General features: G+C 37.5%; 3 protein-coding genes and 3 long non-coding RNA genes across 6 annotated transcripts in view; 3 read left to right on the top strand and 3 right to left on the bottom strand.

Annotated features, from left to right (window-relative positions):
* The first annotated feature begins 14097 nt into the window (after window positions 1–14097).
* On the top strand, window positions 14098–17175 carry LOC140926583 (uncharacterized). The gene is made up of 3 exons (XR_012164449.1): window positions 14098–14285; window positions 14696–14812; window positions 15375–17175. It is a non-coding gene; the product is annotated as an uncharacterized lncRNA (long non-coding RNA).
* A 5469-nt stretch (window positions 17176–22644) lies between these two features.
* Window positions 22645–30637, bottom strand: LOC140925558 (extracellular calcium-sensing receptor-like). The gene is made up of 2 exons (XM_073375495.1): window positions 30629–30637; window positions 22645–25411 (listed from the first exon to the last, which is right to left on the bottom strand). The coding sequence occupies exon 2, from the start codon at window positions 25390–25392 to the stop codon at window positions 22645–22647; it is 2748 nt and encodes a 915-aa protein (XP_073231596.1). The 5' UTR covers window positions 25393–25411; window positions 30629–30637.
* A 4696-nt stretch (window positions 30638–35333) lies between these two features.
* Window positions 35334–44642, bottom strand: LOC140925557 (uncharacterized). The gene is made up of 2 exons (XM_073375494.1): window positions 41946–44642; window positions 35334–38007 (listed from the first exon to the last, which is right to left on the bottom strand). Exons 1-2 carry the CDS (start codon window positions 44617–44619, stop codon window positions 35348–35350), a joined length of 5334 nt encoding a protein of 1777 aa, XP_073231595.1. The 5' UTR covers window positions 44620–44642; the 3' UTR covers window positions 35334–35347.
* Window positions 44643–50729: 6087 nt separating this feature from the next.
* LOC140927623 (uncharacterized) lies at window positions 50730–58616 on the top strand. The gene is made up of 2 exons (XR_012164568.1): window positions 50730–50993; window positions 58007–58616. It is a non-coding gene; the product is annotated as an uncharacterized lncRNA (long non-coding RNA).
* Window positions 58617–61442: 2826 nt separating this feature from the next.
* On the top strand, window positions 61443–63364 carry LOC140927622 (uncharacterized). Its single transcript, XR_012164567.1, has 2 exons — window positions 61443–61803; window positions 62878–63364. It is a non-coding gene; the product is annotated as an uncharacterized lncRNA (long non-coding RNA).
* Window positions 63365–68391: 5027 nt separating this feature from the next.
* The window catches only part of LOC140925556 (uncharacterized), a 4265-nt gene continuing 567 nt past the window's right edge, over window positions 68392–72089 (bottom strand). Inside the window, exons 1-3 of the mRNA XM_073375493.1 lie at window positions 70927–72089; window positions 70404–70686; window positions 68392–68457 (exon numbers count right to left, since the gene is read on the bottom strand). The exon at window positions 70927–72089 is cut by the window's right edge and continues 567 nt beyond it. Of these exons, the coding sequence (XP_073231594.1) occupies window positions 68392–68457; window positions 70404–70686; window positions 70927–72089 (1512 nt within the window). The remainder of the gene's footprint in view (window positions 68458–70403; window positions 70687–70926) is intronic.

The raw sequence follows: 72089 nt of genomic DNA, 5'->3' as shown, positions 1-72089 counted from the left end.
TTTATCGTTTTCATTGCCCGTTACGCTTTTCTCTCTCTTTTCTCCATGCTGTAACACAAAAATGGTTTATTTCAAACACTTTGTTTGTAGTATTCTTTTCCATAGCTGACAGCTATGACTGCCTAAAAGAGTGTATTCAAGTTTCTGTAGCAATTCATTCTAATATTGATTTGTAAAGTTTGCTCATCTTCGAAGCATAGGCTTATTTTATTCCTAGATTCCTTTGTATTTTCCGGAACTGTCAGTTGCGACTAGCTCAAAATGTTAGTGTAACTGGATTATAAAAACAAGTTTGTCTTTACTGCTTCCATTTGGCATTATTAAAGAAGATAAAAACTGAAAGGAGACTCACATTTTTGACTTTGTCATGCATTCTTGTCACTAAAAAATCGTTGGGCAAATATCGACGCGAAAGGGGTGTATTGCTTGATACCCGCCCTCCGATTTGGTATCACGTGACCCAAGATAGCGGTGGATTATAATGCTGATAACTTTTTTTTCTGTTGTCCATTTAATACTTTGCAGCTCTGTTTTCCTTAATTGCAAGTTGACTTTAAGTACATTAAACTTCCCCTAATGTTAAACTCCGTTTTTTAACGTGGTGCCTATTTTCTCGGCTATTTTTAGGCGATTTTTAATGACACGCAAACTCTGAATTTTAAAAGCCAGCTCACAATTGCAATTTTCTCTGCCGTCAATCATAATTACGATCGTACTAGCAATTAATAGGCTTTTGTAAACTGTGTTTTTGTTTCCCATTGAAATACTCCACCTTAAATTGCTCTATTTTCACTAATAAAAATTAATGCTCTGTCGCCGTAAAGGGTCCTTAAAATGCTCGGATAATAATGCTCATCATATAATGGATAGAGTAGCTCATCTTTATTAATTCTGAACGTTTTAAGAAGGTTTAATGCTAATGATAATGTATAAGCAATACCTGTATGACATCAATGCATACAGGTTAAGGGTTCTATGAATAACGCAAAAAGTGACCTCTACACGGCTGTATTGAGTTGAAATATTAATATATTTTCTGGTGTTTCAGTTTGTTATCCGAGAAAAAATAGTAATTTTCCAAGAAATTCCACTCACTTGCGAATACTCGAATAATGCTTAATGCCTTTGCTTCACTAAAAAGCTTGAAAAACGTCATCATGCAATTGTTCTGTTGGAAGTTCCTGTAGAGTTATGGACTGAGCGCCAAGTAAAAGGAACGGAAAAGATCACTAAAATGAAGTAACTTTCAATCAAAGACAAAGAAAAGTCGATGAAAAAGGTACAAAATGCGTGCCAAGTTTCGAAAAGAGAGAAATGTTTCCATTTGAAATGAAGATGCACAAATTTTGTTTACAGCGGTCCATAAAGTGTTTCTCTTTTGTCGGTGTGAATAATGAAAACGTTATTTTTGCACACAACACCTGGCCAAGTTATTGCTGGTGGATGACAAATAGTTTTTTAAAAGAAAAATGTCCAAGACTACTCTGGGAGTCAACATTTCTCCAGCTACAAAGAGAACAAAGGCCCATATACAAAACGTGTTGCCCACAATAAATTTTACTGAAAGGAAGTACAGTGGTGTGACAGAAAAAAAAACACGAGCTCAGGTTTCACTCGACGAATGCTTGTTCAATTTCTTTTCTCTCATTAGCAAATGCTGATATTCAGCTCTGAGCAAGTTATCAATGAGTGAGGCTGATTATGATATTTAGAATTATGCAGATCGAGCTCGGAGGCAGATGCTTAGGCGGACGACACGCACTCTCTAAGATTTGCATAATACTTCATATCATACTATCAATGATTTTTTATCGTTTAGAATGAGTACATTTCCAACATAGCATCCTCACGCCTACGTGAAATTTTATCAAACATTTTGCCATCTCCTCGACAGATGATATAGATGAATTTCCTTATAGCCTTTTCTTTCAAAATTTAGTTGAAGGTAAAATAATAATAATAATAATAATAATAATAATCCCTTGATCTCGGCAGGCTGCTGGTAGGGCCAAGCAATTAATTCAAATAAACATAACATAGTTACCGAATCCCAACTGGTCAGAGGCAAACCAGTTGGCTATTTACAAGCGTGACGGAAGATTTGAATTCCGGACCCCCGAGAACAAATCCGGCCCGCAGTTAGGGCTTGACTTAAACTTGGGCCCTTCGAATTGCAAGTTCAGCACTTTAATCGCTTGGCCACACTCCCTCCACACGTCCTTCTTGTGTCATTTTTGTGTAGTCTGGGTATATTTTTGAGTAAATGATTGGGCCAATTTTCTTAGCATAGCTGTGAAATCCTCCGCTATTTTTTTAAGTTTAGTACTCCCAAAACTGAGCCTCTGAGCCGCTGTCCTTGTGTGACATTCTGCCAAAGTTACTACAGTTGAACCTCCATTAAGCAGCCACCTATTAATCAGCCACCCTCTTTTAAGCGGCCAGTAATCAAAGTCCCGACACAATGGAAGAAAATAATTACAAATGAAACCTCTATTTAGCGGCCGCGACCACCTTTTCACCGTGATTGTTGTCACCACTATTAAGTGGCCATCAAGCGCTTGTTACACTTATTTTGGCTTTATTAAGGAAAGAACAGTCCAAGATAGAAAGTGATGACCGTTACCGGTAATACTGCTCCCGTTGCGTAAGTGTTTTAAATTGAAGTGATGTTTCCCCTAAAGATTATTTTTATTTATGGCGAACCTCTATTGAGCGGCCAACCTCCATTAAGCGGTTCAACTGTGTTATTGGACGATTGACGTCAATCATCCAATAACAGAAGAATGCCAGCTCGTACAGAAGTGAGGATATAAGCCAATGATAAGTAGTGGTAACAGGACTGAGTGGAGTCCAATTCGGTCTGTAATCATACGAGTGATTAACAAAATCGGACGACCGCGTAGCGGGAGTCCTATTTGTTTAATATAATCACGAGTATGATTACAGACCGAATTGGACGACACGAAGTTCTGTTACCAATTAATCATAACTTCAACAAAATTTGGGATATAATAGGCTATTTTTAAATCAAAACACAAGAAATTCGAAATTTTGTTTTGCTAGCAGTGAAAAAAAAAAGCCATTTAAGCGCGCGCGTGATGGCGCTTACTGTCCAATTACTTAGGCATGACGCGTACTGTCCTATTAAACTGTCCAATTAAGGCTGAAATCAGGGCAGTTGATAGCCAATCAGATTTGACAATTTTGTTATAGTTATGATTAACGATGAAATAGTATTAATCAATAATTGCAGGTTAGAGACTAGTGTGAGTACTTTGCCAGCAAATAAACAGATGCAATAACGCCTTACCGTAAAATGAAATTCAAATTCAAAAATTGCTTTAGGTGAGTTCAAGAAATTCACCTTCATTCTACAGCCCGCTAGTTAGTTTATTTAAAGATTGAAATTTATCATCACCGGGGTTAAATTACGTCTGCGACGCAGGCTAGACTCTGGGCTGAAGAGGTAAACAATTTTATGTCATTTTGTTCCTAACAAGGTCCAAACCAATTCCTCGTATCTATAGTTTCGCGATAGTAGATGGTTAATACGGTTTAACGGCAGTATTTACCCACTCCAAGATTGGAGGCGTTGACAATTAGGAGGCTTTTAGTTACTCTAAAGAACAAAAGACACTGAAAAGAGAGGTCATTTTATGTCCTCTTATAACGAATTCTAAGCAGAGGTAACCCTTACCAAATCCAACACTGTTTTGAATGTATTTTTAAGCTATTTTTGAAAACTGTTTTTAACCTGTTTTGTGAAATAGGTTTTAAATAGGGTGAAAAGTGTATTTTTAATGTATTTTTCGACTGCTTTTAAAGGTGTTTTAACCTGTTTAAAACGCTATTAAAAAAGAATTTTTAATGTATTTTTAAATTCGTTTAAGATATATAAAAAATTCCAGGGCTTTTGCAAGGCTCAAAACAGGTCTAAAATAGTTTTTAAATATCTTATAAATCGGAATAAAAATAGGATAAAAACAGTTTCAGAAACATATTTTAATTTGCTATACTATTTTAAAACTATTTTTAATGGCAATTTTAAACGTATTCTGAAAAAAAACAGGTTTAAAATAGGTCCAAAAATATATTTTTAATACATTTTTCGACTGATTTTAAAGGTGTTTTAACCTGTTTAAAACGCTATTAAAATGTTATGCTTCAAAATATATTTTAATAGCTTTTTAATGCTTTTCGAAATTTAGTAAAATAATCGTATTTGCAAATACAATAAAAATACTTTGAAAATAGTATTAAAATACCACAGAGGAAGAAAAGCAATAGCACGCGTATATTGTGAAAATACATCAAAAATAGGATGCAAAAATGCAAAAACAGTATAAAATTGTAAGAAAATAACCTTAGAGTTGTCTAAAAACAGTACAAAAATCGGTCGAAAGAGCATAAAAACAGTACAAAAACAGGATGAAAATACCATTTAAATTTATGAAATGAAATGAATACAAAACCGTCGAAAATTACTCTGAAAAAGCAAGATTTACTTCTGCGAAATTTCTCCACACAGTCCTACGCTAGCATTTCACCGGAATTATCTCTTAGCCGATTACTTTACGTTGATTTCCCGACGAATTCTCGGGAAATTCTTATGGAATTTTTCAGAAATGCTAAAATCAATCTTTAGCCTGTGTACAAACCCCCTCCCCTCAATAAAAATCGGAGGGGAAGGGGGTCGGTACACAGGCTATCAATCTTCCGCTTCAAAAGAGTATTGCGTTACGTTACCGGTAAATAATAATCTACATACATGTAACTTACATTTTTTATTATATTCACGGCTTTACTCAATTATTATCAGAAGCTTGCAGGCTACGCCTGAACGTTTAATTATTGGCTGATAAAGAACAACATAAGAATAACACCATCAAATTTACACGAGCATGAAAGAGGTCGGTGACGTGACATCAAGTGACTGAGAACAGCGAGGCTGAGCATGGAACCCTGTAAAAACTAAAATTGCTGTACAGGCGGGAGTATATAAATGTTTACTACCCTTCATTTGTTTCTCATATGGCGTATACTTAAGCGTCTTAGTAACATGTTATGCATATATTGTGTATAGTACTCACATAACAGAAGACTCTTGGATTAACACACAAGACAGCACAAGACCGCGTGCTTCGGAGAGAAACTGAACCAGATCCTTTCAAAGTACATAACAGTCGCTGAGGAGTCATACCCATTTTTGATCCGTGATAAATGCAACATCTACGTGTTCAGACAATCCGCAGAGTTGAAATGTATACTTTTGTAAGATCGTAACAAACAGTAAAATCAAGGGCACCCGCCATCACAGCAACCGCCGGTACAATAATTTGAAATGAGCAAAGGACAAAGGACGGTTTGTTTATCACGTGCATTTGTCACATCACCACGGCGCGAAGTCGTGATTTCAGTCGCGCGTGACATCTTAGAAATAATATGCCATGCATGTGCGGAATAATCTGTGAGAGAAAGATAACCATATGTCGGAGTTTATTCATATCTGAGCTTTGTTTCTTGATGCAATATATATGAGGTGAGATCTTAGCTTGGATAATTTATTTATTATGTAATTTCAAGGGCTTATTTTAGATAAACCTCTGTTGACCGCGTGCATCCGGTTCTCGGCCCGCGGCTTCGGCTGTTTGTGAAAAAATTTCTATATGAAATTAAAATGCGATTTTAAGAAGTTTCTCTTAAAAAACTTATGGAAAGTCCCGTAACTGCATTAATTGAATCACGGCTAAAATCTACGCGGGGATTTTCGCAGAGAGCTTGCAGGTAATGAACAGTGAGGAACGGATAGATCTTTTATCGGAACACTGTCACAGTTACGTGTTGTCAGTCAAAGCTAAAACCTATTCCTAATTTTCTTCTCTTTTTTTATTTAATTTAGATTTAATTTTTCGCTCAGCTTCGAACTTTGTTGGGAGGAGAATCCGGTCCACAATATGTGACAGCTTGTTTTGAGTCATTTATGAGTTCGTGACACGATGAAGGCTTAAAAATTAACTTTGTGCAATTGTTACTTTTATTTATAGTCTGAGTATAAGTCTCCCAAAAGACATTACAGTATTGCACCCTAGTAATAATAAGTTATAAGTACACTACTTTAAAGTATTTACAATAAGGTAAGCATTTGATGACTTTAAGCAGACTTCAAATAGTTTATGGATAATCTGTTTTTATAGTCAGAGTGCTGTGTGCCCAAAATACAATTCAATAGACCTCAAAACAGTGTTTAAGTACCCTATTTAAAAGTATTTAAAATGCGGTCAGTTCTTAAGGTTTTAAAACATATTTCAAATAGTCTATTTGAACCCTGTTTGTAACTTTGTCAGTGGATGCGTCTCAAAATACATTTTAGATACAAGTCAAAACAGTGTTAAAGTACCCGATTTAAAAGGATTTATAATACGGTCAGCATTTAGGCTCTTAAAACATATTTCAAATAGTCTATTTGAACTATGTTTATAACTTTGTGAGTGGATGCGTCTCAAAATACATTTTAGATACAACTCAAAACAGAGTTAAAGTACCCTATTTAAAAGTATCTTAATTACAGTCAGCATAAAAGCCCTTAAAACATATTTCAAATAGTCTATTTGAACTCTGTTTGTAACAGTGTTAGTGGTTCTATGCCCAAAATACATTTTAAATACTCTATTTTAATCATATTTATTAAACAAAATACATTGTAAATTGATGAGAGAGGTTTTCTCTACATGAAATACAATTTAACTACACTCAGATATATTTCAAACAGGGGCGAAAATTTAAATTTTTTTGTCAAATAGTATTAAAATACAGGAAAATAGTGTTCAAATACTGAAAATACATTTTAAATACTTTAAAATCAGTTTCAAAATACATATGGTTTGGTAAGGGAAATCTCTATGTCAAGCCAATTTAGAATTTACAGATGGGGAAGTTTTTTTGCCAACGTTACGTTCCTTAGCGGTTTAAGACGCGTTATTAGTGGCTATATTACGGCCAATGAACCAAACAGCCGTGACACAGCCCCTTAAAATAACAGGTAAACTGTGACAGAGTTTAAAACAAAGGAAAAAAGCATTTGAACCAAGGAAAAAATTGCACCACAACTTTTATTTCCAGCCTTTTTATCGAACTTTGAAGGCCGCAATAATAGTATACAATCAACTACTTTTTTTTTTATGAAGATGACGAAATCATTAGTTGGCTTCCAAGTGTTAAACAAAGTACATTAAAGCGCATGAAGAGGAATATCTCGGGCATTTTGTCTTCGTTGACATTTAAATAACAGCAGGAGAGCTTTCCTAAACTCTGGAATTCTGATTGTGTAAACGATGAGATTAACAAGCGAGTTCATCAAATATAGAATCTTTAAAGAAAACTCCAAACGCGTTGATTCCTGGAAAGAAAGGAATTTCTTGAGACTAGATTGAAATAAAAGAAAAATAAAAACCGCATATGGTAGCCACATCAGTAAGGATGCGATAGTCATTATGAATAATGTCACTGTTAGTTTCCTTTGTCTGTTGGCTGCACCATGGTGCTGAGGATGCGCTCCACACAAAAATTTAACAACAATGTGAGAGTAAGAAACACAGATAACCAATAGACACAAACAACAGTATGACTGCCATAAGTAAAAATGATACGACCATTCCTTCCCATATTGCTGAAGTATTAAAGTGGCAGTTGATACCGGCATTGCAGCTAAAACCCAGACACCAGCAATTGTCACTCCGTATACCCACTTTTTGACGAGGCGATGCCTGAAGGGACGGATTGTTGCATGCATCCGATCTAATGAAATGACTGCAATGTTTGTTAGAGAGGTCAGAGGAAACCAGACGAAAAGAAAGTCAATTATCACTTTGAGGAGGAGAGAAACACGCGCTACTTGAAACAACTTACATCAGAAACATGTGAAACATCTCGTGGCCACTTCCGATTGTCCTATAGCTAAAACGTGATCTAGGTATAGAACTTAGGTTTGTTCGGTTCTTAGAGATTAGATATCTGTTATACCCATCGCCGGCTTTCTCCAATATTCTTCAAAAACCATTTTAGGATATCTTTTTAGATTGTTTTCAAAGCTTTGCAAATGCTTTCTAGAAAGCTCTGTAACATTTAATCTGTTTGGTCCGTCCTAGGGCGTCCCAAAATCTTTGATGCTTTAAATCTTAATTTTTTACTGGAAACTCACCATTTTGCGATACCACTCTCCTTTACTGTTTCCAAAGGCGAAAATTTTAGAAGTCCGGCCTTTTTTACGAAGTGATGACTAAACGTTCAGAAAATTATAGAACAGTTAATAGACTGAAACTTCGATTAACTTATATGAATTTCATCTGGAACTTTTAACCCAGTTTCTCGAGCTATCTAGATAGAAATTTCCAGAAAAAAATGATTGTGCTTAATCTTCTAACAGAAAACAGTCGTTGGGTTCCCCTACTACGCTTGAAAAGATCTGAAGGTCCACTGAATGTCCTAAACCGCGGTCTAAGTAGGAATTATATTTACTTCTTTAAGATTAATATATCTATCGCTCTATAACTGGTATGTTTAACAATACATTTATGCTCACTGACCGCATGATACCGCAGTAAAAACCTTTAACATGTTTCGCTTTGTTCTAGCCTGTTCACAGACCCTCTATTTTCTCTTCAAAGTCCGTCTAGCCGGCGTGATAAAAAACTAAACCGCGCGGGATTTACTGAGACCGCCAGTGGAAGGGGTTTAAGGGGTGGGGAAGGAGAAAATTCTTTTATTTTTCTTTCTCGCGCTCCGCGTTCTTTCTCGCTCGCCGATGTTTTCGAAAAGAACGAAAAGAAAAATAAAACAACGTCTGTGTACAGGCAAGTTTTGTTCAGCCGTGTCGTTTTGTTTAAATAACTAACCTTTCGCAAATGCTTTGCTGGATGTCCCAACTGATGACGCGAAAAAGTATATTAATAGTTTTTGTTTGGAAAATATCAGTTCGGCTTGTAAAAGACGTCTGCGTTGGAAGTAACTCCAGCGAAAAATAATCTTTCCTCGATTTATACGTTCTTATAAATTATCCACACATCTGTTTTGAGAAATAATATTTCACTATTAAAGCTTCAATCAGCAATTACCATGAATAATTGTCTTGGTCATCATTTTTTACCTCTAAATGTATCTACCCCCACTAAATAAATAAAAATTTGCTGCTGAATTATGCTTCTTGTTAACTTGAACTTCCTTGTTTTAATCAGCCCACTATCAATCGACCTTATTTGATGGACACCTACAACGATTATTTCGCGGCGTCCGTGCATCATTGAAGCAAAGTAGGACACGAGCTGTAGTTTCTCTAGGTGTCCTTACAGTTTCAATTTATAACTTATTTCATGTCGATAGTTCCTGAATTTTTCCTGAATTTTTTTTTGATAAAATTATTCCAAGTAAAACAGAATTCGAAGTGCAAGATAGCATAAAAGAGAACACAATTTACTACAGATCCTTTGGCCTTCGTAGGGACTGGCGGCGAGTGAATGAGTTCCTCTTCCCAGGGCACCGCTATTATTTGCGCGCCAAAATGTATTAATTTCTTTTAGTTTTTTTATTACACTATACACAGGGTGAAATAAGGTGTTTCCGCAATTCGGAAATGTTGCGGAAACCTGATGGTTCAAAATTCCGTTACGTTTCCGCAGGACGGTTACGACGGGAAACGTGTAAGATGAAAATGGAGGCATTGTTTCGTGTTTCCGCAGCGTTTCCGTTGACTTAAACGTGTGAGCTCGTTTCCATTGCGTTTCCGCAAGCGGTTTTGTACTGAAATTCGCTGGTTTTCATGATCAATCCCTGTTTTCTCATATAATAAAATTTGTTTTAACTGTACTGATTACGCTTCAGGCAACATGAGGAATCATTACATTGACCTAAAATGTCCGAAAGAACAGAGATTATCGCCTGCGCTAAACTACACTTCGTAAATACTGGAAAAGTGATAGATGATTCCCTCTGTCTTTCTTTTCTAGGAGATTCAAAGATGTGTTATTAAAATTATTAACGCTCCAAACATTGAAGCGTAATTTGAAACAATTTAGAAACAGCAAAATAAATTATAAATGATTTTTAACACGCTTGCACGCATTTTGCCTCGCTCTGGAGGCGTGAGTCTTATGAGCATGCGTGCCTCGCTTTCACGTTGAATTTTGAATCGCGCGCCCTTTTGAATATTCTTCGCTGTCGGTTCGCCTTCCATATCATCTTGGTGGTTTGTACATGCAGGGCCGTCTTTTTGTGAAGATGAGCGAGGAGAGTGTGATAGATTGCGGAGATAGACTGCAGGGAGGAATAATAGTTCGAAAAACTATTTAAATGAAACGCCAAGTCCCATGGAAGCGGTGACGAAGGAGTTCAGTGTTCACTCTTGGCGACTCGAATGCACACTGAGTGTTTCATCAACCATTGAGAAGAAAGAACGCCTATTTTAAACCGTGGATCCTTCTTGTTGTTTCGTAAGTACATTCTGAATCTTGTTTAAATACATAGAAGCATATTTAAGTCTATGTAATAGCTTTGGGTGTCGATTATAAAAATCGTTTCGCATGTGAGCTTACATAATCGATACATCAGCTTACATGTTTCATGCGACAGCGAGTTGCTCCCTACAGATCTGACCTTTGTATGTTGCCTGTAGTTTCTTTGATAACATCTACCTCTAAAGCACGTGTTTGTCTGATTTCTTTTGCAATAAAGACATAGTTGCTGCTTCACCGAAAAAGAATTTTTCTGTATACTAATGCACATTTTAATGGCGAAGATGGCAGCCGTAAAATATTGAATGTCGAATGAGGAAACGGAATCCCGGAACGGAGTACGGAATCAAATATCAATGACAGAAAAATATTTTATAAAAATTCCTTGACACTGAAATGTACAAAACATTTCCACTCCAATTTCTGAGACTGTAGATGTTTATCACAAGGATAAACCTGTACGAAAATAATATTTAATGTTCATATTAATTTTTTGCATACAATGTGCATTTCCTTACTAGATTCAAAACGACATATACAATTTGCAGGGACCAATGGGAATTGTTCAAAATTGAAATAAATGTAGTACTTGTTACGAGACTTGTAGGGTTAAAAGGAACCTTTTCTCTTTGTGTTTGTGTGCAATGACAAGTTTAATATGATGGTGCAGAAAGGTTCTAAAAGTCACAAGATTATAGAAGGATATCATTTCCTTACACTCCAATTTGTCATTAACCTTTGAACACAAGAATAACAGCTTTATTTGATGACAAAGCAACCTTCATTGACACAAGTAAGATGCCCATCTTTGAGTGGGAAGTCGCAATTCTATTTATCCATCTTTGAGTGGACAAAGTAGTGCTTGTGTCAATGATATTTCAAATGTTGCAACAGTCACCAGGAGATAAACAAGAATATTATTCAGGAATATAATTTCCTTACACTTCAATTTGTTGTTAAGCTTCAAACACAAGGATAACAGCTTTATTCGATGACAAAGCAACCTTCACTGACACAAGTAAGAGACGCCCATCTTTGAGTGGGAAGTCGCAATTCTATTTATCCATCTTTGAGTGGACAAAGTAGTGCTTGTGTCAATGATATTTCAAATGTTGCAACAGTCACCAGGAGATAAACAAGAATATTATTCAGGAATATAATTTCCTTACACTTCAATTTGTTGTTAAGCTTCGAACACAAGGATAACAGCTTTATTCGATGACAAAGCAACCTTCATTGACACAAGTAAGAGACGCCCATCTTTGAGTAGGAAGTCGCAATTCTATTTATCCATCTTTGAGTGGACAAAGTAGTGCTTGTGTCAATGATATTTCAAATGTTGCAACAGTCACCAGGAGATAAACAAGAATATTATTCAGGAATATAATCTCCTTGCACTTCAATTTGTCATTAAGTTTTGAACACAAGGATATACGTAACAGCTTTTTTAGATGACAAAGCAACCTTCATTGACTCAAGTATGACGCCCATCTTTGAGTGGGAAGTCGCAATTCTATTTATCCATCTGTGAGTGGACAAAGTAGTGCTTGTGTCAATGATATTTCAAATGTTGCAACAGTCACCAGGAGATAAACAAGAATATTATTCAGGAATATAATTTCCTTACACTTCAATTTGTTGTTAAGCTTCGAACACAAGGATAACAGCGTTATTCGATGACAAAGGAACCTTCTTTGACACAAGTAAGACGCCCATCTTTGAGTGGGAAGTCGCAATTCTATTTATCCATCTTTGAGTGGACAAAGTAGTGCTTGTGTCAATGATATTTCAAATGTTGCAACAGTCACCAGGAGATAAACAAGAATATTATTCAGGAATATAATTTCCTTACACTTCAATTTGTTGTTAAGCTTCGAACACAAGGAAATATGTAACGGCGTTATTCGATGACAAAGCAACCTTCATTGACACAAGTAAGACGCCCATCTTTGAGTGGGAAGTCGCAATTCTATTTATCCATCTTTGAGTGGACAAAGTAGTGCTTGTGTCAATGATATTTCAAATGTTGCAACAGTCACCAGGAGATAAACAAGAATATTATTCAGGAATATAATTTCCTTACACTTCAATTTGTTGTTAAGCTTCGAACACAAGGATAACAGTGTTATTCGATGACAAAGCAACCTTTATTGACTCAAGTAAGATGCCCATCTTTGAGTGGGAAGTCGCAATTCTATTTATCCATCTTTGAGTGGACAAAGTAGTGCTTGTGTCAATGATATTTCAAATGTTGCAACAGTCACCAGGAGATAAACAAGAATATTATTCAGGAATATAATTTCCTTACACTTCAATTTGTTGTTAAGCTTCGAACACAAGGATAACAGCGTTATTCGATGACAAAGCAACCTTTATTGACTCAAGTAAGATGCCCATCTTTGAGTGGGAAGTCGCAATTCTATTTATCCATCTTTGAGTGGACAAAGTAGTGCTTGTGTCAATGATATTTCAAATGTTGCAACAGTCACCAGGAGATAAACAAGAATATTATTCAGGAATATAATTTCCTTGCACTTCAATTTGTCGTTAAGTTTTGAACACAAGGATATATGTAACAGTTTTATTCGATGTCAAAGCAACCTTCATTGACTCAAGTAAGACGCCCATCTTTGAGTGGGAAGTCGCAATTCTATTTATCCATCTTTGAGTGGACAAAGTAGTGCTTGTGTCAATGATATTTCAAATGTTGCAACAGTCACCAGGAGATAAACAAGAATATTATTCAGGAATATAATTTCCTTGCACTTCAATTTGTCGTTAAGTTTTGAACACAAGGATATATGTAACAGTTTTATTCGATGTCAAAGCAACCTTCATTGACTCAAGTAAGACGCCCATCTTTGAGTGGGAAGTCGCAATTCTATTTATCCATCTTTAAGTGGACAAAGTAGTGCTTGTGTCAATGATATTTCAAATGTTGCAACAGTCACCAGGAGATAAACAAGAATATTATTCAGGAATATAATTTCCTTGCACTTCAATTTGTCGTTAAGTTTTGAACACAAGGATATATGTAACAGTTTTATTCGATGTCAAAGCAACCTTCATTGACTCAAGTAAGACGCCCATCTTTGAGTGGGAAGTCGCAATTCTATTTATCCATCTTTGAGTGGACAAAGTAGTGCTTGTGTCAATGATATTTCAAATGTGCAACAGTCACCAGGAGATAAACAAGAATATTATTCAGGAATATAATTTCCTTATACTTCAATTTGTTGTTAAGCTTCAAACACAAGGATAACAGCTTTATTCGATGACGAAGCAACCTTCATTGACACAAGTAAGACGCCCATCTTTGAGCGGGAAGTCGCAATTCTATTTATCCATCTTTGAGTGGACAAAATGGTGCTTGTGTCAATGATACTTTCAATTTTTGAAAATGCCACAAGGAGATTAACTAGATGATTATATAGTGTTTTTATATTGTTACACTTTAATTTTGTATTGTGCGTCAAGCACTTGGATAAGGGCTTTATTCGATGATAAAAAGCAACCTTCATCTTTTAAATATTTGTCTTTGTAATGCACTACCAGAAAACTGCCTCACTAAGCTCTCTAGTTTTTTTTTAACCAGGCTGTTACAATAATATACATATACATGTAATACATGTATTATTATTTTGATATAAATATTTGACATTTTTTTTGGTCTTTATTTCTTTGAGGTATAATGATGCAGAGAGCAAAAGCATGAGGGTATTTTGGTTAATAAAGTGTGGTGAAATTTTGGGTAAAAGAAATGGCCCAAAACAGAGAAAAAAGGTAAGTTGTACACTTTTCTAAGTTTCTTGAATTTGGTATAGTGAAACCCCGCCTTACGGCCACCTGAGTAATACAGTCACCTTGTTATATAGCCACTTTTTTTTGGCGGCCTGGCAAAAACCACCATACATTTTCTTGTAAAAAAAATCCTCTTTAATACAGCCACCTCATTAATATGGCAAAACTTTTTTGGCCCATTGATGACTATATTAATGGGGTTCCACCGTAGTTTCTTGGTATTGGCAACAGGTGCAATCCCCTATTGACATGAATACAATAGATTGAAAAGCCACTAAATAATACCCACACCAAAAACAGGAGCAAACCAACAATACTTTTAGCAACACCAAGAAGCACTCTTAATTCCTTTTCTACAGACCTGCACATTTAACATGCTTTCCTTTTGCTAGGGGCCATTTTTCAGTACTGAAGTCAGGGAAGTACCCGCGCAGATGTGGTAAGGTGGCAAAATGGAAAACTTGAGGAACACAGAATTCGGACAAGATGCCAATTTGAGAGCTAAAAAGGTAGGTAAAATACATGTACATTATTTTGTTAATGCTTGCAGTGCAAATATTTCCACTGTGTAGGCTACGTCATCCACTAAGTGATTTATTTAGCCTGTCCTGTAACAGAGCTGTGCTTTGGCAGTGCCTGGTGGCCCCTGTTGCATTATTGTTGCTCTTGGGTGACAAGGAAGTCTTAGTTTGTTCAAAAACATTCATCCTGGGTAACTGGATCTTTCAGGTTAAGGGCACAAGGCTCTTTCATTTTTTAAGAACACAACTTATGTTTTGCATGTTTGTCTTATGCATACATAATTTATGATTGTTATAGAATGCACGAGTGCCACACCCTGCCCCCTTTGACATTTTTAATGTTAACAGTGTTGTTGCCATTTATTTGAGGGGTTTGATTGTAGTGTAAATTGCTCAGAGCAGAGAGCAAGAACCAAATCTGAAGATTCAAAATAGTCAGAGTGACTATTTTGCCAGTCTAAACTGTTGCTGAAGAACAAAGTAAATGTTAATCAAATGTTTATCACACTAGTCATGCCACTGTGACTAAATAAGTTTTTTTGGTGTTCAGAAATTGAGGAATCGCACAGACGTGTTGGACAAGGCACAACTTTCTCCGAATGACAAAGCCAAAATAAAGGCTTTATTAGACGTACACAATGCTATCCAATTTATGTCTTTGGAGGAGAGTGAAGACAATGAAGAAGGGGGCCAGCTATCCACCACCCAGGTACATCAGGCCACTATGCTCAGAGAGGTCAAAGTTAAGAAACATCAATGCTGTTCTTGACGCCTTTTGTGAGGCTCACATGTCAAAGAGGCAAAAAAAAAGAACAGCCAGGAAAATAACCAGAGAGGTTGATAAATACATGTCAGACAGACCAGTACCAAATAACTGCCCTTCATGGGCAGTATGCCAATAATACCGCCAAAGTAACAAATTGCTACAGTGATTGCTACTATGGCAACTGGGAATAAAAGGTCCAGAAATGATGCTGTGCACATTATGTCCAGAAAATGACCTTTAGCCGAAGCACAAAATGAGATGGCATAGTCGCTCTACATGAGTATAAAATTCTACTTTTCCCCTATTTTTCACTGGTTTAAAACCTATCATATTGTTTTTCTCTTAATCAAGAAAGTATTTGACATTTCTAGTTCACTGGGCAGTAATTCAGTCTTCCCTGCGTTTTACTAACAACGAAACCAAATGAGCGAGAAGCCCTGTGTGACTTTTGGGTGCCACTTGCATAAAGTTGAAATTTGATGGTCAACAGTGACATTCTCTCTTCAGGACTCTGCTTCCACGACCACCATAGTAGAGGTCACTGTAGCAATTTGCTTAAAGTCCCTAATGTATTATCGGCCTTCTTTAGTCAGGATGACCCTGTGATGATCAACTCTAAATTGCACAATCTTATTGGAAAGAAGATAAGAGTTTTATTCTTTAAGACAATCTTTACTCGACTGTGTTCATTAAAATTGCTGAAATTACAGGATAGTCAATGGATTATCCTAAAACTATAAAACAGGGAGTGTAAGATAGATGCATTGTGAAAGCGAGGCGCTTGTTAAAAGTGCACAGTTCGTGATTATTATTCAAACTCAAATGTAGGCAAATTCTGGTAGACTACTTTGTATGCCACCAGGTCTAAGTTGTGTCCATGCAGTTACAGCAGAGTGGCAACAAAAAGTGAGACACATATGTAGAGGTGTTGGCTTATACATTTGTATATAAAGCCTATGGTTAGTTTTGTTTGCATCACTGTCGTCTTTGTAGCAACAGTCTGATACTCCCCAATAATAGCCTCTCAGCAGTTTGTATAGGCTTTAACAATAATTTTTGGGGATGATCCACCAAGTACTGGTACTTGCTAATAAAAATTAAGGCAGCAGTTTAGATTCCCTAATGAGATTTTATGCAGAAGTAAGACTTTTATTTGTAATATTGTTCTTATTAAATTATGTAACAATTTTGCTGTGAACTACTTCTTGGAGTTATTTTGGAATGGAAATGCACGTTACTTATAATAATGTTAGTTAATTAATTATTATACAGTCAAACCTCTTTAATACGGAAACCAAAGGGACAGAACCAAGTGTTCGCTTTACAGAGATGTCCGTATTATAGAGGTAGGGAATGTATGATTGTTGGCATTTCTGGGACCAATCGAACTGTCTGTATTAAAGAAGTGTCCATAAGAAGAGGTTTAATAGACTGTATAATTATTATGTTAATTTAATCATTTCAAGGAAACAAAATTGAATTTTGTCAGTTCTAAAAGGATTATTTAATAGGCCATTTCCGAGTTCCCCCGGGCCTCTGTTTCAAAACGAGGGTAGGTGCTCAGCGTTTGATATGGAAATCTTTTTTCATTCTCATGCGCACCTAGCCTCATTTTGAAAGTGAGGGTTTTTGGAACTCGGAAGTGGCCTATTTAAATGGAAAAGTTTCAGTTTTGGATATAAAAACTGTAGAAAATAGGAATACATTGTAAGGAGCCTCTTTTTTATTGTGAAAATACTTAATATACATATGTACATATTATATGAAAATGGAGAGAGAATTATTTTAATAAAATCTTTAATCCCAAAAGTATTTCACTATAAAAAATTGCGATAAAACATTTCTTAAAATCATTTTAAGATTAAAAAAATTGCTAAAAAGCGACGACGTTTCGACGTTAGCTGAACGTCATTATCAAGTCAAAATAAGTTAGTGATTTTTGGTCTATAAATACTAAAAAAACAACAATAGCTGATTAAAAATTGTAACGTGAGAAAATATTAAACAAAGAGTTTCGCACGTATGGAGTCCGTCTGAATATTTAAATTGGGCTTAAGTTTCTTGATGAAGAGCATTTCAAATACTAAACAATCAAATTTGCTCTGGCACTTTCTTAAAACCGTGAATTGGCTTTCTCTCAAAAGGTGGTTGTTACCGTGAGCTTCTAAGAAATGTCTACCGATTGCCGAATTTTTGTGCTCAGCAATGCGTTGATGAAGGTGTCGGGCTGTGTACCCGACATAATCTGCATCGCACAGATCACATGAAAAATTGTAAACAACACACTGCTTATTAACAATTGACGGCTTGATTTCTTTGGGTCTGAGGTCTTGCCCCAATTTCTTGCTCACGAAAACTGGTTGCAAAGTAGGGCCAATCTTATGGCTAAGATCGCGTAACTGCTTACGAACCGCATTAGCGGCCACTTGATCTTTAAAAGGAAGACTAATTCTTACTATGCTACTATCATCATTGTTTCTTTCTGCTTTGTTCGCTGAGGAATTTAGAAAAAGAAACTTTTTGATAGCAGAATCAATAACACTCATTGGATAGTCAAGGCGAAAAAAAAAATTGTAATTGTAAAAGTATTGTAAAAGTGCACCTAAATATGACTCTGCTTGATTTGTGTGTATCAGCGAAAATGGGTCATTGTGGATGTATGAAACGGTCCGGGGTTCTCTCACAAAAGTCCACTTTTTTATATACCGGATAGAATGAACATAAGATTCGAAACTGGATTGTTAAGTAAAGTTAACACATTTAGGAAATCTAGTGAATAATCCACCGAAAGTGGAATCTGGGTGAACATGAAGGCTGCAGAAAGTAAACCGATCAAACTGAGTTTCCGCATTCATTCTTCCGGGAACTTAACGGATAATTGAGTATCCTCTGAATTTACGAGCTGCGGAAACATGACGGCGGTTAGCGTTTCCGCAAGAGTAAACCTGACGGAAACGCGAGTATAAGGGATGCGTTTAAGCGCCTCCGCAGAAACTGAAACATGACGGATACACGTGTTTCCCGCAACGGTTAGGTACAATTCCGTCCGCGGATATTCAGGTTTCCGTGAGGTAACCGTTACAAAAACGGAAACGGAAACACCTTTTTTCAACCTGTGATATGCATGAATCCCATTGGAATAATTAGGCCATTCCTGTTTTGTGCTCTTATTTTTAAACATATGTCTCATAAGCCGCTACGGTTATAACATGTTTCAGGCTTTATCTCAATTGCAAGAATTTAAACCTTCTTCCTTCATGTCTGTAAAGTAGCTATTTAGCTACTGAAGCACATTTGACCGCGTTAAATAAAGGTTATAACATTATTGTATTGTATTGCTTTGTATTGTATTGCATTGCATTGCTTTGCTTTGCATTTTATTGAATTGTATTGTATTGTATTGTCACCCAAAGATTGTGACATTGCCTCCAAAACAAAAAAATTCCGACTTATTCCCGAAATATTTGGCAGTCTTCTTAAGTGCATAGAAAATGACCTTCAAGTGCGACGTACTAGGGAAATAATAAACGTGAATCTCCAATCTTTTCATATCTATGCCTAATGCATTATTATTATTATTATTATTATTATTATTATTATTATTTTGCTTAGCTCGTTGTACAGGAAGTAACATCCATCAAGGATTCGCACAGGAAGAAAGCAAAGATGACAACGGAGGTTCTTAACTCAATGGAAAATGTTAAGTGTAACGAGGTGGCAGGTGCAATGTATGCGTTTCCGAGGATAACACTTCCAAAGAAAGCCATCGAGGCAGCCAAGGTATCATGTCCTGTTTCCGGCCCTGATTTCTAGTGCCATACTGCAGAATACTGTCAGTAATGAATATCATAAGTGTACGGTAATCCGGATTCCGGAACCCGGGAATTTGTTTCTTGTGGACTGATCCGGAATCAGTTCTGGTGTTTGAAATTCGGAATTCAGACCCGGTTGTTCATAAGATGGATAGCGTTATCCACGGGATAAATCACTATCCAGTGGATAAGTATTAGCGAAACCAATAGGCCCTTTGCAGCTAGCCATTCACGAGGGACAAAACCGCCACGCTGGAGAGCAAAAGCCGCACTGGGACAAGACAAACAAAAGACATAATTTTAAATGGTAATTTTCTTTGTTTGTCATGTCCAAGTGCGACTTTTGCTCTCCAGCACGGCGGTTTTTACCACGTGAATGAATAGCTGAAAAGGGCCTATTGCACTATCCACTGGATAGGGATTTATCCGGTGGATTACTTTATCCACCTTTTTAACAGCTGGGGCCTGCTCTATATGGGAAGCCAGGAATCTCGCTTACGATCGAAATCTGGAATCCACGTTTCATGGACAAGGAATACCGAATCCAGTACCTGCCATCCGGGATCTACAGCATAAAATCCGGAATCCACAACGTCTGATGCAGAAGCCAAGAGTCTTGTGGATGTACCTTATATAAGACGAATGTCAACCCGTTTCCCGCCGAGTCAGTTTTCATAAAAGGCGTTCTTCGGTTAGAAAAAGTGAAAAGGACGCTACAGGCTCCCATCTTATTCAGGCCGTTGATAATGTCCCGCGAAAATTAAAATTTCACTTTCTCAACTTTCCATATTGCATTGCTAAATTCCATATGTCGTATCGATCTAGTACCAGCTCCCAGTAAAGGCCTCATCGAGGGATTCTTTGAAATGCAGATATTCCCCTTAAAAGGAAAGTATGTATGTGGTCTGTTTGGTGAGCGAGGAGTCAGGATTTGGGGTGGACAAAAGTAATGTGTAGATATTTTTTGACTTTACTGAGTTCAGTTTGTATGGTCATTGTTATTTAGGCCAAGGAAATGCCACCAGACGAGTTTTACTGTTGGCAGGCGCTGGAGAAAACTGGAATTTACATGATTCCTGGCCAGGTTTTTGATATGAAAGGCAGCGGCAACAACTTTTACTACAGGTAAGATTTGAATTAACAAGGGCCATCAACTTCAGGTCGGAGTTTTGATGATTTTATAAATCTCTCTGTGATATCATTTGCGCCCTTGTGTCACAAGGTTTTCACAGGCTTATCTAATATATTTAGATTGATTAGATCGACTGCACCTTTAAATTTGAAAGACCCCTCTTTCCCCCCACCGCGTTTCCAAAAGAAACAGGCAAAGGACACAACAGAAAAGGGTCGTCAACAAGAATCCCATGGTACATTGCAAATTATCAATGTTTCTTTTTTTGCTCCTGTAACCAATCAGAACACATTATTCACCTCATCTTGTTCGTTCGCGGGACCGCCCATATAACTAGTTATAATCATTGATTATGGACCCTCGTTCGCCTTATTCTACTAGCATGACATCTGCACAAAAACGAGACTAACAAAAAGGAAAACGAGTCCAAAGGAGTCCAGTTTCCTGCGGCCGAGTTGCCCCTGACAAAATTAATAGGGGCGGCTAATCGGCAGTCGCACGTGATAACTCGAAATATTCTGCCTTTGTACCACAGGAGCACCAAATTAGGATGCGTGCTGACGAACGCAATAAGGGTATACACAGATTGGCCCATAGCCGGGATGATGGGGGCTTTGTGGAGGGCCTGCAACTGGGATAAAGTTGGTGTTTACAAATAGAAGGGCTTACAGCCGGGATTATACGGTATGGACCAGAGCTTAAACTTACGTGGGAAAAGGCGTCCTAAAAGCGACTTGTCTGTAAAAGCGACGTTCTGTCAGCGTGTGAGAGTCTGATGAAATTGGACCTAGTTTTATCTCCACATTATGGGTTGAAATAATCCAAAACGTTTTGATTTTTCAGACCCACTATCCATACGAAGGAAATAACGTAAAACGGTTTCATGTTTTTATCTTTCTTGGTAGGATCACTATTCTTCTGAAGAGACGTTCGCTCTAATGTTTGAGCGACTAAGAACCTTTCGCCAAGAATTCATGGTGCAGTTTAAGGACACGAACTGACAAGATTGATTTACTGGATTTAGTTTCCAGTAATGACAATGTTCAATCTAGACTATTTTATATGTCTCCATCCTCACTTATGAGGGGAAAGTTTTCTGATGTAAAATATATGTCTGAAGAAGCAAAACTCTTGTTTACCAATTTCTATTTCTCTAGAAAGGCTAAATAGTTTTGATGATTCTTCATTCACCAATGATTTTAAAAGTTTTTCAATTGACTTCCCTTCCCAGACTTGGCTATATATTATCTCTCAAAAAAAGATCCGGAAATGTTCAACAATAGTGGCAGAAAGAGTCTTGAATGTATCTGGCAAGCTGTACACAAATGTCTTTAACCACACAACGAGGAAAAACAACATTCTTATGATCCTCTCGTAAAAATGGCGTGAAAAAAAAGACACTTTTAAAAATCTTCAGGCTTTCCTCATCTTTAGGACACTGAAGTGTGCTTTTCCCATTTCAGCGTTTTTCAGGCCCATTCCTTGTGATATTCCTGACACAGAGAGGAACGTAAAGAAATCCTGTTTATATAAATAGCAACTTTATTGAAGTCTTAAAATGCTGATTTCACTAACAGAGGTATTTTACCTTCAAAACAAGTCGCATTATTAAAGAAGATTCGCGTTGTAAAATAACAAATTAGGAACTAGACAACTTCTTCGCTTAACAGTACGTAATGGATATATTTCATATTTTGCGACCACTGTAGGAACCATAACAGGAGTCATTTAAACTTGGATTTCGGACCCCAGTCTTTGGTGGGATTCTGGATTCCTTAAGCTGTATTCCGGAGAAGACAGACAACCCCATTAAGTACATTTTTGATCTTTGATGGCTTATAATCTATGATAGTCGACGGTAGATGGTTGAGACCTCAATATTTGCAGCCGTTAATAGCTGACAGTTATAGGCTCGACAATAAAGTCAAGACTTAAGGCAATACTCTTCCTACTTGGTGTGAAGACTTTTTTAATATTACTGCGCGATACATTTCCGATTAAAATCAATGACGGTATCTGCAAGAGGCTTCGGTGGGCTTTGGTAGACGTGAAATGGGCTTTTACAAAGCTGTTATTCGGGAACAAAATACATTGGTCGAACATTGGACACTTAGTTTCCTTTACGGTTTTGAATTTGGAAGATTCTCGTAGACACGTTTACTGAAAGCAGTGACAGACAGAGCTTGCTTTCAGGAGCCCCTGTGTTTGCTGGTTCCTTAGCGGTATTAGTCACTCCAGCATTACTGAGCTTGGGAGAAGCTCTTGTTTCTGACACACTTTCAAACGAGAAACTTGACACTTGGGACCTGACGTATTGCACAGTGTTCTGCTGGGGACGGAAAAGAATAATGTAGACTCTGGGTCCAAACATGCAACCCAACAAACCAAACGCAGATACTAAAGTCGTTAAACAAGACACCAGCGTTACATACCAGCTGTCGAAAGAAAACACCACAGGGTAATATGCTATTGATGACAATAGTAGAATGTACATGGAGAATCCTATGTATTTTGCCTCGTTGAAGTTTTCAGGAATTCCCCTTGCTTTGAAAGCGTAATAAGTACACAAGAGAGCCACGGTTAGTAAGTAAGAAGAAACGGTGATGAACATCGCGAAGCCGATGTTTCCGTAATAAAGTTTGCACACAAAAAAAATGTACTGGTCTAAACGGATGATCTTTTCACTCCCAGGAGGATCGACCGACATCCACAGAACTAGAAGGGATATTGGAAGTGCATTTACAACAGAAATAAAGATCAATTGTCTTTTTAAAGTATTAAAACAGGGTCTTGACAAATGTGCCACTTTGTCAACCTCAAAAACGCTTGTGATCCGCATCGTTTTTAGGAAAAGGACCGTTACACAAAGATTGAGAGCAAAATAACGCCAGAAAGTTGCCGCACTGCAAAGTAAATTGCTGGGCTCAGAATGTTCGAGGACGGCTAATATAAAGAGAGCTGAGATGCCAAATAGCAACAGAAAAGAGATCTCTCTGTTAGAAGCCTTCACGATTGGGGTGTTGTAAAAATTGATGAAGATACCGAAAACTAACAACGTGAGAATAAATCCTATCGAAGCTATAAAGGTTATTGCGATTCCAGAGGCGGTTGTGTGCGTGATGTTGATGATCGGTAATTTTTCACACTTATTTTGCTTATCGTTTGATTTTGTCTCCGAGTCACATTTTGTGCAATTGGTGGATCCGTTCTCAGTACTGACAGTTCCCTTTGGACACTTTATGCAGTCCCAGCAACATGGCGAGGTGATTTCCCTCCTGGTACCAGGCAAACATTCTGATGAACAGAACGATAGCGGGGTGGACAACTTTTTCCATCGTAACCTGGACATATTTAACATAAGTTTGGGTGTATCGTTCTCGTTCCAGCCTCCAATCCAAACATTTTGACGGGCCTCGTTTGTGGTTGAGTCAAATTGGAAGTTTATGATGTCGTATGAAGCACTTAAAGGATCACCAAACTTGTCAAATTGCACTTTTCCTGTCCAGCCGTCAAAACTAACATTTCTGATATATTTCTCTAGGTAACTTCCTTTGACAGTTTGCTCGACCGAAGGACACTTATCTCCCTTGCCAACACCATGTGTAGTAGGAGAACAGCTGTAAATGTTATCCAGAGCATGTCCAATAGCATAAACAGCGTCTATGAGATAGGATACAAAGGGGCTGCGCACCTTTGGTAGGGCATGATGTAACGTCAGATTTGTCTCGCAAGGTGCGATCCCAGAATCGTTGGATTTCGTGGCTGAACAGTTGAATTGTAATCTCCAGAACTCTTCCCACCAAACTGTTCCTCTTTCAACGCTTTTTGCGGGGGTGATCATCTTAAGGTGCTCTTCAAAATCAGGAACGTGGTGGTCACGTGGCTTTATTCCTAAAGATCCGTTAAGTATTGTGAAGTGAGACTCAAGAAATACTGCTTCCCCAGCGGTTAGTGCGTCGCTAAGTATCCAAGTCTTTTCTTCAAGATTTTGAGCTGTTGCTTCTGCAAAAAACGCTCTTCCGTAACCACCAGAAAGCCAAACGATGATCACTGCGATTTCAGTCTTCCGTTTAATATGGAGAACAATTTGCTTGATTTTCTCCCCACTGCCTAGTCTCGGAATATACTCGGAAAAAGCAATGCAGAACGTTTTTCTGTCGTAGGACTCTTTTTCGAGCGCCGAAATACCGTTCCGTCCATAAGAATCGTCTAAACCGACAGCCGCCACGTATGTCCAGTTAAAGCGTTCTATGATGTCTGCCATAACTTCTCCTTGCCAGTTGTCTGGTGGAACTATTCTAAAAAAATCTTTATACATTTGTGAACTCAACTCCACGCTTGTTGCACTCGGGCTGATAGCAGGAATGTCGGAAACCTGAAGAAGACTTCCTACTAGCACCGCAATTCCAGAACTGAAAGGACCAACAAGTGCTGAGATGGACTTGGGTCTGTTGTTTGTGACGTAGTCATTGGGTGATAGGCTGTCTTTTTGATTAGACATGCACACTGGATCACCCTCACGCATCAAGTCATAGGCTATCTTCATGGCCAATGCATGGCTTCGACAACAGTCTCTTAAGTCGTAGCCGATTGTTACGTTCGGTAGAAGAGTGGAGTCCTTGTTAATTCTCTCAATGGCGTAGATTATAGCCTCTGCGTTTCCTAGTCCTATGGTAGAAAGCCTGTTACATTGATCACCAGTTTCAGAATAGTGGATATTGAGCATACCACCAATTACTACGTCGCCATCTTTATAGGTTTTGCAGTCATGATTAGAAGTTGTTTGTTGAAGAAACAGCATTATAAGGAGTGAAGGTCTCAAGATGCACCACAGCACTTCCTTTTTCGACCACGTCATTTTTTTTGTGCGGTTCGCCCTGAAAGAATCATCGAAATAAATTTAATCCTGCCAACAGTTTCAAGGAAGAACCTTGTCCGCAATTAAGAACCCAACTACGGTCAAATATGTATTGAGAAAAATTGTATTAAGGTGCCATAACTCTATTTTCGCCGCAGAGGCTGGGCTACTGGGTATTCCAATGAAAATAAAAATGATCAAAAGTGAAAAAGAAACAAGAAAAAAACGAGAGTAAGATGTAGGAGTCGACTTTTCGGTGTCATTGTAAGGGCAGTGTAAAGACTATAAATAAAGTGACAAATAATTCGAATACATTCAACTTAGTTTCGAGTCTCCAATAATTAGCATATCAACAAAGTTAATTTCCCCTAAACAAGGACTTAAACACGAACGCATTAATGCAGGTAGCGCTTCAACGTGTATCCTGCACTACACTGGTTACATTAAAACTTCTAAGCAACACAACTGGGGGCCTTATTTCTCGCACTTTAAAATAACTTTTTCGTCAAATACCGTCTTAACAGTTGGCTTAAAGGCTAAAAACGTGATCCAACCGATGTTCATCAGCAACAAATTAAATGAAGACTTTAATGTGCAAGAAATCAAGCCTACTAATGTGCTGTTTATGCTTCAATGTAACCTGTGTGATGCAAGATACAATTATGGGATACAATCGGCGCCACCTGCATGAACACGTTTGATGGTCGCAGACAGAAATCGTCACCCATTTACAAACACTTTGTAAATGAACACGATGCAGCAACACCAAACTTATCTGCCTTCGTGACAAGTTCCACGTGCTTGGAAAACGCAACATAAAATTCGACTGTCTCATTAAATAGATATTTTTTATTCGCAATCATACACCGTCCTTGAACTAGAAAATTGACTCGTGCATGCTAAAGTATTTGTTTAAGGAATTTACCTTTGTTAGCATGCTAATTATTCTAGGCTCGAAACTCTTTAAATACATTTGAATGATTTATGTTCTATATAGTTTACATAGTAAAGGCGTTACGATGACATCAAAACGTCGCCTTTTTTGCTCTTATTTACCTGTTTCTGTTATACTAAAAAGAGAAATAATTTTAAAAAGGGGAAGGCCTTTCGTTGTCTGTTTGTCCTTCCGATCTCCCTCCCTGCGCTGCGCTTTATTTTTACCTTCTCCCTAACACCCCTAAGACACAAAGAGGCCTCTGCAGAGGAAAGAGCCCATAACCTAATTCTTTTTTATTTTTCTATTCAAAGTACACATTACTACGAGAACCTCTGCGAAAAAGATTTGAACACAAAGAGATTTTTTACAAGAATGGTTTTGTAATTTCCAGATCTCTTTTGTTAATTCAGTGTAAATTAATTTCAAATTGGTAAAGGAAGTTTCAACAGGAATGAACCTCCAAAGTTGTCAGTTTGCTAGAAGTATCAATCAGTCGGGCAAGTGGCACGTTTAGATTCTTTACTACACAACTGGCCATCTCATCTTTTAAAACTTGTTCAAAATCGTTCACTTATAACTGTTTTTTTAAGAACGTCAACCCACAGGGGTCCTTCTTAGAAGGATTTGACGTTAGGTCGAACGCGGAACATAGTGCCAAGAGTTTCTTACAAGTACGAAACCAAACTCACCAGAAAATAGAGCAACGTTGGTTTTCACCTTGAAGCCACAAATGTAAAAATTGACGTAATAACCCCCACAAATGTAATAAAAATTTAGCACAAATGTAATAATGCACTCAAATGTAATACAAATTGACCGCAAATGTAACCCGGCAAATGCTATTCAAGCCGTATATCCTCGACAGAACGCTGCCCTCAATATAAGTCGAACAAAAATAAGCGCCTTGGCGCTCTTTCGAAAAACACAATATCCTATCGCAATTAATCGAAAGAGCGTCAACCTGAATAGCCTTGGCATCAAAAACAAAAAGGCGCCGCGGCGCTCTTTCGTCAAATACAATTTTTACTGCATTTAATCAACATGGCCCTCCGAGTAAGAGTCGCACATGAGAGGAAGAAGACTGAATAAATATACGCCTCGGCACTCTTTCGAATAAACATATTTTTCTCCTACATTCAACCCAATCAAGCGAGAGTGCTGCATTTCCCAGCAATACGGCAGGGCTTATTAATTTTTGTTTATCAAATTAAACCTTTTAAGATGTTCATTACCATTGCTGATGTAGGCTTGGAGCATATTGTTATGAGTTTAAACCTCGTTTTTTTTTTAACTTTCATTTCTTCTAAAGAGTATGGTATTTAGATTAGTGATGAAAATAAATAATTGTTATATAGCTACTGATGAAATACCAGGATTTTTCCTTTTACTAAAAAATCATATCCTCATCGCGCACAGTGAAGATACTTTTTTATCTTTCACGTGTGAGGATATTGGATTAAATTCAATGGAATTTTTTCGAAAGAGCGCTACGGTGCTTGTTTTTGAGCTTTCTGGCGTTTGAATTCTCCTTCTTAAATTTAAATTAAGGGTGACACTTTTTCGAGTATATATATGGTTTGGATAGTATTTGACGGTTTTATTACATTTGAGGTCAATTTTTATTACATTTGAGGGCTTTATTACATTTGTGGTCAAGTGATTACATTTGTGGCTTCAACACACCTCCTTTATTGGGATCTTATGTATACTACTTTTCTGTCAATGCATTGACAATGTCTCCTATTTTGACTATTTGCTGTCATAAAATTTGGAGGAATTCAAGGATATAAGGCAGCATCACGGGCTTACTGCAATTTAAACCTACTTAGATTAAGATACGATATCAAATGTGAATCACCCTGGAATTCCCTTTCAGAACATTTACTCACAATTACTGCCGGAAGAAACTGTGAATGAATTTGACCAAGAGAGGATAAAGGGGATAGAGAAGGAATCCCTCATACACACCCTATTTCATAGGTAATTCGTCTCGAGTTATTTTTAGAATCGCGATTAAGTTACCTCGCGCGCAGCGTGGATGTTTCGTGGAGGTTCGCACGAATAAACGCCGTGCAAAACATGTCAGGAGAAAGGCAATGAAAGCGTAAAGAGATCGAGAGCATTCCTGAATATTTAAGCGAAATGAGACGGCGCTCACCGGGGAAAAGGGAATCGTTGGACTCTTTAACAACCCGTGAAATCAGTTTGACTCGAAGTTGTCGTAACCTCAGTGCTTTAATAAAATGAGAAATTTCGCCGGTCTAATGAAACTGGTCGTTTGTTCAATAAAGCAAGTGGTACGCCAAGTGTTATTTTTGTTGAATAATAAAAGACTAATAAAAGAACAAATATCAAACCAGAAATTGCTCTCTTCAAACTGTAGATTATAAATGATCCTGAGAGAATATTCAGTGTGTTAAGGATTTCCCTGCCGTACTGTTAGCTCTATACAAGAGAAGAAGGGCGATTCTTTTTGAGTTTCCGTTCCGCTGACACAGCTTTAGCAGAAATCTCTCTGTAGTCGTTTTCGTCGACAAAACGAATAGCAATATCGCTCTCCGTGTCTTCCGCCAGTGTGTTCTGCGTCAGTTCGTGAAGAACGCGTGGCTCTGAGCGTGGGTCATCCACGCGGAACACATTCGCGCTATGTGATTGGCTGTTGTCTAATCCCCCTTGGGATCTGTGGTCTTAAAAATAACTCGAGACGAATTACCTATCAAATAGGGTGTGTATGGGGGATGCCTTCTCTGTCCCCATTATCCTCTCTTGATTTGACCCAAGGCCGGAAATTCGCTAGAACTTTTTAAAATTCTCACCTCATTTATCTGGTCATCTTTATTGCTTTGTGAGTAATCTTAGAGTTGACTTTTAGGAATTGTACCCTTGTTTGTTCTTAACACAATCAAAGGAACGCAATGAGTGTAACAAATAAACGCCAACAACTTATAGAGTCCACTCGATTACAAACAAAAGCTCTTCATATAGGGAAAGCTGTTTCAATTAACGCACGTGGTTGGATTTTATAATCTCAGGCTTGGCTTACCTTAGAAGACCGCAAGACCATGTGTAAATCGTGAGTTAATTTCGTTCATACCTTCAACACTAAGTTGTTATGCCAGAAAATGGAAGAAAACGTCACAAACGTTTACCTTTGTGACTTTCGGACTGAATAATTGCTTCATCAGTGGCTGAGTTAAGTAATTTTTCATCAAATGGTTCAGATTGCCACGGTCTTGTCCTGTAGCGATGTATAAAAAAATATACACTAGGCGAAATTTAATTTGTTGACGACTTTTTAATTATCTTGTCTAAACAATTCGGATTGAAAACATTAAAAATAGATAAGGATAACTTAGAATCTCTGTGGTGGGAGGTAGTTGAAAACGGAAGTGATTCAAGACGGACGTCATCAAGTTGTTTGAACGCCATATGGTGGTTTTCGGTTGAGTGTAGAGTTTTCGAACATTCCTCTAACAATATCGCGCACGCAACAGTATTTCATGTGCGGGGCTGCTGCTTTGTATAGAAAAGCAGGATCGAGGAGGTCCATGGTAGGTCGTGGTGCTACAGGCTTCCATGCCCCTTTGTTTTAGGTTTGCGACGCAGATAACAGATTTCGTTTGGCAAAGAACAAAATGATATATCCCCAAAAAGAAACAGTCTGAGACAATTCAACAGCCATTATGTGGTTATGCAGGTTCATGTGACTACAGGTTGGATGTCTGTAAGCTAGGATCGATGCAGAGGATTACCTAATCTTCAGTTTGGTATCAACCTTATCATGAAAAACAATTTTACTTACAAAACTCACGCGACAAAGGTTGCATGATATTGCTACCTTGATCATATGTCCTCATTGAACCAAAAATAAAACTGATGTGAACGGATGCCAAAGAAAGGACATTTTCCTTTGCTTCGTACGTTGGCAACTTAATTCAAAAGCTGATTGCAATGTATTAAAATATCTTTAACATATATCTATGTCAGAAAAAAAATAATAATGAATTTCTTACTGTTTGAAAAACGAGCAAGAGTCAAAAACCTGATAATACCCTACCGCGAGTTTTTTGAACGGCATCAAAATCCCTGATATAGATTAACTCATTCTTACACTAATATATTTAGATTTGGGGTTATTTTGGTGTTAAAAATCTGATACAAATACACTCATTAAACATTAATTTACTTTGTTTTTTCTTTATGAGTTTTTTTTAAGTGCTTTTTATGTTTAGCTAAATACCTCTGCCAGCAGTGGTACATGTACGCCAGTCAATTAGAGGAAAAGTAACCTCTACTCACCTACAATTGTTATTCTTTTCTAATACTTGTATTAATCTTTGACTAGTAGTACCACTCACGAGAGAATGGTTACACGATATTGCTACCTTGATCGTTATGTCCGCATTGAACTAAAAATAAAGCTGATAGAAGAATGAATGCCAAAAAAAAAGGATTTTCCTTACTTTCGTAATGTATTTAAACATCGTTAACATCTGAGCTCCGGATGAAAAATAAATTTCGGTTTTTTTTTTTATGCTCAGCCAATTCTCAACGAGCAGTGGTAGTGCATGTACGCCAGTTCATTTCGAGGAAAAGTAACCTCTGCTTAATACATTTGTAATTCTTCTCTATTACATTTATTAAATCTAGAATAGAGAAAAGGCATCTGGTGAAACTGAACAACTTAAGGAAATATTATATCTTTCTGAAAATAATAATGATAATAACAATGAATTGATAATAATAATAATAATAATAATAATAATAGTAATAATAATAATAATAATAATAATAATAATAATAATAGTGAGGCAAACCGGTTGTGGTCGTGGATTTGAACTAGGGACTGCCGAGAACTAATCCAGCTAGCGGTCAGGAAAGGACTTGAAGTCGGGGTCCCCGAACAACATATTTGTTATTATTCTATATTTGTTATTATTCTATATTACAACAAAGTAGCCCCGTGAAGAGGAGTCGTAATAAAGTGTTTTGTATTGTACTACAAGTCCAACGCTTAAACCGCTCGGCCACACTAGCACAAAACGTAAGGGGGAAGCACCCTGGCTCCTCTTCCTGCGTCTTCCCTGCACAAGCAGACCAAGCTGGAGTTGGACATGGGATGACAAATGTGCTCTGTCTGAGGTGTTCCGCTGTGTTCGTGGGCGTTTAAGAGTTTACGTTGGATGTCGCTTACGCAGTAGCTAAATTTTAGAAAGCGGCGACTGTTGATTCCTCTTTTTATTCCAGAAAGTCTATAACTTCGTGGCAGCGGTTATTATAGCTAAATTCGTTGTATCGCGCTGCGAGTTTGCAGACTTTGAAGGAATTTTGTGTTTTTCTGTTCCGTCAATCATCTTAGCGGACCTTTGTTTGTTTCTGTGTTTCAAGGTTCGCTGCTTGTGATCGCCGTGTTTCGCACAGTTTTAGGCAATGATCGACTAGTTTTCTTCGAAACTAATTTTATGATCTTTCTTATTCTTGTCTCTTACAAGAATAAAGCAATATCTACCTCGTTCCCTCAACAAAAATTCTACTCATCATCGCGTTTTCCTTCGTTATTCTTGAGCAGTTTAGGGTCATTCTCAGTTTTCTTTCTGCGCGCCAAGCTGGGCGAGAACGTTGAATTGTGATTTGCATTAGGAGCAACCCAACTCAAATGATTGACGGAAAAGAAAAAACCCATTCACACGCAGCGCCATACAACGAATTTGGCTATAAGAAATCATCAATGGAGCAGATGCGACTTAAAATTAATAGTAGGTTAAATGGGTCGTTGTATTTCTGTTAGTAGGATGGTAGTATTTAAAGGCATTGGTGCTTGTCAGTCAAGGGTTTTGTACGGAGAGAATGTTGTGTATAACAGATACAATGTTGGACGAATTGTTTGCATGTTCTCGTTTAGCAGGTGGCCTTAAAACCATATGGTAAAATAATCTACTGCAACACAGTAGTAGCGGTGATATTTACCTTTGTTCCGAAGAAGATTTCAGGACATTCCTCCAGAAAATTCTTCAGCACACAGCGATCGATTCTGTCAACTGGATCACACCGTTCCTCTAACAACGAACTTGGAAAAAAACAGATGACGAAGCTGCGGTTACTCACGAGAAACACTATCGACTATTTTTGAGTTGAAAAACCAATTAACTCTCAAAAAGTAAAATACAACCACAAGAAATGATCAACATCACATTTATTTTCCCTAAAACGAACTACGAATATAGTGAGCATTACCCCTTACGGGTGTTTTTCCTGTTCCAATAAAAGCAACATGACGTAGATCTTAGAATAAACAACTGGCGACAAAATTAGTTTGGGCATTTTTGTCCTGAACGTCATATCTCAATTTTTGTATAACTATGTTGACTACTTCAAAAGGGAAAACGTAAATTTTCATATTGTAGCAAATATTTTAGTTTTTTTGGATTTCTATCAGCACTTACAATACTGCAAGCTGCCATGGCGAGCCAACTTTTCATACATTTCGTTACAAAACTAGGCCAACCGTTTAAATGAGAACCAAGAAGTTGGCTCAGCTATGAGGAAGACCCGCCTTTTCTCCTCATAAAACTGTTGTGGCTCATGTATGGCCAGCCGGATCGTCAATTCAGTCGAGCCAATGCAAGTTCATCAGGGAATGCGCGAGTGCTGATGTTAGCTCTTGTCTCGGGCAAAAGGTCACAATTTTGCTCATATATACGCTAGGTAAAGTTGAACTTTCTGGGAGGGTGACGGTCTTTCCCAGAGCAACTTTCCTCCACATAAACGGGCCCTATAAACGGTACTTTACCATGTGAAGTTTAAATAAATTCTCTCTCTTCAAATAAAGCCCTAGGGCTATATTGCCGGCCCTGATCGAATCCTAAAGGTTACCCTTAAGTATATTAATTAGAAAGGCCAACCCAGAAAGCCACCGATCCTTCAAAGTTTTAGGTGGTAAAAGTAATACCAGTATTTAAATATAATAACCCGAATAACTGCAGACCAAGTTCACTTTGTCTATCATTTATTCTTTTATTGATGAACACGTTATATAATCTCTCAGTCTCAATATGGCTTTAAAGTTTAAGGGCCTGTTCCACCCAACACAACTTTAATAACATTGTCAATAACACATAAGTCATGATATTGATAAGAGATTAATATAGTCCTGTTGCGTATTTAACGATTTAAAAAAAGGCCTTTTACACTGTAGATCAGTATATATAGTGGTTATGCACGTCTTGGCTGATGGGAAACAATTAAATCTCCAAAATCAAATTTTATGACTATTTGATTGTAACTAATTAAAAACAAATTGATTTCATTGTAAACATAAAACCTTAAGACGCGATGATGTAAATTCCTTCATTTCCTTACAAAGGAAAGACTATGATAAGTACCTTTTCATTCTTTTTGACCCAAAGCTCACTTGGAAGCATCACCCCGTGAAGCATTAGAGATCAGCAGCATGATCTCTTGGAATTCTTGCAAAATTTAAGACATTACGTCTTCCTGGCACTATTTCTATGGACATACATCGATCTTTGATCCCGCCGCGTATATAGATTATGATATTGCTATGTGGGGCCAAGTTGCTCTATTAATACATCTTGGGGAACCGGATAATTAAAATTATACAAAAAAGCCCTCCTATATTAGTTGAATGTATGCCCACTGCGCACCATCCATATCGTCCCATTGGATTTTTAATCTTTAAATCAATCTGTTTTATTATGCATGGCGTCTCCGATAGGACAGAAAAGACTACTAGGTTTCAAAGACTTGGGGAAATAATTTTTGGAAAAAACACATTTTATAGATTCGGTGTAAGAATATAAAGTGGAATAGTATTTCCTTTCTGGATGAATTTGAACCCTCTTTTACACAAAGGCTTCCTAAAATGAGCCTATTCTTCTTTTCTAAAATTGTAGGATTAATTTAGGTTTACACATCCACTTTTTAGATAAATTAAGAAACTTGCCGGTAATGTACATCTGTCAATTATTTTTAAATATTTTGTATCTCCTTGTAACGCTTAAAAATTTTGTTTTCTTTTCTCTTTTTTTCTTTTCCAGTGTCGATTAGCTTACAAAAGCTATCATTGCGAAGAGAAGATATTTAAGGGCCATTTACACGACAGCAAAATGGATCCACAACCATCAGAAAAAGTGGTACAGGTACTGCTAAATGTTATAAAGAAACACTGGAGTTTTCACAGTGCCACAGGTGCCTATAGCCCTCTGAAAACGCCAGTTTTTTTTATTTATAAATTTAGCAGTTAACTGTCCCCGACTTTTTGACGGGGTCTGGACCAGATTTTTCTTTAGTTTAAATTTACCTTAAAATTTGTTGTTGTGTTAACGAGTAAATAATGGATAAATACGTAAATAAACGTTTCTCACGTTTTGAATACCCTACTCTACTTCAAATGGGAAAAGGCAAGCTTTCCGTCACCCGCAAAACCTAAACTTTAAATAGAATCTTCGAGCATAATAAGAGGTATTGGCAAGCAATATATTATTATGAATTGAATTTACCATAACCAAAATTAGATATATACGAGGAGGACGTCAACAGAGGTAAGTGGTTAAAATGTGTTATTAACAAAACATACTATCAAAAATTTTGAATTTGAAAGCCAACTTTTTTCTCAAGACAAGTGCACACAACAGGAAGAAATTATCAGCATCTTATTTATCCTCTCCAAAAAAAAAAGAACAATCTGATTAATATAAAGGGAAACCTAAATAGTTATCGATATTTTTTCCTGCACTAATCTCAAAATACACTATCTGCAAAAAAAATATTTCTCACGTTTTGCATCAGTACAATATCTACTCGTGCAAAAGGAAACGGGAAGCGTTGCCTCCCGGCTGCATTGACAAATGATTACAACAAACGTCACAACAAATATTTCTCGAGAAACCCTTGATAAGGAATCCCGTTTTGTCCGTTTTTAGGTATTTTGTTGGACAATTCAAAAAGCACTGTTTTCTTTAATTATGTGTTCTTGACAACTCATGGGGTTTAGTGGAATTAAACCTCTGAGGCCTTAGCTCCGGATACGATGTTAAACGAGAAGTTCGACACCTGCGATCTGACGTAATTCACGGTGTTTTGCTGGGGACGGAAATGAAGAACGTAAAATTTGCGCCCGAACAAGCAACCCAACAAACCAAACGATGTTACTAATGTGGTAAAGCAAGACACCAGTGTTACGTACCGGCTCTCAAACGTTAACACCACTGGGTAATATGCTATTGATGAAAGTAGGAGAATGTACATAGAAAATGCTATGTATTTTGTCTCGTTGAAGTTTTCTGGAATGTTTCTTCCTTTGAAAGCGTAATACGTACACAAGAGGGCTACAGTTAACGTGTAAGCGCAGACTGCGACGAACAGGGCGAGCCCGATGTTGGTCTCAAATGGTTTGCACACAAGAAAGACGTACTCTTCGAAGCGGATGATATTTTTACGGCTTGGGGGATCGAAAAAGATCCACAGGGCAGGTAAAGAAATGGAAGCTAGATTCATGACTGAAAGAAAAATGAGTTGCCTTGTAAAGGTTTTGCAACACGGTGCAAACAACTGCGCCACTTTATCAACCTCAAACACGCTTGTTATTCGCATCGTTTTCAGAAACAGAACTGTGACACAAAGATTGAGAGAAAAATAGCGCCAGAAGGTTTTGGCACTACAAAGAGAATTTCTGGGTTCCAAAAGTTCAAGAACCGCAAGAATAAAGAGGAATGAAATTCCACACAGCAACAGACAAGAGATCTCTCTGTTAGAAGCCTTCACAACTGGGGTGCTATAAAACTTCATGTAGCTGCCGCAAACTAACAATGTGAAAACAAATCCGATGGAAGAAATCACCGCTAGGATGATTCCAACGGTGGTTGTGAGCTTGATGTTGACGACTGGTAATTTTTCACACAGTGTGCGCTCCTCGTTTGGCTTTGCATCTGATTCACACTTTGTGCAGTTGTCGGATCCGTTCTTGGCGCTGATAGTTCCTTGTGGACACCTAATGCAGTCCCAACAACATGGCAAAGTCATTTCCTTTTTAGTGCCTGGTAAGCATTCAGATGAACAGAAAGATACCGGATTTGAGAATCTTTTCCATCGCAAAAGTGATGTATTTAGCCTGAGTTTAGGAATCGCGTTCTTGTCCCAAGTCCCCACCTGCACCTTTCTGAGATATTTGTCTGTGGCTGATGAACGTTGGAAGTTTAAGATGCTGTATGATGCAGACAAAGCATCCCCAAACTTATCAAATTGCACTTTTCCAGTTAGACCATCAAAACTGACGTTTCTGAGGTATTTCTGTAGATCATGTCCGTTAACGGTCGGATTGATAGAAGGACACCTACTTGCATTCCGAAAACCTTGTTCAGCGATACAGCGGTAAATGTTATCCAAGGCATGTGCAATGGCGTACACAGCATCGATGACATACGATACAAAGGAACTTCGTAACTCAGAAAGCGCAAGGTGAAACGTGAGATTTGGTTTGCAAGGTGCAATCCCTAAATCAATTGATTTGGCAATTGAACAGTTAAATTGTGATCTCCAAAGTTCTCCTCGCCATTGCACGCCACCGTCATCACTTTTTGCAGGTGTGACCCTTTTAAGATGCTCCTCAAAAGACTGAACAGGATAGTCGTATGCAACTATTGTTAGAGAACCTTCAAGCAATTTGAAGCCGGGATCCAGGAGAAATGTTTCTTCGATGCTGTTTCCGTCTGTTAGTATCAAGGTCTTTCCTTGCATTTCTACTTTGTTTGCCTCAACAAAAAATGTTTCAAGATATTTGCCATAAAGCCAAACGATGATCACTCCGATTTTAGGGTGCATCTTAAGTTTGGCAATTGTCTGCTCTATCTTCTCGCGGTGGTCCAGGCGTGGGATTAAGTCATAAAAAGCAATACAGAACGTGCTTCTGCTGTACGACTCTTTTTCCAGCGCCAAAATCCCATTAAGTCCATAAGAGTCATCTAAGCCCACAGCCGCCACGTATGTCCACTCAAAGAGGTCTATGATGTCTGCCATGGCCTTTGCTAGCCACCTATCAGAAGGGGCTGTCCTAAAAAAGTCTTTGTAAAATTGTGAACTTAACTCTGTGCTAGTTGCAGTTGACGTAATGGCGGGAATGTCACAAACCTGAAGAAGGCTTGCCACCAGGATTGCGCTGGCGGAATTGTAAGGACCAATAAGCGCTGAGATGGGCTTGGATCCCAGCCACCTATTGAAACTACTCTTTACGGACGTTGTGGAGTTCGATTTATACATACATACTGGATCGCTACCACGCATGAAGTCATAAGCTATCTGCATGGCCTCCGCACTGCTGTCGCAATAATTTCTTATATCGTAACCGAGGGACACGTTTGGAAGAAGAGTGGAATTCCTGTTGATACTGTTAATTGCAAAAACAACAGCTTCGGCGCGTCCAAGTTCTTTAGCGGAAAAGTCACCCCATTGATAATCGTTGCCAGCCATGTTAAGACTAAATAGGCCACCTAACATTACATCGCCATCTTTATAGGCTCTCAACCCTTGGGTGCAAGATCTACAGTGTTCAAATAGCAAAACGAACAGAGGCAGTCGTAGGACGCAGAGGAAAGCCTCTCTTGTCCAAGTCATCGTCCTTATCCTCAGTGCCGCCTGGAATAAAATAATCGTTATGTTAAAAACTATTTTATGTAGCAACATTTGCTACTGACAAATTGTGGCGTCCGTGGTATATAACATGCTCTCCATAATAAGCCAAACTTTTGTTTTACATCAAGAAGTCCTTTTCAAAGGGGTTATCCATGATGTGCGCGCGAAGATGAGAGCGATTTTACCTGGTAGAAAATTAGCGTCCACTTTGGTTGAAAATAAAGTATATTAAGACCAGGTGAAAATGTGAGAGTAAATTATTAATAATGTTTATTCGTTCTTAGGGTGCTCTTTAATTGAAAGGGAAATTAATGTCAAGTGGGTAGACTTTCGGGCATCTTCAATAAAATTTCTTTTAGCTTCTGAGGCTAGAAAACAAAGATTGATGGAGTCGCCATTAGATGTTTGTTTTTAAGGCGAAATTCCCCCTAAATTGTCTTCCTTGCAATTTATCTTAAAATTGTGCCGTTGAAAAGCATTTCAATAATGCAACTGAGACAACTGAAGCTTTTCCACAAAGGATCTACAAGTTATATTCCCCTCTGCATGTATAACGTTGTATATAGTTTATAAATAATATTGGAATTGTTATATAGCATATTTAATTTTATTTTAACATATTTGCTCGAAGATATTAGCTCTACAGCTACTCTGTAAATTTCGAGCATAAATAAAGTACATGTATGTATGTATTTATGAGACAAGTACTCTCACACATTGCTTGCGTGATCAACTGGACCAACTACTATAATTTTAGTTAAAAAAATCTATTGCCTGTTGTTATTCGTTTCGTTAAGAACAATCATTCCCTTTGAAAAATTCATGCAATTAACTCTTTGCTCTTATTATTTCAACCTCTCGTTGTCGTCGCTTTTTACATTGCCGGGACAACTTCGTTATTAACTAAAAAGCATTTTTTCCTCGTCTTCTATTTTCTTACCGATATATTCAGGGCCATCACAATTGGCTAAGAGGGCTTGTCTGAGGTTTGATCTCAGAGGCCAGACCAGTACTCATAACGTTAGAAAACCCTAAAAAAATTAAAGTACTTCCTTCGTCCCACAAAAAGTTAAGCCCAGCCATGTGACTGATTACGTATAAATAGAGGGAACTGACAGAGATGGCCTCTAAAATGTCAAATGTCAAAGTTTTGTTTTGCCTCTTTTCCTCTATTCCTACTTTTTTAAAAATTTTTTCAAATAACTGTTACATATTTACTCGATGTTTTGTATTTGTCTTTCTGGTAGGTAATATAATCATGCATCATTATTTCCTCCGTTTCCTTTTTCTTTAAATTTCTCTTTGCAACGACTTTAAACAACATGGCCCAGCGTGTATGTCAAGGGCTAAGCATTGGGTAGGCAACAGCAACAACGAAGACAAACTATTTTTTGCCGTTTCTCCTCTAATTCTAGGCAAATCTTGTCAATGATTACCAATTTTGGTTCGGTTTTAAATGATGTTATGAGTGAAGAATGACGATTTCACCGGGTTTTACTGATTAAGGAAGAGAACGTCCAAACAGTGGCCTCAATTCGTTATCATATCCTTTGCAATAAGAACTGACATTGGCAGAGGCTTTTTTGCATTTGTTTTTCTTTGTATTGTTGCTAACCTTTGTAAATGATATCATTTTAACTCTTTCTTGGATTAAGTGCGTTCTGCTTTTAATTACAAAAGATGCTCTGCCATTGAACCTTTCGAAAACAACATCTTTCCCCTCAGTAACCAATATTTTCTTACCTTTAGTGGCCACAAGAATATGTTTTCTTCACCTTTCAGGCTCAAAAAGTTTCTCTTTTAAGTGTCCCAATTACAGTCAGAAATTAAAGAAAACGAAAAAGCCCTCGATTTAATCTCTAGCTGAAATCAGTTCACTGCCTCCAAGTAGAAAACTAAAAACACTTCAAAGTGACAAAAATGATTAAACCATTCTATGCTAACAGAAACGCATCACCCCTGCCTCAACTGTCATTAATTATTCGTGAATAGAAAACAAAGGAAATGCCCACCGCTATGTTTTCTTTTTTAGATAAATATATATATTGGACAATAATTACCGCTTGATAGCAATCGGAAAACAGCACGGGTACCTCTTGAGTCACTTTCGTGTTTTATTAAATGGCGGTTGTAGGGTCTGCATGTGTTCCTCCTGGAGCCACGAAGCTCTTAGAGACTTCTATTTCTTTGACCTTGGAAAACGCACTGTCATTGTTATTGTTTTTAGGGCCAGGAACATCGCTTGGGTCATTCATCTATTGTTGCTATCGGATCTAAAAAAAACTTCTGAGAGCTCAATTCCATCCTATTGCTCCGTTTTGTTCACCACCGTTATCTGTGGGTGGGAAGAGTTTATTTTGATTTATTTTTCTTTTGTTATCCCTAGGTTAGCTCTGTGTGAACCATTAATCCTTGTCAAATATGGAAACTGTTGTAACCTGTCATTGTTTTTGGGGCCAGTGACATTGTTTTGGGTCGTTTGGGTCATCTATTGTTTCTAACCTTTATGTACTTGAGTAAGTTTCTGAGAGCTTCACGGCCCCCGTTTGGTCCGTCTTGTTCACCACCGTTAGTTATGAAGGGAAAACGTTAATTTTGGTTTATTTTCGTTAAGCTGTTTGAAAAGCTCTGTACGAGCATGTGCTTGTAGTCTTTTAGGCCGTCGCTTGTAACAACCAACGCACCAAATAATATTTCCTCGTCAGCCCTACGTTAGCTCTTCTGTCCGGGCCTTTAGTCCTTGTCCAGTAATCCCCTGTCAGCGGTTGTAAGCTCCCGATAGCACCTGTCAGTTCCTTACGGCTCATGTCAGTACCTGGCCTCTCTTTTCAGTATCTGGCATTTCTTGTCAGTCCCTTTAAGCTCCTGACCAGCCTTCCCCTGTTAGCCCTTGTCGGGCCTTGATAACCATTCTGCAACCTTCAGCTAGTCCGCACTTTACTCGCAACCAAGACATCATCACTTCCCAAGCTGGCATTAGGCACTTCAAGTTAGATACCTAGGGCAACCGACTTCTGCCCAAAATGGGCAAAAGCTAACCTGTATCACGGCATTTTTGAGCCGGCGTTTTTTCGAGGCCGTTTCTGTTATTTTTTTTCAGGTTTTAGATTCTTAGATCACAGATTTTAAACTATGATAATGGAATGTAAATTGGTGATATGATGATTGCCGCTTAAAAGCTAGCCAAGAGTGTGTCCGCAGTTTTAGAAAGTCTATAAAGGCGTGAGCTTGTAAATTAGTGTTTTACGATCTTTTAATATTTTTATCTCATCAAAATTTTAGCCTATGATAGTGGAATGTAAATAGGTCATATATATGTTAATAAAGATTTTAGCTTTTTTTCAGGTTGAGATATTATTACCGATTCGCGGAGACCAGGGACAGTTTCTCAGGGCGGGTGGGATTATTATTCTTTCCATCCTGTCCCTGGATCTCCGAGGATGATTACCGTAAGTACCTTACTCAAAGTTACAATATTATATGGTACTGTACATTTTGTTGTACAGCATCCATCCTACTTTTGTTACGTTGGTATTTTTCCTCTGAACGTTCATTAAAATACCGCCAAATAACATAATGTACTTGTACGCCTTAACAATGCTGCTCAAAAGATTATATTTACTTGTAGCCGGTGGCTTGTGACCTCGACCCCAAATAGACGCCGGGACCTCGATCAAACGCCGGGGCCCTCATCAAACGCCCCAGGCTTTGATTTAAAAATCGGCAGTTTTGACCCGGCGTTTTTTTCGAGACCAGCGTTTAATCGGGGTCCGGCGTTTAATCGAATATGGTTATTCCTCAAAGTTATCCGCTGACCACTTGATAATCTTTAAGGTTTTTTCATGGTTAAAATGTGTAGATATGTATTATATAACAAATGGTCTAGGTTGAAGAGTCGCGTCTACAAGTAAATATGAATATGAATTAACTTTATGTGGTAAACGAAGGCTCCCTTATCATTCTGGTTTGCTGAGCTCGAAAGCACTATTAGTTTTTCCCAAGGCGACGGGTTTAGCCCAAACTTTTGTGCGTGATACGTGAAACGAATATTGTGATACTTGCGACCTGACGGATTCCATGGTGTTTTGCTGAGGATGAAAAAGAAGAATGTAGACTTTGGGTCCAAACATACAGCTGAGAAACCCAAATGAAATCACTAACGTAGTGCAACAAGACACTAGAGTCACGTACCAGCTCTCAAAAGCAAACGCCACTGGGTAATATGCCAGCGAGGAAAGCAACAAAATGTACATGGAAAATCCTATGTACTTTGCCTCATTGAAGTTTTCGGGAATGCCCCTTGCTTTGAAGGCATAGTACGTGCACAAGAGAGCGATTATTAACGTGTAGATACACACAGTTAGGAACAGTGAGAATCCGTTTTTGTTGTAGAACAATTTACACACCAGAAAGATGTGCTCATCTGATCGGATGATCTTTTCACGCCCAGGAGGATCAACACACATCCACAGTGCTAGCAATAAAAGGGCGGAAACGTTCATCAAAGATATAAGAATGGTTTGTCTCGTTACGGTCTTAAAACACGGAGTAAACAACTGCGCAACTTTATCAACCTGGAACACACTGGTAATTCGCATTGTCTTCACAAAAAGCACGGTTATGCAGAGATTGAGAGCAGAATAGCGCCAGAACGCAGCTATACTGCATTGTAAATTACTTGGAATGGCCAGCTCAAAACTGGACAAACCAAAGAGGGCCGCAATGCCAAGCAACAGTAAAAAAGACACTTCCCTGCTAGATGCTTTCACAATTGGAGTCTCATAGAACTTAGCGTAATATGCACAAACCAATGCAGTGAGAAACAATCCGATGATCGCTACAATTATCACGCCGATTCCAGTTGCCGATGTTACACCGATGTTGATGGTTGGTAAATGCTCACACATAGTGCGCTCCTTGTTTGGCTTTGTCTCCACGTCACACTCTTTACAGCTCTTTGATCCCATCTCGCTGCTGATAGTTCCCTGTGGGCATGTTATACAGTCCCAGCAGCATGGCGTGCTAGGCGCCTTCATAGTGCCAGGAAGGCATTCGGATGCACAGAAGGCTACTGGGCCTGACAAATTGTTCACTAAGGGGCTCCAACGCAAGCTGGTGGTATTTATCTTTAGTTTAGGATTGGCATCCTTGTCCCAGACGCCGACCAGAACCTTTCTGTGAGCTATCTCTGTGGTCGTTCGTCGTTGGAAGTTAATAATATCGTAGGAAGCAGACAAAGGGTCGCCAGAGCTGTCAAATCGTACATTTCCAGTCAAACCGTTAAAACTGACATTTCTGAGGTATTTCTGTAAATCGCTTCCTTTAACAGCAGGTTGCAGGGAGGGGCACTGACCTTTTATGGATGGGCAGAGATAGATACTGTTCAAAGCATGAGCTAGCGCGTAAACAGCGTCGATGAGGTAAGACACGAAAGAACTTCGTATCTTAGTTACTGCATGGTATGATGTCAGATTTGCATCGCATACTGCAACACCAGAATTTCTGGAATGTGTTGCTGAGCAGTTGAATTGCGATCTCCACAATTCGTCCCACCACACCAGCCCGGTTTCAACGCTTTTCGCCGGAGTAATCATCTTGAGATGCTCCTCAAAAGCCCGATCTCGGTAGTCACGTGGCTGTATGCCGAGAGAACCGTCTAGTATTTTAAAGCGGGGGTCAAGAAAGACTGCCTCCTCGGCTGTCAGGGCGTCACTTAGTATTAATGTCCTATCTTCAATGTTTTCATTTATTGCTTCCACGAAGAATGCTCTACCATAACCGCCAGAAAGCCAAACGATGATCACCCCAATGCTAGGCCTTAGCTTAATCTTGGCAACAGTTTGCTTGATTTTATCTTGATAGCCTAGTCGTGGAATAAACTCAGAAAATGCAACACAGAAGGTTTCCCTGTTGTACGATTCTTTCTCCAGTGCCCAAATACCATTTCGACCGTAAGAGTCATCCAGGCCTACAGCCGCCACGTATGTCCAGTTAAAAAGCTCTATGAGGTCTGCCATAACCTTTGCCTGCCAGTTGTCTGGTGGAACCGTCCTGAAGAAGTCTTTGTATAACTGTGAACTCAACTCTACACTTGTTGCAGTTGGACTGATGGCAGGAATGTCAGCTACCTGAAGTAAGCTTCCAACCAATACTGCGCTTCCGGAATTGTAAGGACCAACAAGCGCGGAAATGGGTTTGGAATTGACGTTCTTTGTGGCATTACCCTTTGCAGAAGAACTGACATTCCAGTCACACATGCAGCTGGTATCACTCTCTCGCATGAAGTCATAAGTTATTTTCATGGCCAATGCCGTGCTCTCGCAGTAGTTTCTTATGTCATAACCAAGTGTCACGTTTGGTAGCAGACTTTGATTTTCATTTATGCTCTCAATAGCGAAGATCATAGCTTCTGCGTGCCCCAACCCCATTGTGAAAAGTTCGTCACAGTGATCATTACTCCCAGCAAAGTGAAGATTGAAAAGGCCACCCAACATAACGTCACCCTCTTTGTAAGCTCTAACTTCGTGGTTGCAGAATGAGTAGGACGTCAACAGCAGCACCAAGTATCCTTGTGCTAAAAGAGTGACGAAGCTGGCCTGCCTTGTGTAGGCCTTCGCCTCCATTATTTTTGGTATATAATACATTAAGTACTCGGGTTCCTCTTTGAATAGCTGTTACCTAAAACGAGGTCAGATAAGGGCTGTTAAACATTTGGCCAGGATTAGGAATATACGAATATTTCTAAACACTGATGTACCTTCAAAATTACTAACCAGGAGAAAAAAGGATTAAACGTTCCGATCTATTTCTGTTATAAGCGGCCCGGGTTCGTCAATTGAGAAGTGTCACAAGTCGAAATGAAATTATTCAGAAGTTGACTTGTAACCATGTACATATGCTATTTTGATAAAGAAAATTAGTAGAAGAGAATTCTGGTTGAAGTATTTTTAGAAGTCAAATTCCTAAAGATTTGATGAATTGAAGATTTTTTCTTGTCTTGCCGGAGGCTTCTGCAGGTGAAATTTTTCAAATATTGGATTGGTACCTTATGTCATGAATTAGTGATTTAAGTAAAGCGTATTTGGTTAGCTCATAGTCAGATCTTTGGCTACTGAAGAACCTCCGCCAAAACCAAGCAAGTCTAGTCGAAATAAATAGAAATTCTAAACAACGCCGGTTTGTCGATTATTTCGTTTATTTTAGACTACACATCAGGGTGATATTGAATGTCAAACTAGAACTTACTTTTTAGGACAATTACCTTGATGTTCAAACCAAAGCCTGAAGAAAGATTTTGATTTATTTCAATTAAGTCAACTCATCTCTTGAATTAACAAGAAAAGATTTATAATAAAATGTTTATTTGGTTTTCGCTCCGTGAAATTTGTAATTCATGTTAAAACAACTAAGCATGTTTTGCCGTTTTTAAGTGCTGGCTTCTTATTTAAAATATAAACAAAAAGGAACGAACTTGGTCTCTTCGACTACAACACCGCGCTGAAAAAAAGTCAAATTAATGCGAGGGGGCTGGTTCAATTGGAATTATAGATGACACTTACCTTAACTAAAAGAACGAGCTGCCGGCTTTTTAGCGTCCTTGAGATGTGTGTTCTTTAACAATAATGTTGAAAAAAGCCGCATTTTGTGTTACCTTTTCTCGCCTTCGCGCACACCCTGAGCAAACTCTGTGGCCACTGCGTGTTATATTAAATAGCGGTTAGAAATGCATAGTGACTATGCAGCCAGCTGGGGCTCACAGCAGTGGATACCACTTTTAGTTGTTTTGTTGTGTTAGTCTTGAAGCAAAAGTTGTTAAGTAAAGTTTTTCTCCCTCTTTTTTATCTTAATTGTCATTTTTAAGAGTCATGCCGGTTTGGCCGGTACGTTCAAAATGATCGAAAACGTGATTGTTGTTTGAAACATAAAGCATAGACGCCCATTCTTAATGAGCTCATTGGCTCATCTCATTAGGTTTGCTTTAATATGAATACTGATGTGCCCGTGACTCTGTCGGCGGGCATCTTGATAATAATAACCCCAGTGAAATTGTTTAAGCTATTTATTTCGTGTCCGTCAATCTCGTCCAATCTTAAGTGAACCTCTCGACAACGAAATAAATTCAACCATTTTTTGGAGAGCGATATATATAGTTAGCGACCGACAATGCAAACTAAAATACAAAATTTTTCATTTTTCATGGATGTATTTCACTTGGTTTCTCACAACATCGAGCAGATGTTCGTCAACTGTAGCTTGAAGAATAATTAAGTTTACACCGCGAAAGAGCACTTCAATTTTCCTGCAGAGCAAACATCGAAACAAAAAGCCAACATGTCTCATAATTATCTTTTTCTTGAACATTTGACATGACATAGTTCTTTTATCTGGCCGATGAACACATCACTTAAAGTAAAAAAAAAAATTGTAAATGCCCTGAGACTTCTGGTAAATTCCAAAAATTGAGAGGTTCATGACCGGAAAAGAAAAATCTTGTAAAAGCAAATGTCAATCTCCGTAAAATCCCATTAGCTTCCCAATATTTAGTTGCTAGATTGTATTCAGATTTATGGTTGAATTGATAAAATTTAAGGGCTTATTAGATGACGGCCATGGTGTAGCCGAGAACTAAGATTGAGATTTAGGTTAGGCTCTACAATGATATATCACGATCCGAATTGTTAGCTACATGGAGTTTTAGCCTTTTCAGGCTCCCTTTTGAAGCAAACACATGGAGTACCTTTTTAGAAGTTATTACTAAGAAAAAGTAAACAAAATGATAGCATATTGACGCCTCTGTGCCCGGCGGTAGTCCTTGTAATCATCTTATCATCAATTCAACATTTCTTTGTCCGTAACTTAAAAAAAAAAGCTTCTCAATTCAGTATTCCGCAAGTTCGCGACGCAGATGAACATGGATAAGGAACGATTCAAATATTTAGTATCGCACTTTTGATATCCATTCTAGTGTCAGATGTGCCGCCAATTAAGTTATAACCGGGAAGGTTTATGGCAAATTTGTTTAATGACCTCAGAAATTACGTTTTACAAAGCGATGGTGAACCAATGCAATTTCATATCTGTTCACCCTACAGGGCTCATCAGTTATTCTCAAGAGATTTTGAATAATTTGGTTTCTCTTGGCAGGCAATTTCCCGCAAAGATTTTAATTTATGAAGCTGAAGGACACCTTTATTAAAATTCATGTAGCTTCGTATTTGTAACCGGATAGGAAGAAACAGGTAATTATATTTATATTTATTATGCGAGGTCAAGTCAGGAGTGGCAAAAACCCTTGTTAAAAAGGGAATTTGACATTTCATTTCCATTTTGCAAAATTTTCATCTTGTAAAACGAGCGATCAGTATCGTATTATTTTGTCATCGGAACAATACTGGATAGATAAGCGAACTGCAAATGAGGAAACCAATAACCAATGAAAGAATTGAAAAAAGAAATCTTTTTTTCAGTATCAGTTTTATCACAAATATTGTGTAACTGAGGTTTTTAAGAAAACTGTGAATCAGCTCTACTACCTGTCAATTTGTCTTTGAAGGCATTTCTATACAAAACGTTACCATAGCAGCATCATAACTTGACAAAACACTCTCGATTTTCGCTTTCAAATAATAATAATAATAATAATAATAATAATAATGATAATAAAAATAATAAAACAAGCCTAGCGAATTTATCGATCTAAATGTGTAGCAAATTCAGAACCATCTTAAATCTTGGAAATTTCAGGTAGTTCTGAATCAGCTAATTTGCGTACATTCAGTCAGTCTTTGTGAAAACGTAAATCTTTACATGATGTTAAAATTTGGTTATACAAAGCGCTTCAGTCTATGAGGTTAACGGCTAAAATTTAAGAGTACTAAAACAGGTTATATCGTTTATGCACATTAATAATTCTGCTATTTTTGTAGCTTCAACTGCATTAAATAAGGGCCTGTTTACATGGAGTGGGGGACCCCGGTCTAGTGGGGTAGGTTTCCTTTGTTTTGTGTCCCCCAGAGCGTGAAAACAAAAGAAACCAACCCCACTAGACCGGGGTCCCCCACTCCATGTAAACAGGCCCTAAGAGTGAAGTTGAAGTATAAACTATCACAAACAGCGTAAAAGTTCTGATATCTCGGATGAAAAATTATCAGCAACTGATAATTAGTAATAAATTAATTTAGAGAGTTACCGGAGGCAGACACTTAACAAATTGTGCGTAATGTTCCTTTATGGGTAAGTTGCCTAACGAAAGTGTGTCAAAGATATTTTGTGATTAATTTTGATTACAGTTGAACCCCTCAATAACATCCACCTTGGGGACAGAAGAAAGTGGCCATTATAAAAAGGTAACCGTTGTAGAGAGGTTTAAACAAGAGTCAATGAATGAATTATTTGTCTACTGGGACGAAAAAGGTGGCCGATATAGAGAGCTCAGGGGCACCCAACGCCTGATTTTCGGAAAATATCTGTTCGGAAGATGATTTGAAATCTAGAATTTTCGGAACATTTGTTGTAAAATTTCTTGTTTGTCTGCCTCTCCTAGGATTTTAGAATATCTAAAAATGGTATAATTCCCCATTTTTAACGGATTTTTACCCTAAAAAGGTCACCTAGAATTTTCAGGAACCTTTTTTCTGGCTGAAATTTTCGAAAAGGTAAGTTTTGACCCCTATAATTTTCGGATCACTAGACTTTCAGCTAGGAAATCCGAACAGATGAAAAATTTTTAGCGGATCAAAATATGCCTATATCCACCGTTTGAATACAAAATACGCTTAACAATGCTATGTTTAAGTGGTTTTGAACTATATTCTCGTTGGGTGCCTCTGAGAGGTGGCCGCTAGTGGAAGCTCGACTGTCTTATATTCTTTTATTATATGGCTATAGTAATACGCACTCTCTGATTGGCTTTTTTCTTGTAATGACCGAGCACAGGGTTATGGGCTCCTACCGGGCATTACTAGCTAGATGTAGGTGCCAAAGATATATTTAATATGTGTTTAACTTGATAGTGGACCGTATCCTTATGGACATCCATGTTTTGGTCAATTGACAGCTGTCCAAAATGGCATCCATTGACCAGTGTCATCGCCTGTAGCACGTGCTCAAGTGTACAACTCATTGAGGTGACGTGGAACCAAAAATTATCCGCTGACCAGTTATTGGTTTTGATTGATCGCAGGCTTAGGTCCATAATGAAAAGGCCATATAATTAATAACTTATTGATCTCGTCTGTTCGGTCATTACACCTAACATATATTTCATTCTGAAAACTCTCCAATTTGGGGGAAAATTGTAGATTCAAGTGCATTTTTATCATAAGCAGTAAAGATTTTAATAAAATAGGGAACTCCCATGAAAAAACTGCATTTATTTAGGGTCACAATCCGAGATCTAGATTGCGCGCTCATACGAGTTTTTCCAGGCGAGCAGCACGCCATTCCTTGGGACTCCTGTGCTCCTAGAGTGTCCTTACGTTATTTAGGCGTTTATAATCCGGATTTGTGTTAATTTTGTCGGGATAATTGTTAGCAGGTATGTCCAGCAGTGTCAGTCTTAACTTCTAATCTTAACACTCTTAATATTGCAACACTCTGATTGCGTAAAGTTTCGCAAACTTTGACACGCACAAACAGTTTCAAATTATTCTCGTATGATTGTAAACTGGTCAATAAAGAACCAAGGGCCAATTTAACAAAAGTTTTACGACTATAATTTACAAGTGTGGCTATTAATAGTTTTCATTCTCTAAGACACAAAAGTTTCCCTTGTAAATTACACTTGTAAAAGTCAGTTTATTAAATTGACCGCAACTCACAAAGAACTCGTCTGATTGCAGGACTCCTTTGTAATCCTTTACCCCACACTATAATTGACCCCAAATAAGGTCTGTTATTAGCACATTTGCATGCTACTTCATCGATTCTCAGATGAGCCTTTACTGTCCAGCATCTGCTCGCTGCATTATTCTTACAATTTCAAACCTCTAGTTTTAAATGTAATAAAAATTCAAACTCTTGTGTCCTACCATCACGTTTAAACGTCACTTTTAATTGGTATTTTTTGCATGTTTTGTTTAAACAATAGCTATGTAGTACATTCGCTTTGACAGTTAATTTTTACTACTTTACAAACTAGATTTATGTCGCCCTGTTTTTTAACATTGTCTTTGAGTAGACGGTATTCTTCGTTTTAAGACTAATTAGGAAACTTCATGATGTGAAGTTCTGTTTTCTTGTTTCAACTTCTCTGAATTTATTCCACCGTTAATGGAATCACAGCCTCCTTCTTTCTGAGGGGCGCGCAGACTACTTCCGCTTCTTTACAGAGTCGGTAGAGCCGACGGGAGACCTGAAACAACAGACAAAAGTGATTATTGTTATTTCTGATTGACTTCAATTCTTCATAACCAGCAATAGTTGTTCAAATTTGCAAAAAATTTGCCGATTTCAGTAGATACTGGCGTGCCTGCCAAAGATTTCTAACTAGTTTTGTGAAGACGAAAAAGTAGGAGATAATGCAGATCTCGGAGGGTCCTATTCGCAGAGCCTCATCGATCTGCATAATTCTTCATTTCATACACAACCTGATCCTATAATTGCTAAATAACGTGTAAAAATCTAGCTATCAACGCAAAATATTCCTTTCGCGGGGTTGGAGTATTTTTGTACCCGTGACATCACTATATGACGCATGCATGAAGTAACGGACAATACATGAAGTCTTAAATGACTGTATGGCTTGGAAAAATAAAAAATGGCGGTCGCCCTTGAAAACAGCTGTTTTCGACGTCGGGTTTTCGATCTTTCAAGAAGTTTCCTGAAAGTTTTCTATTCACGGAGCTCCCCCAGTTGGCTCGAGCTTAATTTAAAGAGGAACAACAAAGCTACATTTTATGATTCTCCTGGGTTTCTCGCTATTCCATTGACGAATGTTCTTGGAACTCAGGGTCAATTGGTCAGTTGACGTCTACGGAAAAGCAAAACCAATTGGCCAATAACCTGGCGCTAAACCAAGGTAAGATGTTTCCTCACATATTTGGGTGGTAACCATCACAAGTAATGATGAAGATCAGTCTCTACAAGATGCGAAGGTTCACTCAAAGCAGCTCTCAAAGCTCCTCTCTATGGCTCCCATGTTTTAAAAAACCTGGCAGGCTTAATTGACAACATCATCACGTGGTCTAAATGCAGCTCGAGCTACGTAAATTCATGGATGTCACTGGGAATTCCTCTGCAATGGGTAAACAAGATAATCTTCAGGGGCACCCCAGGACGGTTTCCTCCTAAATGCATTGAAAAGTCTTTTTAGGCTATCCAGAGGACTTTAAGATCTCTAGAAATGCATTCTAAATGGCGCTATAAAATTTGTATCTGTTTGGTCATCCTAGGGGAACTTGAGAGTTTTCGAAATTACAAGGGCTTCAGTGTTATTTTCCCGAAAATTTTAGATGCAATTGAATGTTTACGAAAGTAAGAATTTTTCTTATTCCTTTCTCCATCATATTTTTGAATCCGAAAATTTTAGGTTTCCTTTTTCTACGAAAAATCAGCCTAACATAAGGAGTAAAATATAAAAAATTAAACTTCAGAAAGTCGTAGGGAATTTTTTAAATAGCCTTCGAAATTTTTACCTGAATGGAACACTCATCTAAAAATTTTTAGCGGTTCTCAAGCAATAGAAAATTCTAGGCAATCTTTGCTTCTCCGAACGGATATTTTACAGAAAACAGTCGTTGGGTGCCCCTGAATCTTGCTGCATTTGATATCCGTAGCCCCACCCCGTCTGGTTGAGAACTTACCTTTTTTTCATACCCCTGGGTCTTACCCCCGGTTCTACCCCCTGTAGACTGTAGGTCTACCCTAGAAGAATGTGGATCTGAAGAATTTGGTGAAAGTTAAAGCTTCATGCGTGAAGAATTCCATATTTTTTTTACTCTTCTCCTAAAGAAATCCTTAATTTTTATGATTTACCCTGAATAAATCAGTAGTTCCTCACCCGGGGAGGGGGGGGGGTATTGATATTAAATGCAACAGCCCATTGTAGTGCTTAACTTTTCCCCATTTTTTCCTGACTGGGGAGGGTTATGACACAGGGAACCCAAAGTGATAATTGGCGCATTTTAGTACGGGTAAGTCATTTATTCTGATCCAGAGGGGGAAGCAAAATCCTTACTTCCCCCCTCCCCCTTTGTAGTATAACCATAAAATTCACAGCCTAGCCCTTTGCTCACACCCTATCCAACCATATGGGAGTTCCAAAAAATAATTATTCCCCCAAGCACCTAACACAGGGTGTCGTGAATTTACCTAAGCCCTTGCTATTTTGCCAAACTCTTAGGTCATAATAAACGACCATCTTTAAAAAAATAACATCATTTCGCCATGAACTTTTACAGTAAAGTAGAATTCAGATTTTTTGGCTATTTTTAATTAACAATTCTAGTTCTGAATCAAATTTCTCGTTTCAAAAATTTTATAAGGTTCATTGCATGACATTTAAAAGAGCAGACAGACCTGATCCAAAAAGGCTGGCTGGTTTAATGCTGTTTTATGCATGTCACCTTCAGCTTAAGTAACCTCACATTATATTAGAATGAAACAAACGAGTGTTAAAATTGCTGCCATTGTGGGAATTTCTTTATTGTATCTGAACATTTTATATGCAACTGAACTTGAGCTGTATGTTATTATCACATGGCCTTTAATACAGTCATATAGATATTTATTTCATCAAATGAATTAAATGAAACTGGCTCAATAAAGTTTTAGAAAATTAAAATTATCTTGTATAATATAGAGCTTTAGCCATATGTGTAGTCCACTTATTGATCCTTTTACTCATAGTTACTTGTATATAGTCTAGATAGTCGATTTTGGAAATTATCATTGAGAAAAACATTACGAAAAAACAGGTTCAATTGTATATCACAATAACATCAGCAATTTTACTAAAAAACCTAATGATTGAGCATCCTGATGATTAGGACTTATTTACATTCTTAATAATTATATCATGTGGGAGGGGCTTTCTTGATTTTCCAAATATCAATTTGAATAGATGTATCCTGCACAAGTTTTCACTTTTTTTGTTTTAAAAACAGTCCTGTGAACTTTATCTGATACTGAACGTCAAAATAAATATTCAACCACAGAATCCACTAAATGTACACTGTACATTGCTATTAGCTCCTTTTCCAAAAAAAAAGTAATGTAAAGGCTGCATTTACAACTTTTTAAATGATTTTCTCAGCGGTAAATAAATTTTGCCTTACAATTTCTGAATTTTTGAAGCTAATAGAAATGTTTTGCTAATGTTCTTTGTGCACTAGACCAAAATTGTGTAACGAAAGTTTAATGCCAGTAGTATTTGGGGAATGATTTATACATCATTGGTCAGGTTTATGGTTCATGGTCAGTTCTTAATTTTTTGAGTCAAAACTGAGCTGAAATTAATTGAATATCCCCAGTCACCATTTCTGACACTAGCAACTCTGTAAAATTATATATAATTATCAAGCAATTATCTCACAGGAAAACAAAACGTAAGCTTTTGACTATTTTTCGCGAACAGAAGAATGCTAAAAAAGTTGGCCTTATTTTGTTTTAGTCGCAATCCATCTCTTTCCCAGTTATAGAATTTGCTGTAGAATGCCGAGGACGCACACTTATCGTTAGTGGTAGTGTGGAATTAATTTAAGCGAAACTGGATTGGGTACTATTTGGGGGTTCTACTTTTATTTTAGGCTTTTACAGCAGTCAAAATGGAGACACCGCTTCTTTACCGAAATAAAACAAGAGGAAGACAGCAAAAGACTAAACACGAATATTAAAGTGACATCTTTGGCTTTTATCTCACGATTATTCCCTGCTCTCGCAAATTATCTAGTTGGTCTTTTTGAACGCAGGGTCTGAGATTGATTTTTATAAAAGGATTTTAAATGCTATGTAGCTATACAGTGTATTCTGGACTTTCACGGATTCGACCCCCTTAATTTTTAATTTCTTTCATTTGTTAGCTTCGAAGTTTTACACAGAATGTAAATTGCAACTAGTAAAAGAACCTTAAGGCGACTGAGCAACAGTATTAGCATTGCTTTTAAGAAATGTCTCCCTCTGATTTGAAAATGTAGGAATTAGCCCGGATGATAGATAAGAAGTAACTTTTACTAAGTGCTCACGGAAGAGCAGAAGTCTCATCAGATGTCTCGACGTCAATACAGACAGAACTGAAAAATTAACAAAAGGTAACTGACGCTTTACATTGTGTTTGTAGAATCTAAAACCTCTTCGTAATAACCCGTAAATAATGCGATTTATTTCAATTTAACTTTACCTAGAGAACATTGGATCAGCCTTGTTATTAAATGCTTTCATTTTTCAATAGAGACGATAGACTCGATGTAATTTCGAAATCCTTTCCCCAAAAAATCTGTTTATTTTAATTTTCGACCTTTCTCAATGAGGAAATTTTATTGATAATACTGAGCAGTAGTTTTGGAAATAAATAGACTTGCAAAGTGTTACCTACAATTTTATCCGCCTAGTTTGTGATTAAATACAAGTTTTACACTCAGTGGGATTGCATGGGTGTGGATCAGGGCTTATCCAAAGTGACTTGTTCGCACAGCTAACCTTGGGGCTACATGAGAAAATTGTTTTATTTGGTATAAGAAAAACATTTTTTCAGAACTTTGCAGAAATAGCAGAATCCAAATAAAACAACTCCCAGGCTATTCCCTTTCAAAACTTTTCTGTTAACTGGGTATTTATATCATGAATAAAGCGCTTTCACTAATTTCGAGAGGGGCAATAGTTTCTCTTTTAACGGGTGAAATTTTTACGCCATATAAATAAATATATTTTGTCCATAAAAATTGTACTGAGTACTCTAGTGATAACGTCCATCGTTTTATTCGTTATTTCTCAAACACTTTATCGAATGCTTATATCGGCTTTAAGGAAAAGGTCCATAGTCGTTATAACAAGTTAACAAGCGAAAAGCCTGTCTCTTACCTCAGTATTTTGAACTCTTTCCGTCCTTTTCCCAATATTTCCTGCCCCTGCTGTAAATCCATTTACCTCTTGATAATTTGCTATTGCAACAAGAAGTACAAAAATAACAGCTACGAATCTTGAAGCCATGTCTAGGGGAAATCTGTCGGCTAGTAGCGTACTGTGTAATAAATCTTGCTTTATTTCGTTTGCAAAGCCAGTTGTCAGCCCCTTGCTTATAAAGTTTTCACTGACCCACGTAAGTTCCGGTACTGATTACCTCTTGAAGCTTGCGTGGTCAATGGTAGTGCGGCGTAGATTAAAAGCTGGTAATAATAATATGAATAAGCTTTGAAGAGATTCGCTTCCTATAGCAAGGTGCTCTTGATGAAGATATTTTTCCCTCTAAGCAAAAGACGAGACAAAATTAGGCATTCATATGCGACACACAACAATAAATTAATGTAGGTATTGACGATAATTAACAAAATGCCATTTTTATTTATAAAGTAAGAGATGTGTCAAATAATTATCTGTATTGTAATTGAATTGAGTTTTTAGCGTCAATTAGCAGTAATTTAAAGTAAACTTGACACGGTAGTGCTTTTTTCCTTGTAAGACTGTTTAAGATGAGAACTTCAAAAACACATCACACCTTGAACGAAAAACCTGGCAAGGTTGATAAAATTTGAAGAGAAAAAGCTTTCAGTTTTCCCAAAGTTGTATTTATACTTTTTCTCTCATTAGGGGCTATTTGTATCTCCCTCCGGCAGATAAATTTTTACTTAATTTACTATTGTTCCTCTTTTTACTTTAAGGAAGTGCTTAATGACTTTATTATCTTGGTTACATATGTCCTAGATTTGGCTCTTAGAGCTGCCTGTAGGAAACTTTTAAAACCCCGCATGATTAATAAGTCATTTAGCCCCGCGTCTCGTTATTCACGGTGTAGAGAGCGTGTTAATCTATTTAGGTATACCACTAATTGAATTTGATAGTGGCTAAAATGATGTGTTTTTGTTAGTTAAAGAAACGAAAAGCGAGGACATATAATAACTAGGAAGGTTAGAGTAGTCGAAACGACACTATCTAAACCCTAAGCGACTAAATTTTTATTAGTTTATCTGCTACTTTAAGTATAACGCAACCATTTTATACGACCAGCGTTTTTGTAAGCGTGGTTTCCTCGTCAAAGCACATACCATAGAAGATGTAATGTTTGCTTCTTCACGATTTCAGGGATTAATCAAGTACATGATGTCACCAAGTGGGGGCGGGGCGTTATAAAAATACGTATAAACAAGCATCGAACGATTTTGTTTAAAAATTTCGGAATCACATTTTTTATTTATAACACTATTGCACTTTTATTTCTCCTTTGTGGTAGTTGAATCATCCTACACTTGCCTCGTGTCGATGCTTATCTACCAAAGACCCTAGCTTGTAGGATACGATCAACATCTGCAAAAGACATTTTGGAAGATGCGCTAAAGGTCCCCTTTACTGTCTATATACAGCTGTAGCTAGACATATCTTTTATTGAATTCTGTATAGGTCATATTAGCCCATTTTAGAATCGTCATGTCCAGTTTTATTATTTATTTATTTATTTATTTTATCTATTCATTGCCAAGGGGAACCCCTCCTTGATTCACTTGCGAAAAACAGTTACGTCGGTTAGGATCATGATATCAGTGGCAAGGGAGATGTTGTTTAATGTGTGAAATGTTTAATAGTCATTTTATTATTCAACGTCGTTTTATGTTCTAAAGGACTAACATGTCGACAAATCAGTTTGCGTCTGTGTTGGGTAAACTCCCCCAGAAATACGACTTTAGATTATAAGAAAGACAACTCCTGATCAGGAATAAACAAATTGGGCCAAAATAATTCAGTTTAAAGGGAAATTCATTATTCCAGAGTTTTTTATGCATTTGATGTACTTTTTTAAACTGGATCATTACTGAATTAACTCGTCCTGCCCAAACTAATTTACTTTTTTAGTCCATCTTTGCCCGCTTAAAACATTTTTTCAGTACCCTTAAAGGGTTTTAAACACATCAGATCATCAAATCATGCTTGTCGGCATTTGGTGTTATATTGACTTCAAGTCGCATGTTATAAGTTTTATTCACTGAGTAGTTCTGCGGATGTTATATGCATCAGGAGGGAAGCGTTTGATGAGCGAAACGTGCTAATTGTCTCGCGAAAAAAATGGAGTCAATAAATGTTTATAAGGTTATTGTATTCGGGCATTTGTTTGACGTAAACGAAAAATGTGAAGCTTGAAAGATCGATGCTCAACCTTTGACTCAATAAGCCTCCTTTGTCCAAACCACCTGGCCTCTGTGTTTCTTCACGGTCGCAATTCAATAACCTTGAATAGGTCAAATTAACGCGCAAGTCTCAAGGAAACGGTCCACAACTTATTAAAATATGCAGTTCCTTTACGATTATAAATATTTTCTGGTGCGTCAAATTAAAGGAAACGATCACAAAAAAACCCGGCCGTAGCCAAGTAATTTTAAAACGTTTTCTATAAAAGGGCTCACCTTATTTATTCGAATATTATAAAGCGCTCAACCTCGAATTAGCGCCCACCTCGAATAAGCGGTCATCCTAAAGCGCTCAACTTCGAATTAGCGCCCACCTCGAATAAGCGCTCATCCTAAAGGCAGAAAACGTTAAGAAGCGCCCAGCCTCAAATAAACCCCCACCCCCTTCCCCCTCCCCCCTCCCCTCAAAAATTGAATAAGTACTAATAAGAGACTTCCCCGAAGACGAAGTTTTCTTCAGAGTATTTTGCAGAAACCTTGCTTTGTTACATCTTCGCATTTTGTTATTACTATTTATTGTTTTGTTGCAAAATAAATATACTACACTTGCTGAAAATGTTGAAAATTTAATAAGCGCCCAGCCTCGAATAAGCGCCCACCTCAAACAAGCGCCCACTCTCAAGGTCCAAAAATTTAATAAGCGCCCAGGGAGGTTAATCGAATAAATGCGGTAAATGCTTCCTTGAATTTTTATTTGCAGTAAATGATATGCACGGAGAAAAAAGCTTCCCAAACTGAGACGTGCGTGTGTTTGTATTGTTTAATTACTTCAGGTGTCCGTCGGCCTTGAGGACCAGAAAAAGAAATGCGTGCTTGGTTCGTGTGAGCTTCTGGATGAAGAAGGACGACAAAGCATAGCTGATTGAATAGTTGGGTTTTTGAACTACGAAGTGGTAGCTGCAGTGTTAACCAGTTCTTCCGACTACACAAACCGTAAAATATGTGCCGAATTTATCTTGAATGCGCATTTCAAAGCGTCTTTCTATCGTAAATTGATTTTTTCCTATTCATGTATTAAAGCGTTGTGTGATAAAAAGAAGTATAGAGACCAGTTTATTCAAACGACGACAAGGTTATGGATAACTTTCTAGCCGCCCTGTCAGTCTCTGTGTGGGTATTATCAAGCTTTCCAGGTGTCTTGCCCAACATTTCTTTTACTGATACAGAACCTTTTATAGTATACACTTTTTCCATAAATATTGCTGCGTGACTGTCGCCAACAGGCGATGGTTATGAAAACATTTTTTTTTATTTCATGATGAATCAAACACAATCATATCAGTAAAAAAATAAAGGAAATTAGTTGGTTCCTTAGTGTTCCGAGACATTTTTTTTGCCTTGTCGTGCGTTTCTTTTCAAATACTGATGCAAGACTTGTAGTAAAACTGATACGTTTCATTAATTTCTGGTTTAAATAGTCAAGGTTGAATTTCCCCTTGTGTCTTTATGTTGCATTTTCCATTTCTTGCTTTGATCCAGGTATATATTGTTTTGTGATCCACATTGACGGTTAGTCGACCGAGATGGAGCATGGGCCTAGTCACTACAGACAAACGGGAAAAATTTATGCAAAATTTCATTTAGCAAAGTACCACATAGCTTGAACTGTCTAATGATCTCATTTGCAAATGTTCAATGAAATAGTACCATCACGCTCTTCATTTGCAGATTCTTTTGCCTCGGAAGTTTGCTAAAAAGATTTCATGTCCTCGAAAACTGAAAACTGCAGACCAATTTTCCACGAGTGCGAAGCGTTACTTTTCAACGAAAAGAATCTCTTTCTATTTTAGGAAATATGAAAAGATATGTGTGGGTAGATAAGTCAAGTATTTGATAGAAAAGTTGGAAAAAGTTGTTTCGTTTCAAATCCGGGTTAAACAGAATAAAAGATAAAAGAAAAAAACAACCAGTCAACAGGGCAAGGATATAGGCCTCCATTTTATTCGCTCAAAATATTCGACATAGGCCTGGTTCAGACGCCGTACTTTTCATGTACCGAACCTAACTGAATAAGTTCGACTTTGGAGCGACACTGGCGCGACATCTGATTCAGACGGCGTACCGTGTGTCGAACCTAAGTTAAGTTCGACGAAAGTTCGACAGACTCTGTAGAACTTAACGCTTTTGCCGCACCAAACTAAAACTACCGTACCAAATTGATTCAGACGCCACTCTTTTGCCGTACTTAATTCATCAGTTAGGTTCGGCACATGAGTGGAGCGGCGTCTGAACTGGGCCATAGATAATGCAACTGCAAAGGTGTATCTCGGCACCTGTGAAAGTTGTCTATTGCTTATTAAGCTATGACTATTGTCGTTTTAATAAGAAAAAAAGAAAACAATAGCCATAAGTTTAATTTGCAATATGCTATTATTCACACGCTAAAGTTTCGCTCTTGCTTTGTGTAGACAGTCTGGCGTCAGTGCTGTCGAAACTTAACAGAATAATATGCCGTATTGTTATTACAACAAGTTGTCGAAACCTACATCTGTTGTGAACCAGTAATACGGTAACTTTTTTGATTAGCTGGCCAATTTGAATATCACTTTTATTTTGTTGTCTCCTGTATTAATCGTCTTGTAGGGATTAGCTGATTTATCCACGAACATGTCAACATTTTTTAAAGACAATTCCAAGCACAAAGGAAAGAAGAGAAAACTTGTAACTTAAACTAATCTAAACATTTCAAAACATAATTTTGAAGTTTGCTTATGGTGAAACTAGAACTCCATTTATGTAAGTGAACTTACTGCATCCGCTACGGAGCACAATATCCTAACCATGCATCTTATTTCCATATTGCCATTTCTATTGACTAGTATCTATCGATCTAAATGGGCTGGAGAGGTTTTTCATAGGGTGTACCATGTTCGAGTTTCTTTCAATAACGGTCTTTATCAAAGGTATTGTCCGACGACAAACTAAACTTTAATAATTATTGTAGAGAATCCTTGTTTACAATTTTCTCCATATAATGCATGTCCTCAGCTTTGTGTGATCAAGTTAGAAGAATGTTTATAATCCCTTTCTTTTAAAAGACCATTAGCTATATAGCTTTAAAAATTTGAGCCCAACGAATGTATGGCTATGTGTTTCTATCACCCGGCGATTAATATGCAGTTTTTAAAGACGATATTTGTGTTCCTACTAAGAAATTGCAAGAAGACTACATATTTTAATCAACGTCTAAGGATTTTGAATTTATTCATACATACAGTGTGACGCCCTCTTCGGGTAGATACGTTTGCTAATGAACCAAACGAAAAACAGTAAGTCATACTAGGATGGAAGCCATTAATTTGCTTTTTAGCGAGACTAGAAAGACCCAACAATGATTTAAAGATAAGTACATTGATATATGTCTAACAAAACTATAGAATCAGTATTGTAACATAAAGTAGCAAGCAAAAAAAGCTATTATTGAAAAAAAACCTGGAGCATTGTTTATGCCAGTTACAGAGTTTTGATTAGCCTGGTTGTTCACAACTGTACAAGATAAGAATGAGAATCAGGAAAATTATTCAAGATGGGCTTGCTTTAGTAATGAAATGTTTTTTTTGCACATGACGGGCCATATTTTAGAACAGATATTTCTTGTTAAGTATATAACCTTAAAATCCAATCGGCAAATTAACTTGAAACTAGACAAAAGAAGGTACCGCAAATCCCAAATAAGAAAGATGAGGCTTACATCTAAATGACACTCGTACTCCAATTTGTTCCTTTTATTGTACCAGGCAGATTGATGGAATTCAGTGCTTTTATTCTCCCTAGATTTTGAAGTCACCGCTGTTAGCCGGTGCGAAAATAAGACAAAACACGTTAAGCTATTTTAAAACCACGATCTATCTTATTTCAGGATACAATTAACAACTTACGAAATATTTATTTTGTGTCAAAGAAAGAAATCCAACTACCTAATATAAACCTGAAATTTTTGAGGGCATTTTCCTATGTTTGAACTGTTTTAATTCAGTTTCTGTCGAGAAAGTTTACAATAATCTTTAGTTATTGATCTGATTTCCTTCGTGAATGAATGCTTTTTGCAAGGTTTATTTTCTAGACAAAACATTGATAACCTGTGATGACTGACAAATGTTTCTTGCCAAATCAAATTAAATTCGTCACCTTTTCTTGAGAACTGGTCTTTGAGGCTGTTAACGTCTTTATCCGGTTTTTTCTGTACTGATAAATTTAATAAAGTGGTGCATCAAGAATAACAGTAAATAGAGGAAGTACTTTTTGTCATGAAAATTTTTCTTAACCATATATATAGCGCAGATTGGAACGACTAAGATTACTTGCCATCCTCAACAAACTCGAAGTTTGCTCAGCTTTTGCACAGAAAAAGAGACACACACAGCGTACAGGTGGCGCAAAATAATGAATGTAAAGGCGACATCGATTCTTTTAGCGATGCTTTTTGTGATTCTTTTACCAGAAGGGAGCGCATTTACAGCCGGTGCGAAAGTTCCATTGCAAGGCAAGCGAGAACAGGTACATCAGTTGACTAACTTCATTTTTTAGCAAGTGAAAATAAATTTCCTTGATTGAAAAATGAAACCAAAACAAAAAGAGCAAGTCAGACCACCATGCAATATTATCCATTGGGATGCTTTCTTTAATGTGTGACCGTAAGCCTGTATAAGTATGGCCCTCGCAATACAGTAAAAACAGGCAAGTAAGAAACTGTTTTTTGATAACCTGTTTGGCAAACCCTCTCTGTACAAGGACCGGCAACCCATTTAGCCCGAAATTTAAAACAAGTTTTTATTTTCTATATAAAATTCCGAAAACCTTGGCCAAATGAGTCATAAATACTTACTTGGCCGGTAGGTAGATTTTATGTAGGGGAGAGGCTGAACAGCACTTAATACTCTTAGCTACAATGTATTTTTTCTTTAGAAAATAAGAACCCATTTAAGAACCAAAAAAGCCTAAAAGAACGAGCCAAAAAGAACCTTTCAAGGAAATCTTTTTTGTGTCAAATCTTGTCTGTGTCAGTAGACGGTACCCGTTACGTTCCAAGACAAGCAAGGTATAAGGTTTACACCAGAGGAGATTTTTCCGGATTCATGAATAGTTCGAATCTGTTGCACTTAAGGTATTTAGTTTCGCAGGCGTTGTACTGAAACCTTATTGGGATTCGCAACCGTTTACACACATCTATAAATCTTGGGGCATCACACATTCATGCAGGGATGGTTATCTGACAGTTTGCCGGTTACGTCCGCCAATGGTTTTACCCGCAAACTCGTATGATCGCCAGCGGAAAAGTTTTCAGATTGGCTAGAAAATTGTTTACACTACAAAACAGTGAATAGTAATCGAATAATTTGTATTCACTTTAGATTTCGGATTCAAAATCTCTTGAGACCTGACCAAACTTCGGATACACCCATGTACGTGTAGAAGAAAAATCGAATCCGGTACCAATATGTTCTTGATTCGTCACGGACCCGGAAAATCTCTTCTAGTGTAAACCTAGCGTAAGCTACTTGCTCCAAATTAATTGCACTTTTTTTTTCAACTAATATTTAGATTTACATTTTTTCTCGTTTTCTCGCTCAGATCCCGCCTTCCTATGATGGCAATGTTGTAGACGAATTATGTTGGATCGTAAGGTCCTATTGCTCTTCTAAACGGAAAATGACTTAACTCGAAAGACGTCTTCAGAACTTGTTGGATCAACTGCAGATTTGTCAAGATTTTTAAACCACAAACCATTGTCCAAGGGCTGACGAATATACATGACTAAGTTCCGAAACTAAGTTTGGTAACCGAATCCTTTACTTGAAAATACCCATTTTACTTTGATATTTATATCAAGAGAATTCCAGAGGCAAGGGTCTGAATTAAATCAATGGAAAAAACGAAAAATTAATATTACTGTAAGTTTGAAACAATTCTGTGTCTTTTCTTAATATTAGCAGGCGAAAAATTCTTAATTCGCGTGTAAGAAACCTGATAAAAATTCCTCTGAATATTTGCCACATACCTTGAATTATAATTAGTTGTAATGAATCATTATAAACGGAATAATTATAAATGGTATAAACGTGAGAATGAGAATCACATTTGTCCTTAGCTGAGTAGTCCCCACTGGAAATGAATTAGTACCATTTACCATTGTTAGATGATTCTTGTGAAAAAATTGTCCTTACAATTCTACGCTTAAAATGACGAAATTAAATTCAAACCAGCGTTCTTTATTAAACATAATTTGAAGAAAAACCGATCAAAGATTGCAACACTTCAACATTACCGCTTTCTGTATTTAGCTGCACATGGCTGTAGTTGCCTATAAAAGTACTAAATTGTATATCGTTTTTCTGACTTGTAAATTTATCTCACTGCAAGAGAAATCATTTTTTGTCTCAGATTGTTTGGTTTATTCCACTCTACCCACTGTAAAATTTTTTGAACTTGCCCTCACGAATCACGAGCTGAATTAACAAACGTAAAAAAAAAGCGAATATGGTTACCATTGGATGTAGCCGTTTTGTCCAGCTCAATATCATGCCGCAAGAATTTTCTACAATGTGTCTCTGGCAAATTTGCGAAACGCACCGGCTCAACTAGATGCTCTTTTAGCGCTTTTTTCCTCTTTTTAATGGCTAGAAGTTTAATTTCATGAGTGTAAAAACGTTTTCCTTCACTACTATCGTGGCAAAACTGTGTCAAACAGTCCAACAATAGCCCAAGCGACATAAACCCGAGCTATACTGTAAACTATTATAATTATGCACATTCATGTAATGTAATATTCATCTTTTTATTCATCTTTTTTCATGTAATATACACCACTATGTTTTATTGTAATCATTCTTCACTAATGTAATGCGCGTGTGAGCATATCTCCATGCAACATGCGCACTATACTGAAGTCATTAAATTATTATTATTATTATGTCCATTCCTTGTAGACTCAGGCAGGATGTTCGGCCTGGTTTACAGTCCTTGTGAACGGGTTACAACAAGTCACCACGGGTCCCAGGTCTCTCTTTTCCTTCTCTTACAAATTATTATTATTATTATTATTATTATTATTATTATTATTATTATTATTATTATTATTATTATTAAACCGGATCATGTCCACTTATTATATAGTTGTATAAATGGCAAGTAGCTTAGAAGGAATAATATACTGCCAGCAAGCGAGCTTTGCTTAAAATGACGAATTTTTACATATGTCATCATTGCATTATCTAACTTTCACGAATGGTTTCAACTAGTTGAGTTCTTTTTATTAAATTAAGTTACTGGTGGTTTTTACGGTATTTTTAATCTTTTGGCGACGGCCATTAAAAGTAGCAAGAAAACCGCATCCTTTATGAACCGTTTTTTCTTACACACCAACTGTTCTCGTTTCTATTCGTCTTTCCTTAGCGCATGCGTGCCACGGCGAATGGAAAATAACAAAGGAATGAAGATATAAAAATAAGAAGTTGAATTTTGAAAAAAAACTTCATTGACAGCTCTAAAGAAAAACTTAAAATCAAATTTACCTTGAAAATCTAGACTAAATAAGACACATTTTTTCTGGAATTTTTAACACCGCCGTGGATTCAGGCCACTCTAGACATAGTTGTTAGTACAGGGGACTGGTTAGGAAGCGCGGCAAACATCAAAGTTGAAAGCAATGGTGTTGTAGGTTATGTAAGAAGCTCCCTGACCGTGCACAATCTTTTGCTTTCAGTTCACAAATTATGACTGAATAAATTAATGCAATGTTTCTATCGGTCAATAACTTCAAAATGCTAGGAATGCTATTAAACGTTGTGCACGGTCAAACGATCCAAAAAAGCTAACAAAAACCTATAAAAAAGGGTTTCCCAACCAATCCACTTTGAATAAAATTCAAATATTCAAATTATTAAGTATTGCTTAGTTATCAGATTATGTATTTAAAAAATTAATGTTTTCTTTTTTTGGTTACTTATTTTGTCTAGATCAATTGATCTGATTGTGATTCAGATAGTATTGGCCTTCAATACAGCACGTTCTCAGTCGTGTGTCTGGTGCCGGCTTTACGGTTACGTAACTCAATTGTCTATGTTTTTATGTCTAAATATGCGATTGGCATGGTGCTTCCGAGTTCCGCCCAACAAGGAAAACGTTAAGTAACTAGTATGTTTTTCAGCTTTTTTTCACTAAAGTGTTTTGAAAGTCTTTGAAGGTCCTTCGAAGCTCTCTGACAATTGCTGAACAAACTATAGGAGAGGTGTTTTAAGAGTACGGGTGTGCGAGCCAAAGTTGACCTTCCAGTTTTGCTATCGACAATTTTTTATTCTCGCAAGTAGAAGCTAAATATTACAATCAATGTGAAACTTTGTCGTGTAGCCTTTGTCATGTTAATTTCCTGATTTCTTCGAAACACCAGCTGTGAAAAGACCCCTACAAATCATCTGGAAAGAATGTTCTGCTGCCCTGAGACTAAAGTTTCATGGGACGCCATATTTGGTCGATGAAGGGGTACGGAGCTGTTATGTATTTACTTTATGTATCCGCCTACCTTAGGTCAAGTGAGTTAAGATAATGGGCCTAACTCATTAACGACAGACGAGAATATTCAGTACAGGTACGGCATACAGTACATACGACATATTCTCTTCCGGCAAAAATGTGACATATTCTTATAATGTGAATGGTGTTATTATTATTGAAATGGAGTGAATATTTTTAAAAAATATGAAAAAATTGATGTTTTGTCAAAGTTTGGTCCTTGTACAGATGTGCGTTTAATCATTCAAATGGACGTCATTTAAAAATCACTGGTGTTTATAATTGATACGAAAGACAGTGATGTGTTTCTTGAGAAAAGAGATTGAGAATGATTTTATTTAATTCTGAAAGACGAAACTGAAATGTTTATGGGAAAAGGGGGCCGGCGAGGAATTATATTTCTAAAAATTAAATGAAAAGCAATTATCGTTACTATTAACACCTGTTATATCTTGAGGATGTTTGTAGATAAACGTTATTGAAAAGATATTATTTGTAGTCTTATTAGGGAGCCAACATTGGGTCTGAATTGTATACTACAATTAAGTTTTTGCCCAATGCTAGAATATATAGCTTTCATTGGCGAATTATAAGTACATTCATCAAACAAAATCCTTAACGTCTTTCATATTTATATATTAAAAATGTTTTGAAGTCCAGTGTAAAAATTATCCATAGTTATTGCCGGGTTCTTTTTTGCCTATTATTAACTACTAAGCATTCTGTCCGACCATTTGAATGTCTTACCTGTTTTTATCGATTTTTTTTTCTTTCAACATGTGTCAAAACTGCTCAGTACTATTTGATTCAAGTATCTTTCCAGTTTATCTCTACGGATCTCAAGTCCGCTTGACTTGATTAACTGTCAATCATTTTCGATTTTACTGACTTGGTTAAAATGCAATTCCTAGGGATGAAAGAATAGGCTCTGGGTCAATCAGAATTTTGAAATTACGGAGGAGAATTTTATCTGCCATAGCCAAAATTTTTTCCTTTTTTTAAGGCATGCTTTAATCCGGCTGTTTCGTCTTCGCATAGCATTTCAAAGCTTCCGCCGTTTTCCTAACTTCTGCATTTCCAGAAACAGCTGAGCAGACCGCCGCTGTCTTTACCGATGACGTTGATCGTCCAATAATTTTTCTATTATCGGACGATTGATTGGCGCTAGAATGATAGCTGTTACATGTAAAATTTGTTACAATTACTGCGAAATAAATAGAGATATTGCGGAATGTTTATCGAGTTATTAGTCACTTTTATTGTTTGAGGGTACGCTTGGGGCTGATAGTTCCTACTTTTATGTCGAGTATTACATTTAAAATCGATTTTTCAAATTATTAAGTATTATTTACCTATTACAGGATGCTGTCATTAAATACAAAAAGTTTCCCGTTGTCCGGCAATTAAAGAAATACTATAATTGTCTGTAATATTATAAATAATTTAGTGGCCCTATTATATTGTGATGCAGCATTTGCGTGATTTACCATGCACGTTCTTCGTCGTGTGTCTAGGTGTCTAGTGTTTGCATGTTACATAACTCGATCGACTCTAACACTTTGATAAATACCCAGACATTCTTCATTAGAGCGTTGTTGCTGAGCTTAGAACACCAAAAACAACTCACTCACGTTTTGCTTTTAATCCTTCTTGATTTAAAAGTCTTTCGGTGATTAGACATTGACTCTCAATGGCTCAGAAACTTAGTGGAGAGGTGTTTCAAACGCGGACTTTTTTTCACAAATACACTTGCAAGTACAGTTCGGCTGGGCGAAGTTGCTCTTTGAGTTCGGAAAGCGACGATTCCTTAAGCACGCAAGAACTATCTAAATCTTACAGCATGGAGCTTTGTCGCATCGCCCGTGTCATGTTCCCTGATTTCTTCGACACAGCAGCTATGAAAAGGCCCCCCCGCAAAGAGTCTGGCAAGAGGAATGTTCCCGGCTGCCCTGAGGCTAGTGTTTCATCTGACGATATTTTCGACGACAAGATCAAGATTTGGTTGATGAACGAATACGGATTGTTTATGTATTGACTACATGTCTGTGTCTACCTTGGTTAAATATAACTTACAAGTGGTTTGCGTACAGTTAGTAGTTATGGACGCTAACTCAGTAAAGACAGAGGTAGCCAGTGCATGCATTGGATGTAAACCATAATTATTGTGCGACGAAATTGAAGCATGTTGACACAGTGTCTCTTTGATACTAGTTGTTAGATGTATGAAAAGTGTAAACAGTCTCGTTTTTTAAGGCAAATGTTAAATGCTCTGTTTAGTGAAAGCGTATTTAACTGCTCTTGCTAGTTTATAGACGATCTTCTTTTTGTAATTTTGAACAAATTCTTCAAGTAGAACATATCAGGAACCTCTTGTTGCAAGAGGCAGCCAATTATCTATTTTCAAGGTTGTTGAAAGCACGAACGAGGACCTGTTTACTTAGAATTAACCCTTACTAGCAAGTTTTCGGGGCGGGACTGCAATCCGCGAGCTCCAGATTGCCAGACCAGCACGCAGACCACTCCGGCAGCCACGATGCCCCCGGTTTAATTTTTATCAAATCTTATTCGTATATAATCTTAAGGAACTGTGCAACGATTGTGACCTATTCCAAAATTGCTGGTTTGTCTTTTCTTCAGGTTTGTCTGCAAATGGTAATTAAGGGTCTTATTCTAAACCTGATAACGAAAGATTTTGTGAAACATTTATATTAACTATTAAAACATGACGTTTCGGCGACGACATGCCACCATTATCAAATGCAAATGAAAGAGACTATGAAACGATATATTTAGGAAAAGAAGGTGCGAAACACAATATTAAATTTGAAGTACAAAAGAATGAAATAATTAAGAGAAAAGTTTTGCTAACGAATGAAACCGCCTGTAAAACTGTTATATAATCTCTAAAATTAGAAATTCATACAAAAGTGAAAAACTCGTCCTTCTCTAAAAGTTGTCAGGATAAAAAATATAGAAGATTATTAAAAAGCTTGAGGAAAAATACATTAGTAACGCCTCATAAAAAAGGAATTAGCGAGATTTATATCACTGAGGATGGAGCTGTGCTTCATTAGAAACTAAAGGTTCAGCTGTCTGAGTCGAAAATCGCAAGTATATTATTCATGCTATAAGTCAGCCCGGCAGGTGGGTTTGCTAGCTGACAAAAGAGAGATTTTAAATAACTTGACACCACGCAAACGGAATTCGAAAGTAGGCGATAGTATTGCTAAAAGTTAAAAGTTATCTTGGAAAAGGTCCTTTTTTAAGGAAAGGCAGTGGACTGTAGTCGTTTTAACGAATACTTACTAGTGTTTATGGTAAAATTTTAATTGCTGTGAATGCTTTGGAAGTCAAGGTGTTAGGTTTGGTTCATTGTGAATACATAAGGAACTTTCGGTGAATTGACGGAAAGGTTGAATATTCCGTATTATTTTAGAATTTCCTTCGTCGCTTGGTCAATAATAATAATAACAATCTTTTAATAGGATGCTCCATCACAAGAGTGGTTTACATAGAGGTCCTAATTACGAGATGTATATTATATAATACAATTAAAATATAAAAAGGTTAAGCTAAAATCGATATATATGAAAAAAAAAAAAAAAAAAAAAAAAAAAAAAAAAATTCAAGCTAAAATCCAGTTACAGAAATAATCAAAACATACACACTACAAGTACTCAATTATAAAAAGCAGAAAAAAGACACTTCTTAAAAATTGGAAAACTTGCTGAGTTTCTTACAGTTCTCTCTAATTCATTAAAGTCTTTGAAACAGTGGTACCGCGAACGTTGTTTTCCCCAATTATATTTAATTTTGGGGAGCTTGATAGTATCGTTATTGCGCGTATTGTAGGAATGTATATCACTCTTTCTTACAATGTCCAAAGAATGATTAAGTTGGCCATTAATACACTTGTATGCATATATACATCGATGACATTTCCTACGTTCTTCAAGATTCAGCCATCTCAAGACAATCAATGCATCGGTGGATGAGGAGTGAGGTGATCTATCTAATATCAACTTAGCTGCTTTGTTTTGGAGAATTTGCAATTCCTTCATAAGTGAGACATTGTCCTTGTCACCCCAGACTAAATCAGCATAATCAAAAATAGGTAGCACTAAGCTATTATAAAAAAGTAACCGGGCATCATAAGGTAAATAATACTTAATCCTACGTAGAAGACCAAGGTTTTTATTAACCTTACATGAAATATACTCAATATGGTCGGACCATGTGAAAGTTGAAGACAACATAACTCCCAAATATTTAAAACTACTTACAGAATTTATATCAGTGTCAAAAATAGATAACGTGAAAGAGGAAATACCAACAAGTTTCCTATTACTGCCTATAATCATGGATTTCGTCTTAGTAAGATTTAAAGTTAACTTATTTCCATGTAACCACTGGGCAACTTTCAAGAGATCATCATTTAGTGCCTCTTCTAACAGGTGTGGCTCTTTAGCAAAGTAGTACAGGACCGTGTCATCAGCATACAAAGTCACTTCGCAATTCTTTATAACCAGCGGAAGGTCATTAATATAAACCAAGAAGAGAAGCGGTCCTAGAATGCTCCCCTGTGGTACCCCAAAGGTCATCGGGAGAGGGTCAGACACAGCATCGCTACAGGCAGTCCGCTGTTTACGATGATTCAGGTAAGACTTGAACCACTGTAGAGTGCTGGGCGAGACATTGATAGCCGACAATTTAGATAGCAAGATCGTATGGTCAACGGTATCGAATGCCTTGGTCAGATCTAGGAACACTGCACCGCACAGTTCTCCACTCTCCATATGCAATAGGACCTCATCTGCAAAACTGGTGAGAGCCGATGTTGTAGACAGTTTGGGACGGAAGCCAAATTGTTTGCTTGAAAGGAGATTATTTGAATTCAGAAAGTCATAGAATTGGGAATGGACGACTTTTTCCAGAATTTTACTCATTGTTGGCAGAATAGAAATTGGGCGATAATTTGACGCATCTCTCCTATCTCCAGTTTTGAAAAGTGCAGCAACTTTCGAGCATTTCCATATTTCAGGAAAATTGCCAGTGCGAATAGAGAGATTCAGTAACTTGGTGATCGAGGGACAAATAGCACGCGCGCCATACTTTAAAAGTCTCGCACTGATGTTGTCCAAGCCAATAGCTTTATTTGTCTTTAGAGAAAGCAGATGCTTGAGTACTGTTTTCTCATCAACTTCGTCAAGCGAGAAAGACTGTAGCATCGTGGCCGATCTGACTGGGAACATAGCAGCAGCTGATATTTTATTTGCAAGACTTCTGCCAATGGATGAGAAATAACAGTTGAGCACGGATGCAATAGAGGCTGGGGTGGTGTGTTCAACACCATCAACTACGATACATTGTGGGCTCGAGGATTTAGTCTTGCGCGAAGACACCTCATTCACCGCCTTCCAGATCTTTCCTGAATCCCCTTTAGCCTCTAAAATCAAGTCACAATAATACTTGGATTTTGCTGCCTTGACTTCACGATTGACCCTATTTCTTAACTTTCTATAGCGAGCCCAGTGAAAAGCAGAATTGGTTTTCACGGCTTTACGATGGTGAAAATCACGATCCTTCATCACCTCACTGATTGTATCATTCAACCACGGGAGCGGAACACCTCGTATTCTTCGCCTTTTCACGGGCGCATGCAGGTCAGCTATTTCAGAAAACAAGTGATTCCAAATAAACACGGCGTCGTCGATGTCTTCCTCGTTTTCAATGATGTGCCATGGGACGTTATTCAAGTCCGCTAGGAAGGTGTTCGCATCAAAGTTTTTATAAGAGCGGTATTCAATTGTCTTCGGTGGTGCCTTAATTACACCTGCTTTTAAAACACAATAGACGAGGTAGTGATCACTCAGCGAAACAGGAACAACACCGGAGTCATTGATGCGGTGATCATTGTTCACTAAAATCACGTCAAGCAAGGATTGACAGGTTTCCGTCACTCGGGTGGCCTCAGTAATGAGTTGCGTAAGATCGTGTGAAGTTGCAAATTTTTTAAGCTCTTGTTTTTCTTTCTTTCTTGAAAATGGCAGCATATTTGCATTTAGGTCGCCAAGAAGCACGAAATCACATTTTTCCAGGTTAACTTTCGTCATAGATATCTCCAAGTTTGAAATAAAGTTCGCAAAGTCAAAACCGGGGGCTCTATATGCACAACAAATCAATACTGGGCGACATTTAGTGCGCGATAGCTCAATCCATAGACATTCATTTGCGGCTGAGTAAAGATCATTCCTAACACGAAACGGCAAGCCTTC

This window comes from Porites lutea, chromosome 2 (assembly GCF_958299795.1).
Source record: "Porites lutea chromosome 2, jaPorLute2.1, whole genome shotgun sequence".
Classification (NCBI taxonomy): Eukaryota; Metazoa; Cnidaria; class Anthozoa; order Scleractinia; family Poritidae; genus Porites; species Porites lutea.
Note: the sequence above shows the minus strand (reverse complement) of the source record. Positions and strands in the feature narration are given on the sequence as shown.

What these genes read in the sequence shown, in the direction of transcription:
- LOC140925558 (XM_073375495.1), bottom strand. Translation starts at nt 25,392, where the DNA reads ATGACGTGGTCGAAAAAGGAAGTGCTGTGGTGCATCTTGAGACCTTCA.
- LOC140925557 (XM_073375494.1), bottom strand. Translation starts at nt 44,619, where the DNA reads ATGTATTATATACCAAAAATAATGGAGGCGAAGGCCTACACAAGGCAG. An exon ending in TAATAGTGCTTTCGAGCTCA is followed by an intron (nt 38,008 to 41,945) that starts GCAAACCAGAAT and finishes TACATAAAATAG; the next exon opens with TTTTTAACATAACGATTATT.